Source organism: Hibiscus syriacus, unplaced genomic scaffold (genome assembly GCF_006381635.1).
Source record: "Hibiscus syriacus cultivar Baekdansim isolate YM2019G1 unplaced genomic scaffold, ASM638163v2 tig00110346_pilon, whole genome shotgun sequence".
Classification (NCBI taxonomy): domain Eukaryota; kingdom Viridiplantae; phylum Streptophyta; class Magnoliopsida; order Malvales; family Malvaceae; genus Hibiscus; species Hibiscus syriacus.
The window spans coordinates 1,411,996-1,484,084 of NW_024062697.1; the positions used below are offsets into that span (position 1 = coordinate 1,411,996).

Below are 72,089 nucleotides of genomic sequence, written 5' to 3' on the forward strand. Positions count from 1 at the left end.
TGAAAAGTCAAAAGCAGCTCACCTACTATATATGCTCCCATCATCCTTGTTTCCTGCAAAAATTTTGCGCAGGATCAATTTGTACTTTTTTTGTGTTAAAATTATATAAAGTTTGGCTATAAAAAGCCACACAAAATGTAATCAAAAGGGGGGAGGAAAACCATTCAAACAACAAGGATAGTGAAATAATTGTAAGGCTTTATTCTCTCGTTTTTCAGAGGAAATACAAAAACATTTCGTTTCTAAAGCAATTTCAATTTATTTCGAAATACATAGATTTTTAGCAATAAAAAAGAACCGAAAATCATAACTCAAAGGTATCTAAACTTATGATTCTTCCTATTTTTTTTGTGTTTGTGCATGTAAGTATTATCGATTTCTTAAAAAAATAATAATAAATAAGTTAGGGATTTTAGATTTACCTTGCTTCCGGAGTGCTCGTCGGGTTAGTCGTATCATCAATTGGAGGGTGGAATAGCTGGTACCGATTTAAGGTGGAAGGACCATCGCGTATGTTGATCCATGACTTGGTACCGGTGCGGTGAGCTTGCAAATGATGGGGTTTTTGCTTTGTCAATCTGAGTTGTTAGTTTAGTTCTAAAGGGTGAGTGAAGAAAAGAGGGAATGAAGATTAGGAGATTAATATACGCAGAAATGGAGTCTGGGGAGGAAAAAGTAAATCTATTTTGGGCTTTGGGCTAATCATGCATCAGGTCATTAGGTTTTAGGGTCTTTTAGTTTGTTCACTTGTTTTAGGGTAAATTTCAATCCATGTCCTCATAATTTTAGAGATTTATGTTTTGTTCATTATTAGGGTAAAAGCATCTTTAAGCCCCCTTTATTTTATCTTCTTTTACACTATAGTCATTTAGTTTGTTATTTGTTTCGAATATGCATATTTATTTTATTAACTTTTGAATTTAGTCACTGCTTATTTCTTATTTAGTTATTAACTTTTATTTTCCTACATTTTAGTCATTCTTATTTTATATTTATGCAATTACGTCTTTATTTTATTTTATATTTTTAATTTTTATTATCTTTTGTTTTAATTGTTAGTTTTTTTAAATTGTTTTGTTTCATAGTTTTAATTCTAAATTTTTTCTTAATTAGGATTAATATTCGAATCAAAATTAGAAATTAGAATGACACTGTAGTTTTATTAGGGGCAATTCGAGTCGAGTTTTCGCATTATACGCCCGAATACTCTAATCAATTGTTCGATTAAATTAATTAATGAGTAATATTCTGTAAAAATTTTATTTTAATAATTAGGTTAGTCCTTTAACTTTAAAAACGTTCAATTTAGGTCTTTAGATTTTTAAGTCTTTTAAAGCTCGATATTTTAGTTCATTGACACTTTTAGTTTCCGAACTTCAATTAGACTTTAAATATTGACATAACTAAATAAGTTAAATAGAGCCTCCATTTTAGCTTAGATTTCAAAATAGTCTTTTAATTTAGGGGATATTTCGAGTCGACCCTCGCGTAAATGCTCGAGGGACCATCTCGGTTATTTGTTTCAATAATTAATTAAAATTAAATAGGATTAATATTAGAGCCTACATTTTTAGATTTGAGCCCCTACGTTCCTTAATTTTCATAATTTGACACTTTAAGTTAAAAAAAACCTTAATTTATTTTTAGTATAATCAGGATTAAATAAAATTTTGCTTGATTGCATTGTTTTTAAAATTTAAGGAACTGTTCACTTATTAAGGAGTTAATAGTGTATCCTCCGTGATCGTACATACGGGGTGACTACTGATAATTCCCTAAATAAGTCCACATCCATTTCAAAACCATATCATGTTTTCTAAAAGTGAGGCAATGTTCAGTTATTAGGCACAATATTTGATCTCCCACATTTACGCTCGGGAGCGAATGCTATCGGTCTCAATAAGCGAATACCCTTTTCAAACTCTGCATCCTTAATGATTTTTAAATTAAATAAAGACCGAACTCAAAATTTCTAATTTTAAATATAGGGTAATCAACTAGGTACCAATTTTTGGGCGCTTGTGGGGGTACTAATCCTTCCCCACGTGTAACTGACTCCCGAACCTGATTTTTGGATTTTCGCATACCCTAAAACTCGGTATTTTATTAAAATAAAATGTTTTATTAAAATCACCTAGTTTTTACGGTGTTCCAATCTCACCTTAAATGATTGGTGGTGACTCCTCACATTTTTAAATGGATTTTGAAAGAGAAACCCCCAAGTTGGTATCGGTCTTTCCCCGCTCGGGCGAAAAACGATGTCAACACTCACCATTGCTCCAACACACCTATAAGAGACACTTACTTGATTTTTGATACCCAAATTGCTTTGGGTCCTTAATTGTTAGTTTCATTTCGTCTAGTTCCAATAGGAACCCATACTTGTCTTATTTTATAAAATTTTATTTTCTTTATAGGAAAAATATTAGAATTATGACCATGATAATAACAATGTGAACATTTTGCCATTATTGATTTGATGAATTGTTAGAAATAATTTATTTTTCTTTTATTAAGCTATCAAACTTAATTTTCAAATCAAAATTTTCTTTTTCAAAATTTTCATTTTCAATTTTTAAAGCTTCAAATTCTTTTTCAAAATTTTATTTTTGCTTTCAAAATCCAATTTAATTTTCAAAAGAGAATCATTTTCATTTTTAAACTTAGAAATTATTTTCTTATATTTGGAGTTCAGGGTCTCAAATTCCAAAATCAATTCATTATAAGCATTTTGTAACTCATCAAAAGAATATGAATTTAATTCATTTGAGTTATAAAGGATGTCCTCATCACTCCATGTAGCCACAAAAACATTATTCTTTGGATTACTTGATTCCTTATTCTTAAATAGCGGACAATCATATTTGACATGTCCTGATTTTTTACAACTATAGCATATGAAGGAATCATTCTCCTTTCTCGATTCATGCTTGCTCTAATTTTCTTTCAATGACATGAATCGCTTGAATCTTTTGAAGAGTTTATTCATATTTTCATCTTCTCCATCCACCTCTTCACTAAAATTCTCTTTATCTACATTGGTGGACTTAAAAGCAATGCCAACATCCTTTTTCTTCTTCTTCTTCTTCTTCTTCTTCTTCTTCTTCTTCTTCTTCTTCTTCTTCTTCTTCTTTTAAAGTCTCATTTCATGAGTGAGAAAGGATCCAATTAGTTTATAAAGAGAAAAAACTTCAAGATCTTTGGCTTTTTCAATGGTCATCCTCTTAGATTCTCATGATGTAGACAAACTATCAAGAAAATTTCTCACAATTTCCTCATTTGAGTAGAATTTCCTAAAACATTTTAGCTCATTAATGACAATGGTAAATCGATCAGACATGGCTTTGATGTCTTCATCGAGTTTCATTTTGAAATTCTCATAATTAAGTATGAGAATGTCAATCTTTGATTTCTTCACTGGAGTTGTACTTTCATGAGTGACTTCAAGCTTGTCCCAAATTTCTTTAGCATTAGAGCATGAGGACACTTTATGATGTGACCCAATTCAATACCATATTCATCCTTGCATCTCCAACCTTTCACAAGATTAAAAGGGGAATTTTCTATAACTCATTCCTATTTTACTTTATGATCATGATATATATATATATTATATTTTCTTTGTTATGACAATGATATATATATATACATATTACATATATAGCTATGATAATAATATTTCTCTCATGATTATGTGATGCATGAAGTTGTTATTATAACTATAGTCCAATTCATTATATTATATACATTGTTATTTTATAATATTTCATATACTTAACTTAATTTCTTTATCCTTGAATGAAGGTACATTCGGCCACACCCAAGGGAGCTGATTTGAGCTAAACGATAAAGGCTAAATCTAGGAGACTCATATAGGAACATTCAGGAGAGCATACGGAACAATTGGTGAAAAGTTGTCCGGTGACAAGTGAGCTCATAACAAGATTGAGCTGAAGAATTGAGTTAGAAGATGACTTCATTTCAACTGGGGAGAAGCACCATCAACATCACCATCCATAATACTTCAAATATGGGTCAAGTCAACGTTTCATAAATCGTACCTTTTTCGCGAAGATGTGCCTTTCCCAGAGATGACTTCTCACAAGAAGCTGCCAAAACACTCATCATCATTAAATTGTTGGATTATAAGTTGGGTGGTTGAATTCGAAAAGTTTAAGAAAGTTTATGATGAAATTTTAAGTTTTGGAATGTTAAAGTATTGATTGAGTATTTTATTAAGGTGCTGGAAATTTTAGTAATTAGTGTATATGATCATAATAATGAAGGATCATTATGAATTTAATGGAAATGTTAAGATGAATTCTAAAAATAATTCATAATTATTGGCTTGATTTTGCAATTAGAAAAAGTTGAAGGGGAATAATTATTTATGTATTTGAATGAATATTTTGAGAAGTTTGAAATTATGATGGAAGTACGATTTAGTTTTATATCGATTAAATATCGATTTTATTTTATAAAATTTTATAATTGTTAAGTTAGCTTATGTTAGTATAATACTAATATATAGTTGAATATTTGTGTTATTATTATGATGTTTTTAGACTTCGAAAAATCTAACGATCCGAAAGGAAAAGCAAAAGTAAGTGAGTAGAGAAGTACTATATAAAGGCTCGGTAGTGAGGTAAAGGTGAGTGCAGTGTATTTTTTTAATTATTTTGATCGAGGACGACTTACAATAAGTCGACCTCATATTATTTTATTTTAAAAAGTATGATTTATGTTTTAATTATGGATTATTTCCATACTATTTTTGTATAAATTTTATGAATAATTTAGGGTATGAACTGTCCAAGTTTATGTTTTATGATGATGAATTAAAATGATTCTGATTTTGACATGTTGATCATAAATGATTATTATATGATTTAAAAGCCCATTGTATATTGTGTTGAGAGTCGTAGGAACAATTGGCATGTCATGAGATGGAGTGAATTTGATTCCAATGGGTATGTTGGTATATTGTGTATAACATTGTTGGAGCAGATTATATGATTGCATTTGGAGTGCATAGTTTGATTTTGATAAAAGCATTGAAGTGCTTATTGCGCACACTCGTCTGACTCACGTACATTGCATTCTCTTAAATATACTTTGGGCTATGAAAACGAAATATAAAAGTTCTGAAAAGTGTATGAATGGAAAAAATGCTATATGATTATTATGTCTGATATTGATTATTATGATATTTTATAAAAGCAAAGATGATTCTTTTCAGGTTTCTGATGAAGAAATAGCTTGAAATAATCGGTATGAACATAATAGTAAATTAGGACCATTTTATTTTGACTAGACTAGTTATATCCATATTTATGAATGAATAACTTATTTATGTTATTATATTTAAAATGGTTTTAAAAATTTAAATAGTGTTTAGGTAGTACTATATAGTTTATAAAACATCACTAAATTGCCTAATCACTACCTGAAAATAGATTTGTTTTCAATGTTTAAATATTAATTTTATGACTTTATTGATTTTAGAAAATAGTTTTAAAGTTGGAAATGAATGTTTTTGAAATGAAACAAAATTTTAAGCATGTATGCTCATTGAATGTTTGAAAAGTTTATGTGATATCTTTAGCTCGTATTTCGAGATGTTTATGGGTTATGGGTGTTACAAGGGTGGTATAGTGACCTTCTAGATTCGACTATAACTTCTAGGTCGGGTCTAGTGGGTTACAATTTAACTGCATTCAATCAAGCCACTTGTTGTTAACATTTAACGGAGAAAGTGATACGACAATTGAAAAACTTAGTATAATTATTACACATTTGATTACTATTACTTACATATTTTATAAATTTGATCCTAGTTTTAATAAATTAAAATAATTTAACTTTCAAATTATATCATATCATGTGTCACTGATGCTAAGTGTCATGACACATGTCACTCTATGATGAAAAAAAATTAAAAACATTTGAAATAAGAGAGTAAGTGACTTATTCCTAGGTTCCCTGGGTGTTAAAGCAACCATTCAACCATTGAGCCAAGCAAATTGATATATATTTTATTTATTAGTTTAAACTTAAATTGTTAATATTTTATATATTTTAATTTAATTTCCATATTAAAATAAATTCACATCTTAACATGAAAAATATTTTTTTATTTAAAATTATTAAATATATTTTATTCTTATCTTACCTTAGAAATATATTTTATTTTTATTTTGACTTTAAAATATATTTTAATCTTATCTTAACTTAAAAACATATTTTATTTTTATTTTAACTTTTACAAATATATCATATTTTTATTTTAACTTTTTACATATATTATATTCTTAACTTAGATTACTAAATATGGTTTATTCTTACCTTAAATTATTAAATATAATATATTCTTATTTTAATTTAAAACACATATTTTATTCTTATTTTAACCTAAAATTATATATTTAATTTTAATTTAAAAATGTACATTTTATTCTGATTTTAATTTTAAAAATATTTCACATTAATTTTAATTAAAAAAAATATAAATTTTATTTTAATCTTAATTTTCAAATATTATAAGAATAAAATATAAATATTTAAATTGAAGTAAGAATGAATTATATATTTTTTTGAGTTAAGATAAGACTAAAATATATTTTTAAGTTAAAATAAGTATAAAATATATATTTAAGTTAAGATAAAAATAAAATGATACATGCACCACACGCCCACAAGATGGTCTTACATTGCCTTCAGGCCCAATGACTAGAGGACAAGTCAAGCTACTCAATGATCAACTCCAAACTGCACTCCATACATTCGTCAGCAAGAGCCTTCAGGCCCACATGGAGTTTGAAGAGTTTAAGGAAGAAAAATCACTCATTATGCCTCCATCATCTACTTAGATCTCAAAAACTCAAATCATTTATGGGAAGTTACCCAATGTTACATCTATAAAGCCTGGGCTAACTCGTAGATTTAGCAATTAATAGTTTACTTTATTTTTTTAAGGATCTGGCCCAATAAGCCATTGAAATATAACCTTTTATAGCTTATCATCCTTTTCAAACAAGCCCACCACACCAGGCCCTTATATACAAGCCTTGATAACTTATCAAGGCCCATTCCCCTTACTTATCACAAGCCATGATGCCCATTCATCTTCTAGAAGGGAGATATGGACCGTTCATCAAGTTCAAGAGCCTTTTCAAGCCATCTTTCATCTTCACCGTCGGATCAAAAGCTTCATCATTGGCCACCAATCAATGCAACCATATACATGTATTTAGGAGAGTTTTTATTGTTATTTTATTAGTTGTTCATGTTTGAATGAGGTTTCTCCAAACCCTAATAAGGGGGCCCTCCCCCTTATTGTAATCATCGAATTTTTCTTTTTTTATATAAAATAGAACGAGAGTTCTTTTTTGCAAGAGTTGATTGTCTTGTGCCTTCGAAGCATCTTCTTCTTTAGTTCTTCTGAGTTCTTGAGAGAGAGATCTTCACACTTCGGTTTGCCTTCTCATTGCGATTAGGAGGGTTGGTTAGATATGTATTATCGAGTTTTCCTTTTCAATGCGATTAGGAGGGTTCGATAGGACATATCCATATATCAATATCATCACGCCATCATCATCAACATCATCAACCTACATCCATCTTCATGCCACCTCCATATTAAAGCTAGGGTTTGCGTTAACCCCTATACTTACCGGGGGTAAATTTTCAAAATCATTTTTCTCATAATCCAACCTTCCGATTTCAAATATGCCTTTACCTTCTTTCTCACCTTTTCATCCTCTTTCTAATGAGCCATCATCCATCAAAATCAGACAACAAATACATTGGACGCCTATTACAAGGAAGATAAGATCATCTTTATTTTATTACATGATTTATTTTTTGTCTTGAATTATTACCCTTATTTCTCTTGTTTTTAATTTTATTACCCTTGTTTTCTTTGTCCTAATCTCATCTCTTTGTTTATTGTCCACCAATTAAAAGCCTCCTTAAAACCCTAATCTTGTTGCCACCTTCTAAGCACATATTTAAAGCCCTTCGTTTCTTCATCGAGTCTAGAGCCTTCTTAGGTTTGTTTCCTCGATGAGAGCAACGTATACATCATCCGTTATCGTTTCTCTATCATAAAATATATTTAATTATTTAAGATAAAAGTAAAATATATATTTTTAATGTTGAGACGTGAATTTAATTTAATATGGGAATTTAAATTAAAATATATAAAATATTAAGAATTTAAGTTTAGACTAATATATATAATATATACCATATCTAGTCTACTTTAAATCAAATAATGTTTTTGGCTCAATGGTTGAATGACTTCTTTAACACCTAAGGAATCGAGGTTTGAGTTCATTGATCCTCTATTTTGACGTCTTTATTTTTTCTACTAATCAAAGGGTGACATGTGTAATTAGGGATCACAAATACGCAGGGTGGGTGCGGATACTCATTCCACCAACCCTATACCCACCTAATATTTTTGTATTTGCCATCTACCCACCACCCACGATGGGTAAAATTTTTAAATACACACCCATCTACGCGGGTACATTCTCAAATCCACCCCCACACCAACTACACAACTGGATACCCACTACACATCTCGTACCCGTCTGTACCCGCCCATACCCACTTGACAACAACCTTGCAGATTACATAAATAACAAAATATAAAACAAACACATTCATTCACTGAAAGAAATTTCTACTATTGTGACATTTAATTTTGTTAAAATTATTTTTGTCACTACTGGTAGCTTTTTGGTGACAAAATAAATAATCATCGCATTAAATTAAAAAAGATACGCAATTATGACAAAAGTTAAAATCATCATAATAATTTGTCACAGTTAGCAAACATGTGTAACATATGGTAACAAAATAAATTTCATTATGAATTTTTGTCACAAATGTTTCCCTCCATTTTTTTACGCCAAATTAAAGACATATAGTGACAAATTTTGTAACTAAAAGTTTTAGTAACTATAACAGAAAAAATTGTCACAATAAATAATGAGATTTAGATTTGTTGTGACAGATTTTGTTTGTAATTATATATTTTAATTATAGTGAAAAAATGTATAGTCACAAATGATTATTTCAAATTTTTTGTACAAAAACAAAATCATATAGTGACATGTTTTGTAACAATAAACTATAATTATTGTTACAAAAAAAGTTGTCATAACTAATAATGAAATTCAAGTTTTTAGTAAAAAAACAGTTTTTGTCATTATATGTTTTAATTATAGTGACAAAATATATTGTCACAAAGATTTCCCTTCATATTGTTTTGTGCAAAAAAAGTCATATAGTGACAAATTTTGTAACTATAAGTTTTAATAATTATTACAAAAAAATTGTCACAAAAAATAATGTTATTCACGTTTTTGTGACAAATTATATTTGTAGTTATAAATTTTAACTATAGTGATAGCATATATTGTCATAACTAATTTTTTCCACTTTTTTGTTTCAAAAGTTATATTTTTATAATTATAATTTATAGTTATTGTTATAGAAAAATTATCACATCAAATAATAAAATTCAAGTTTTTGTAATAAAATATTTTTGTATTTATATATTTTAATTATTATGAAAAATTATACTATCAGAATTATTTCTCCCTATTTTTTAGTGTCAAAAATGTTATATAGTAACAAAATATATCGTAATAAAGATTTTCCTCCATTTTTTTTGTGCCAAAAAATCATATAGTAACAATTTTCGTAACTATAGTGTTTATAATTATTACAAAAAAATTGTCACAAAAAATAATGGTATTCACATTTTTGTGACAAATTATACTTGTAGTTATAAATTTTAATTATTGTGATAAATATTTTTTTTCATTTTTTTGTTTCAAAAAGTTATATTGATAAATTTTATAATTATAATTTATAGTTATTGTTATAGAAAAAATTATCACATTAGATAATAAAATTCAAATTTTTTGTAATCAATTATTTTTGTAGTTATATATTTTAACCATTATGAAAAATTATCACATTAGATAATAAAATTCGATATTATGGATGGTTACAGTAATCAAATCCGACGGGTTTTGATTTGACCTAATTCGACTAGGTTAGATTTTTTTGAAAGAAAATTAGGTTTGGGTCGGGTCGAGTTTTTTAGAGAACAGGTTTGGGTCAGGTCGGGTTCGAATTTAGAGTGAAAAAAATCTGAACTGATCCGATCCGAAAATAATATAGAAATACTTTATATATTTATGGATAACTGCAAGAGTGCCCCTCTTTATATTATTTTTCAATTAAATCCCTATTTATTAATAAAATTAATAATTTTATATTATTTCGGGTCGGTTTGGATTTCGAGTTGGGTGGAATTACTCTAAACCCGAGTCAGGTCGAGTTTGGGTGGAGGTATAAAATTTTTGAGTTGGGTCGGATTGATCGAAAACCATACACATATCCATCCCTAACCGAGATTCGACCTATTATATAATTAAAAATAAATATTATAAAAAAAGTGAGATATTAACTTTTTCAATAATATCATTCTGTGAGACTAATGAATAATGATAGAATCCTTGGAACTAAAAAAATAATGATCGAATCCATCTAAATAATTATGATTTCGTCAAAAAATCTTTTAACAAAGTTCTATTCTACTCATGGATCAAGATACAAGTAAGCAAACATATAAAAGAATGGGGTAAATTAAAGGGAAAGCTAAAACCACTTCCATCCACACGCTATAAAACGGATTTTCCAGACACGCACCTAGGCACAGCTTCCACTTTTTCCGCATATCTTTCTGAGTTGTGTATTTATGTATTTATTTATACATGCATTGCATTTTATCTAAATTTTTAATTTTCTGACTGCCGGAGGTCTTCCACGGAAGTTACTCTCAACCTGACGTTGGGGATAACCTACTACCCTACCTCCCCTTACCCCATACACATGGGAATTGGGTTTTGTTGTTGTTGTTGTTTCTGAGTTGCCTAAAGCTAGCACGTTTAATTCACGTTCGAACAACTGAAAGTTCGTTTGTTTTTCCTAATTTTTTTTGTTAATACTTTTTTGCCCTAATAGACTGGGGTTGAGAGTCTCCTCTCTTTATCGGGAAGCCCTCATCCTTTGCCTTTATCAGAACTCCATAAATCAACCATGCCCTTCCCCTTGAATCCCCACTCGACTCAGATCAAGACTCTCTTGACTTGTTCACCGTTTCTATCTCCGTAGGGATATCACGCCCCGACTTCTTAACTCAGTGAGTCAATTCTCTCCCTCGGTCTCCTCGCACGCACGTTTTAGATCTGTTTATTCTCTGTTTGGTTTTATTTTTTTTAATTTTTGTTCTGAAGAATTACAAGATGGAGCCAATGGATATCGTAGGGAAGTCAAAGGAGGACGCTTCGCTTCCCAAAGGTAAAATTTTCACGTCTCGTCTGCTTTCTTGTCGTAATATTTATCTTATCTATTTGAAATTATTTGGTATTTTGAAATTATTTGGTTTCTCTGTTCTCTAAAACTTCTCAATCTCAAGACTTTAATTTGCTGGTGGTACTTGAATTTAGGGTTCTGGATTATCTATGTCAACTTATATTTCGAATATTAGTAAACAAGTGAATTAGTTGCCATTGAAAGTTAATTACGGTTATTTCTGAGTAAGCTACCAAAGGATGAAAGTTTGCATAAACTTGAATTTGATGGTGTTAAGGTAAGCACAACGAGACGAAATCTCTTATGATATAAAGCATAAATTTGTGTTCAAACATTATCTTGTCGTTGATTCGCTTTTTATTGTGAGAGTTTCAAGCTTTTCCCGAGGAGCTATCTTTTGCTTTGTCTGTCAAAGATGTTTGAAAATGTTGTTGGTAGTTTATATGCGTGCCCATTTATTATTATATATTATAAATTATTTATACGTACAGGTGTTTTTTGTTTTCGAACTTCAAGAGAGATGTTCTTGTCTAGAGCTTTTATGAGAGGGATTCCATTGCACTGGTTGAGGTCTGTGATGTCTTTGAGAATGGATGCTAAATATTGTATAAGAAAACAATCTATTCCAATGTTGCACATAGAATAATAATTGGCAAGGGTTGCAAGTGTTTGGACAATTATGCCTTGTAGGGGTTGATGTATTTGCTGTCCCTGGGAAACTTTTTTACTTGGTGAAATGGAGCGTATAAGCTAATAACAGGGCTATAATATTTTTAAACACTCTACATGATTCACTTTTGTAGCAATTTATGATTCTGATTCAATTTTACTTTTTGACACGAGGGTGTCAAATATTTGTCTAAAATAGCTGAAATACTTTTTTGTGCGCGTGCAAATTATACTTTCTTATATAGTGTCTCTGCTCAGGGATTTTTCACCTCTGATTTGGTTTGGATTTGTTTTATTGCTTTGTGATGAAAATTATATAGTATTTCTTTTCCAGCAACTATGAAGAAAATTATAAAGGAGATGTTACCGCAAGATGTACGTGTTGCGAGAGATACTCAAGATCTTTTGATTGAGTGTTGTGTAGGTTAGATAATAAGTTTGATCTTTCTTCCTTTTCAATCTATTTAAAGTAACGTATTTCCACTTGGTTTCTACAGCCAAATTCATCAGTTTTTAACTCATGTTTTAGTGATCACTTTCCCACTGTTTGTTTGCCTGACATCTTATGATATTTAAGAGCTATGCCTTTGCATGTTAGTGTCAATTCATTTAGTAAATATTAGTTCTTAAAGGCATGTGATGAATGAATGGAAATAGTCTTCTCCTGGGTAATATTTATTTTTCACTACATGTCCTAATGGCTAGTCAAGCTGGGTTAGAGACCTTTTCCGTAGCTAGCACATTTACCGCTGTACAGTAGTACTCGATAAGTAGTACGATCGTCAGGATTGTTCTCTTGTAAGCACAAGTACTTGACCTAACCTTACTGTCGGTGCTATTTGGCAGTTCAGACTCATATGGTTATACTCACAGTCTATTCGTTGCTTCATTGAAGATTTTGGTGAAAAAAGCTTTTTCTTGTTAGAATTTTGTTTGGAAAATTTATGCACCATCAATATGCCTCGTAATTCATTTACATCCTTGGGTTTTTATTGTCCCAAACCATAATATAATTGGAAGTATTAGTTTCTTGTTTGTTGGAACTTGGAACTAATAATAACTTTAACCCTTTTGCAGAGTTTATTAATCTCATTTCATCAGAGTCCAATGAAGTTTGTAACAGAGAGGAGAAACAAACCATAGCACCTGAGCATGTACTGAAAGCTTTAGAGGTATCTATGTCACAAACCTACTTTCACATTTTATTTTGGTTCTTTTTGTGTGTGATTTTGTTTTCTTCTTGTTGCCTTAAGAGGATTGGAGAAAGTAATGTATTGAATAGGACCTTTACTGTATTGTTCAGCAGTATCTTTAAGCTCATAGGAACTTTAACCTGCTCTCGATCTTAAGCATATATATGGGATTTTAAATTGCTTATACCAAAAAAATTCCAGCAAGCAAGGGTCTAAGAAGGATATTTTTTTGTTTATATTAAGCTATGCCTTAACTAATACTTGCTCCATCTGAACGACAGAGGCATAACTCTTAAATATGTTTTTTCCTCGTTACTATCCGAAGTCAGGTAGCTTTAAGCAGAAGTTCTGAAACCGTCCATTGAATTGGTTCGTACTGGTGATTTTTATTACTAACAACAGTGATCTGAAAAAGGTAATTGTTACTAACAACGTTTTAAAGATTTGGAGGAAATACATCTGCATGAATATTCAAGGTAATATTATAATTTAATTTTTAATAATAAAATATATTTCATGTTATTTTTTAAATATTTATTAAAAACTTAATATAATTTAACTTTTTTTATTCACATGTAGTGTGGAAGAATTTATGGATCTTCATGGTGGATTTTAATTTACTTTTATTTGTAGGGAGGACTTTATTTTTTAACAAATTTATTATAAATATTTTATGTTTATTTTAATGTTATTTAATATTAGTTGTATTGTTATAAGATTTTAAAATATATTTTTATTTATCATAACAAATTATTTTAGTTATAATAACAAATTTAAATAAAATGCTATTTTGTAACATCAAAAAATTATGATAATTTATTTAGACAAAATAACAAATTAAATTTAGTTAAAATAAAAAATTATGTCAAATTTATTTAGTCAAAATATTTTGTTAAAATAAAAAATTATGACAAATTTATTTAATCAAATAATAATTTGTAACAAATATTAATTTTTCAATATAAAAAATTGTCACAAGTAATATTATTTCACAATAATAAAATGATTTAGTCACAATAACACATTAAATTTAATCAAAGTAAAAGTTATGTCAAAATTTATTTCATCATAATATTTTGTCAAAATAAAAAATTGTGACATTTATTTAATAAAAATAACAATTTATAGTAAATATTAATTTCTCATTACAAAATTTGTGACAAATAATATTTTTTCACAATAATAAATTGTAACAAATTATTTAATCACAGTAAAAAGTTATAAAAAAAATTAGTGACGAAATAAAAGTAGCAAGAAAATAAATTTTGTTATAATGTCTTTTTGCCACGAAAATCTTTTTTGTTTGATGTTATAATTTAAGTTAATTATGACGAAATTTACTTTTTGCGATAAAATAATTTTTTTAGTTTAACAAATATTTTGTTTCTATAACTTGCATTTAGTGATGAAATATCAACTATGACAAAATAATTTTTGTTACCTTATGTATTTTCGTCACAAAAACCCTTTATATTTGATGTTTAAATATAAGTTAGTTATGACAAAATGTATTTCTCGTGATGAAATAGTTAATTGATTTTGACAAATATTTTAATGTGATAAGTTAATTATAGTAACGAAATTTCATTGTTACAATAAATACTATACAATGGTAACGAACACAATTTTGTCATTATGTACTTTACATGACAATGTTGTTCTAACAAACATGGTAACAAATAAAATTGGTTAGAATAAATATATCGTGACAAATTTAGTACTTTTAGTGATAAATAATTTTGTTAAAACAATTGAAATTTCTTGTAGTGATTAAGAAGCAAAATAAAATAAACTGATGATTAATTGAGTTTATACCCTAACATTTGATTAAATTACAAGTCATGTCCTATAATACCTTAAGATTTATAGAATAGTCTCTAAAATTATACCTAAATTTATAATGGTCCAAAATTTATATGGTGGGTAATCAGTGGGTGGGTGGATGTGGGGCAGGTGGATGCAGAGCGGGTAAGGTTTTAAACCCATCACCTACCCATTACCCACAGCGGGTAGGACTTTTTACATCTACACTCATCTTCTACCCATTAAACTATATTTATACCCACCCTAATTGGAGCGGGTGCGGTGTGAAATCTGTGCAATTGTACCCATCTATCATCCCTGTGTGTCATGACATTTGGCACTACTGACACGTGGTACAATATGATTCGAATGTTTAATTTATTAAAATTAGGACCAAATTGATAGAATATATAAGTAAAGTAAAAATGACCAACTCTGTAATTATATCAAGTCATTTAATTGCCACGCTAACTTCTCCGTTAAATGTTAACGCCAAGTAACTTGATTGAATGTATTTAAATGGTTGGATAACCTAGTTGATAAAATTTCAAAAATGGCATAGTTTGGTGGTTAATAGTATAATTTACCCTTATTATAAAAACAAAATTAAACTCTTAGACAAGGAGACAGAAGTTTATATGCATGGAAAGGCATTTTCAAGGCACTTCAGTCGATGGAAGGAGCCATTTATAGTCGCATTGGTATTAATAGTCAGCTGAACCTGGTTACAGATAAATGGGGTGGTTCTACAAAGGTGATGCTCACAGGGGATTACTCTTCCTCCCCGCCAGCAAGATTTTGTGCTTCATTATTTATGATGTCGGATTGTCCGACATGGATTGAATCGCATGTTCGAGAGGTGTTCATGAGGACAAATGTCGATGTGATCATAGCTACCACTATTACTTCGTGTTCTGATGAGGTTATTATTTGGGGTTATCATGATTTCGATGTGTACTTGGTTCGATCCGGGTATTGGTGGCTACAACATCAACAACACTCACTGGGCCACACATCTCATGTTTGGCAGGTCATTACTGAATTACTAGTTATTCCAAAAATACGTATATTTTTGTAGTGCTTGGTGAATGATGGATTGTCTGTTAGTAAATGTCTTCGGGAAGTAGGTTTAGGTTCTGGACTGTATCCTATGTGCCAAGCTGATGAGGAAACAACTGCTCATGCTTTGCGTGGCTATTGGTTTGCCTAGCTGGCCATGCAGGAGGCTGGTTTTTCTAGGTACCTCATTTCGTGCCTGGAGAATCTAGTTTAGGTTGGGTAGAAGAGTTATCGCAGTTGTTCACCGTGGAATGTTTTGGTGACTTTGTGGTTCTACTTTGGAATATATGAAATGGAAGAAAAACACTAGTCCATGAGGATAAACTTCAACCTCCGTGGCTTATAGCTTTAAATGTGCAAGTGCTCTAGAATGCGTTTAAATCGGCCATGAATTCCATTGTTCGTTGAGCAGCACGCACAACTGCTGGAGTTCCACCACGACAGGCGCCGACTAGTGTTACCCAACAGAAGTGACGTTCGCTCGACCTTGGAGTTTTTAAAGTTAATTTTTTATGGGGCTTTCGATCCGCAGCGACGAATGGCGACAATAGGTATAATAGCTCGTGATGCTACTGGGTTACCCCTGGGGGTATGGCAGTGTCAGCGCCATCTTGTAGGAAAGCTGAGATTGTCGAAGTACATGCAATTGTGGCTGGTTTGCATTTTGTTATCGAGAACCAATTGAAAAATGTGGTATTTGAGTCTGATTCTGCTATGGTGGTAAACAAGATCCAGGATAGACACCTGATGTTTCCACTACAAGATTTCATTTAAAGGAAGCTCGTAATTTGTTTGACTGTAATGCATCGTTTGTAATTCAGTTCGTACGACGCGAGTACAACAAGGTAGCACATACTTTGGCTAGCTGGACACTACGGTCGAGTAGTTCTTTATTATTCGACTCGGTTTATCCCAAGATTATTGTATCTGATGTATCTTGTGACATGGTTTCTCGATAATAGAATTTGGGCACTCTTTTCCCCTTATTAGGACTAGAAGGTGTTTTTAATAAGGCATGTCGTTTCTCTAAAAAAAATCAAACTCTTAGGGTTCATTTGTTTCACTGAAAACATTTTCTGAAAAATGTTTTCCGTAAAATGAATTATATTTTTTGGAAAACATTTTACATTGTTTGGAAAATGTTGTGTAAACCATTTTCCACTAGTTAATGAGTTTAAAAAAAATATTTATTACAAATATTAAATACAATAAGTAATGTTATATATCATAAAAATTAATATTATTATTTTTAAAATATTAGAATAATTTATTTATTTCTTATTAAAATATTATTTCTATAATTTTATTAATAAAATATTAAGATTATTAAATTTTATTGAAATAAAAATATTATAAATTATATTTCTTATATTATTTCTATAAAATTAATAAATAGTATAAAATTTATTTATAATTCATTATATATTATTAAAATAAAATTATTTTTGAGTATTTATTCTTTGAAGTGAAAAGTTCAGAAAATGACTTACGGGAAATTAGACCGTAAGTCATTTTCCAGAAAACACAAAGGAAATTTTGTTGACAAAGAAATATTTTACGTTGACCAACTAGTTTTCCTCTAACCAAACACTGGAAAAATGAGGAAACGTTTTCCGAAAAATATTTTACGTGAAACAAACAGACCCTTATATTAAAAATGGTTTTTTTAATAAAAATAATTAATTTAAATAGTTTCGTGAAATTTTTAATATCTTATTAAGAATAATTTATGTAATAGTGTATTTTGATATGTTACATTAGTGATATATTTTGGTGTGCGACGTTTACTATAGACTCATATAATTTTTTTTATTAATATGGGGTATGTAACACACATCTCCCGTATACCCTTCCGTACACGAGATATATATGTCATATCACTTTTAAAAAAATTTCATATTTGTTCATTTTTATAAAATAATTTAATTTAATAATAATAAAACACGCATTAAATTTACGTAGATAAACAAAAGTGATGTTCAAACATTTCTTCATTTTACATAATGGTAAATCAAATATTTTTCAGAGCGTTTTTACTAAATCAATTACATGCCAACTAATTACATCAAAAGTAGACGAGGAGATACTTGCTTTGATGTCCGATGGTCTCCTTACTCAGCTTGTATTAATACCTACACATGAAAGTAACACATGCTAAGAAATTTCTTAGTGAGGCATAAATAATCATAAGCAAAATTCTAAACACAAGTATATCATGACCATTTTGATGTCCATTAATTCTTTCAAATTCTTTAAACACTCTATAGTTCACACCTATAGTGCCAATACATTCATTTCCCAACCATTCTTATAATTTACGTGGGTTGAACACACAATACCAATATAAAAATTCATATAATTTCTTAGTTTTTATACATAAAGTGCCCATACGGAAATTCATAGCCCATACGGAAATTCATAAACTAATTATGAATTTATTAACTTTTCTCACACAAAGTGCCCGTACGAAAATTCATAAACTAATTATGAATTTCTTAACTTTTTGCACAAAAAGTGCCCATACGAAAATTCATAAACTAATTATGAACTTCTTAACTTTTTGCACACAAAGTGCCCATACGAAAATTCATAAACTAATTATGAATTTCTTAACTTTTTGCACACAAAGTGCCCATACGAAAATTCATAAACTTATTATGAATTTCTTAGTTTTTGCACACTCAATGCCATTTCGTAATCATCATACATATATCAATCAATCAGAAATCTATGACTACCGTAACATATACCTACATAATAAATGCACTCACCTGGATTGCCTCGCTATTGTATCCAAAACGCAAAGTTGATTACCCAGGTACTTTGCCTTTGCCTTTTGTTTTGCTCGACTCGGGAACTTGATTTCGATCTACTCAATCATCCAATAAAGACACGTACAATATCAATTGTTAGTAAATTTCCTAACAATTATACTTAAACATTACTCAAGAGTACATATTATTTAATTTTCTATAACAATATCAGCCTATTTTAAAATTTTTGGCTCAATAATATCGATACCCCTACCATGGTATCGATACTACTATATTATGGTACCGATACTCTATTACGGTATCAATACCATTTTTGCATTCTGTTATCAATGGTATCGATACCTTCCTCATAGTATCGATACCCCCTTTCGGTATCGATACTGCTTGCATCAGTATAGATACTTCCCAACTGATTCTTCCAATTTCAAGCCTTTAGTATCGGTATTGTTTTATCATTACTGATACTCTTACACAAATTTTCCATTTTTCAGCCCGATTCATACCCAAATTTGGTCAAATTTCCTTATGTTTATACCCAACAATACTATTAAACTCTTCTTTACTTATCCCTACTAACCTTCCTTCATTTAGCTTCTTAAAACATCTAAAATCTCCCAAGAACATTCAAATCTAAGAATCACACCACTTTTTTTAACTTGTTGTTAAACCCATCCAATGCTTCTAATCTCTCATTTACTACTTTGACAAGTCAATACTACTAGTAAACATCAATAAACACTCATATATTAACATATCATTTCAAAACTCATTTTCTTAATTATCTAATATTTCCACCATGTCATAGTTTTAATCTTATATAACCTTTTCTTAAGCTTACATATCACGTAAGGTTGCAAGAACCAACCAGAATCGAAAGAAAACACCAGCTATAGCTAGATGAAGCTTACCTTAAGTTGTGGAGGAGGACACTCAACCAAGGGAAGAAAAAGAAGAAGAAGAGTAAAATGACTTAGCATGTTTTTTCACTTTCCCCTTTTTCTTAAATCCCTAAATTTAAATGGGTTTTAAATTCATTTCACTCTAAAAGACCAAAACGCCCTTTCATTATTCCATTTCTTACTATTTGGTCTTACTTAAATCATTTCTTATACTTTACCATTAATTCAATTTAGTCATCCAAATTTTAATTCCTTTTCAAAATAATCACTGACCTACTATTTGGGGTATTACAATTCTCCCTCTTAAGAAAATTTATCCTCGAATTTAAAGAAGTAACTGAAACGAAGAGGTATGAAAATTGCTTCCTTATATCCTCTTCTCTTTCCTAAGTAGCTTCTTCTACCTTATGATTTTTCCAGAGCACTTTAACTAATGGAATACTCTTGCTACACAATTCTCTATTTTCTCTAGCCAAGATCCGCACTGGTTCCTCCTCATAAGTTAAATCTGGTCGGATCTCTATTTCTTCAAGGGTGATCACATGGGATGGATCTTATTTGTACCTTCTAAGCATCGATACGTGGAAAACATTGTGGATCTTGTCCATATCCAGAGGCAAAGCTAATTGATAAGCTACAGGTCCAACCTTTTTAATATCTCATACGGTCCAATGAATCTCGGACTCAGCTTTCCTTTTCGCCCAAAACGCAATACCTTCTTCCAAGGTGATACTTTCAAAAATACTTTGTCTCCCTCTTAAAATTCGATTTCTTTTCTTTTCAAATCAGCATATGACTTCTAGCGATCTGAGGCTATCTTTAGATTGTTCTGGATAATTTTCACTTTTTCCTCCATATCTTTTATCAAATCCAGGCCAACCAGGTCTCGATCTTTCAGTTCAAACCAATTTAATGGTGTTATGCATTTCCTCCCATACAAAGCTTCATATGGGGCCATCTTAATACTTGATTGATAACTATTGTTATACGCAAATTCCGCTAAAGGCAAATACATTTCCCATTCCTTTAAATTAAATCACACATGTCCTTAGCATATCTTCCAATATCTGAATATCTCGTTTTGACTACCCATCTGTCTGCGGATGAAAAGTGTTACTGAAGTTCAATCGAGTACCCAATGACTCATGTAAAGACTTCCAAAATCTTGAAGCAAACCTTGGGTCTCGATCAGATACTATCGATATAGGCACTCTATGCAGTCTAACTATCTCTTTTATATAAAACTCTGCATACTTATCTATCGAGTAATCTTGCCTTGCAAAGAATATTTTTCCTCAATTCATAATCATCGGGAATGCAAAGTCTTCCATGGTAATATAAACATCCATTATCCCCCATTTCAAAATCTTTGGCCTCTTCTTTTTTGACTTGTGCCAATCTCATCAAGCATTTCTCATCTCGACCTTGCAACTCTTTTACCCGATCAAAAGCATCGACTTTAACTTCAATTCAACAATCAAAGCCCCATCTTCCTTTAAAGACATATGTGTATCTAAAGCCCTTAAATCCATAAAAGTCTTTCAACTGAGCGCATCGGCTACCACATTAGCCTTACTTGGATGATAGTCAATAACCAAATCATAATCTTTTAAGAACTCAATCCATCTTCTTTGTCTCAAATTTAGCTCTTTTTGAGTCAGCAAATACTTTAGACTTTTATGATTTGTATAAACATAGCAACGCTCACCGTACATAAGTGGCACCAAATTTTCAAAGCAAACACTACTACGACCAACTCTAAGTCATGTGTCGGGCAATTTCTCTCATGGTTCTTCAGTTGTCTTGAAGCATAAGCCACCACTTTCCCTTCTTGCATCAGCACACATCCTAGCCTATTATGGGATGCATCACTGAAAATAACATAATTTTTTCCTATCTCAGGTTGGTAAAGCACTGGAGCCTCCGTTACTATTTTCTTTAGCATTTCAAAACTTTCCTAGCATTTTTTCGTCCAAACAAAAGGCACCTCTTTTCGTAACAACTTAGTTAGCGGCATAGCTAACATTGAGAAGTTCTTCACAAACCGCCTATAATAACCCAGCAAGCCCCAAGAAACTTCGAACTTCCGAAACATTATTTGGAGATGCCAATCCACTATAGCTTGAATCTTTTTAGGATCTACTCTTATGCCTTTCGTAGAGACTATATGACCAAGAAAAGTAGTATCAGCTAACCAAAATTCGCATTTGGACAATTTTGCATACAACTTCTTTTCACGAAGTATCTGAAGAACCACGCGAAGATGAGCATCATGTTCCTCTCTTGACTTGGAATACACTAATATATCATCTATAAATACCACCACGAATTGATCCAAGTAAGGTTGGAATACTCTGTTCATCAGGTCTATGAATGTTGCATGAGCATTAGTCAATCCAAACGGCATTACCACAAATTCATAATATCCGTACCGAGTCCGAAAAGTTGTCTTAGAAATTTCCTCCTTTTCTATCTTTAACTGATGGTACCCCGACCTTAGATATATCTTAGAGAACATTGATGTGCCTTTCAATTGATCAAACCGGTCATCAATCCTCGGAAGAGGATACTTGTTATTTATCGTTACTTTATTTAATTTACGTTAGTCAATACATAACCGCATAGACCCATCATTCTTTTTCACAAATAACACAGGTGCTCCCCAAGGAAAAACATTGGGTCTGATAAATCCTTTATCAAGCAGCTCTTGCAACTGTGCTTTTAATTCCCTTAAATCCATTGGAGCCATTCGATACAGAGCCATAGAAAGTGGTTCGGTGCCCGGGTAAATCTCAATCCTAAATTCTACTTCACGATCTGGAGGTAAACTCGATAAATCTTCCGAAAAAACCTCTGGAAACTCCTTAACTGTTGGAATATCGCTCAATCTAACTTCCGACACACGAGTGTCTATCACATTAGCTAGAAAAGCTACGCATCCTTTTGACATCATTTTCTTTGCAGTCATGGCCGATATCACATTGGACGGAGATTTCGCTTTATCACCTATCACTACAATTTCGGAGCCTTCCGCATCCTTTAAGAATAATCACTTCCGACGATAATCTACTCATCCATGATGTGGAGACAACCAATCTATGCCCAAAATGATTTCAAACTCATCAAAGGGCAACTCCATCAAGTTTGCCAAGAACACAACCCCTTGAATCTTAATTGGACATTTTCTACACATGCTACCCTTGCACTATGACCCATAGGGTTCACCGCTATCATTTCACTAGAAATTGGTTTTAAAAGAATTCCTCTAGTTCTAACTAACTTTGTACTAATATAAGAGTGCGTAGAACCAGGATCAACTAGAACAAAGACATGCTCATCAAAAAGGTGAAATGTATCTGTTATGATCTCCGGATCATCCTGATCTTCACTGGTATTTATATTATAAACTCAGGCCACTCCCCGAGTCTCTTGTCTCTGGCTAGTCTCATATTGACTGCCTGATCTTTCTCTTCCTCTTATTCTACTTGGTGCAGCTACTGATCTCTCAGTTTGTGCTTATCTATCTCCCGACTTCTTTGGACAATCCCGTGCATAGTGACCATATTCACCACAATAAAAAAAGCACCGGAGAGCAATCTACATACTCCCCGGTGTGACCTGCCGCATATCTGACATAAAGGTCTCTCTCCAAAAGCTCTACCCGAGCTAGCAGCAAAAGAATGGGTATGTTTAGTTTTCTGTGAAGCTGCAGCAGAATCAGCTATATCAGTATATCGAGAACATGTGCCCTTACCTCTCTTAGCATGATGTGAAGATGAAGCAATCCAATTCTTTTTCCTGGCTACATACTCTGCTCCGCTGCTAGAGTCTCTGCTTGAGTTCTTTCAATAACCTTAGCTATGTTTATAATTTCTTGTAGGCTAGGCAAGTTTAAGGCCGACATCATCTCTTTCAACATAGGCCTCAGACCTTCAATAAACTAATCTCGTCGATCTTTATCAGTAGGAACTACCTCGGTAGTATAATGGCTAAGCTTATTGTATTCAGCCTCATACTCAAGCACTGCTCGATCGCCTTGTTTCAAGTTAAGAAACTTCAACAACATTGACCTCATAAATTGTTCCCCGATATACTTATTCTTGAACTAATATTGGAAGAATTGTCAGTTTACTTGCTCAGGCGATGCATATATTGTCGTATTTGTCCACCACATCCGAGCTGATCCTCGGAGTAACGATACAGCTCCGCCCAATTTTTCATGATCGGAGCACTGAAGACTTTCTAACATCATCATAACATCATTTAACCATAAATCTGCATCCATCGGACCTTCACCTTCTTTTCCCCTAAACTCAAGAGCTCTCAAACTTCTTAATTCCTTAGGGATTAACATTCGTAATGTTGGAAGATCAGGGGGATGCAGAGGAGGTTGGAACCGTGTCAAGATAGTATCGAGAGCTTGCATAAAAGCTTTGAACTCTGGAACAGGCATACCCTGAGGTGTTGGTGCGCTGGCATTCTCAGACGGAATCAGATGTTCACTATTATCTTCAGAACTTTCATTACCTGATCCATCTCTACTCTCTCGTCCAGCCACTCTTCTCGAATTCGTAGAATCTGACATTTAGTATAACATACATAAAGATAATACTTAAGTTAGTAAGGAGAGACATATATTATATTTTTTCTATACCCTATCGTAACCTTGATATCTTAGTGGCATGTAAACCCTTTTTAGATTAAAATACATTCGATTTCGGTCGAGAATCGACTAAACCTGAAGCTCTGCTACCAATTGATGTGATCCTGTCTTGTACCAATTTTCTTCATGACATACTCACATCATTAAAGATCCATCAAGATCAATTTAAGGGAGTTCTACATTACTTTATATTATATTTACTCATTTATGCACTATATATTATTATTATGAACATACATTTGCATATTAGACTATACTTGAATTATTATAACATCTGCATTCATTCATTATGTCCTATGGTTTGCATCATTGATTGATATTCATGGATATAATCTATAGTTATAATAATATATTCATTCATTATCATATGATGAATGAGTTATTATTATAACCTATAGTACACATCTTTATCTTATACACATTAATATAGTTCATATACTTAACTTATTCTTTATGTTATGTGTGTAGGTACATTCGACCACAACTTTGGAGCTATCTTGGAGCTAAATGGTGCAAGAAAAGACAAGGAAACTTACATGGGAACGTTTAGGAGAGCTTAAGGAACATTTGGTGAGAAGTTGTCTGGAGACCCGTGAGCTCATAGCTGTATTTAACTGAAGATTTGAGCTACAAGATGACTTCAATTCAGTTGGGGAGATGCACCATCATCATCACCACTTAGGACACTTCAAATATGCCCTAAGTCAAAATTTGTGAAATCGTACCTTTTCGCGAATAGTTGCCACCTCAAGAGGTACCTTTTCGCAAGAAGCTGCCATAATGATCATCATGTTACAACTCACCTATGGCTAACTCACCTCCAGCTCATTCACCCTACAACTAGCTCATTCACCCTACAATTTATGAAAGATTACCTTCCAACAATTGTGACCTTTTATGAATGATGCTGCCCATGAAGATGCCCTTTCATCAAGTTGCACGTTGGTGAAGAGATTACATCCATTGGAGGCCTAAATCATGAAGAGACATGAGACAAAGCACCATGCCTATTCGACCACCATCCATATGCCTTGTACATGAGAGATTTGGGCACCAAAATGAACCAGCACATCACCATTCGGCCAAGGAGGATGACTTTGGTGCCAAGATGAACAAGCACACCACCATTCAGCCAAATAGAGGTTAATTCATGCATGGCCGAAACATTAAGCCCCTTTATGAAGGATTAGCTGAAACAACACCAAGCCTATGGACATATCCATTCATTTAATTAATTATGTACTTTCATTAGAGACATGTACATAGCCGAAACATTAGATGCCTATTCGACCAAGCCTTATCATTTCCTATAAATTGAGAGGCTTGCTTTCATTTGTACTCATCTCACTTTATAATATAAACAACCTTTGTGAGTTAAATCTCTCTTCAAAATTCTTTGAGAACTTTGTCGATTAAGCAAGTATATTTCTTATATTTGTGGCGTCATTCCTTCACATTGATTCCTAAATTCTTAGATTTTATATCTAGTGGGTTGAAGACACCATTACCACCCCTCAAGCAAGTTTGTGAAGACCGGGGTTGTGATTTCTACCATAGCTTCTTCTTTTGCGTGTTTGAGATACAACATCACCACCATCTTCCATTCAACATCAACACCATCAACCATCTTCCATCAAGGCCATTAACATCTTCATTATAATTCCACAGCCATCTCTTTCTTATTTTATTCCACTACTTATTTACTTATCCATTTATTATTCCATTACTAATTCCATCTCTTTCTTATCTTTGTTACATCCATACTTATAATTCAAGGACATCAATACTTTTCATTCCTAGATCGGATCAACAATAAGGTTGTCTATTCACTTCCATTGAAGAGTGTAGATTCAATATATATCAAGTGGTATCAGAGCATAGTTGGATTGACAATAAAAGTGTCATTGACGTGCAACAACAAAAGCAAAAAGAAAAGAAGTTCAAAAAGGAAATCAAAAGATCCTACAATAAAAAAATGGAGTTAATAAACAAAAACGAAAAAGGAGAAAAAAAAAGAAAAAGAATTTCAAAAAGAAAAGCAAAGGAAAGGAAAAGTGCTCTACCATTACAACTCAATCAAGGAGGCAAATCTACACTAGAGAAGATAACCTTATTGTGTCTTGTGAAAGGGTGCAATAAATGTTGTTTCTTGGGTTGTAAGTCACCTCTTCCTTTCTTTACTTTCATTTTCCTTGTCTTCAATCTTTTCTTTACTTTCATTTCTTTGAATCCTTTCTTCTACCTTTCCATTTCTTCTTTTTCTTTCGACCCTAACCTATTTTACAGTCGACGCACACAAGAAAAGAAATAACTTATCTAATCTTGAGTAAGTTCTTTAAAGGACATAGCAAGAGATATCGAGTGGACAAAGGCTTATTGAGTGAGTGAGATCAGAAGGGGAATTGTAAATGCCAAATCATATTCTCGAGAGTAAACACGAGTACTGAGTGGAGTGATCTTATCTTTTCTTTGGAGTGAAGATTGTGAGGCTTTGTGAGTGTACTGGTAAGGTTTTTAATTTTCTTTATTTTATACTAACAATGTCTTGTGATCTTTCATCTTTCCAAACATTGGAGGACGAACAACAAATGACAAACACCTTTCACACTCTTTGCTATGCAAATGGTAAAGTGTGTCTTGTAGCTATTGACGGAGGAAGTTATACAAACATTGCAAGCACATACATGGTGAACAAATTGGGGCTTACAACGATTAAATATCCCAGCCCATATGAATTGCAATGGTTGCATGACAATTAAGAATTGAAGGTTACTGAACAAGTACTTGTTCTATTCTCACTTGGAAGGTACAAAGAAGAGATTTTATGTGACGTGTTGCATATGAATACGAGTCATTTACTCTTGGGAAGGCCATGGCAATTTGACAAGTGGGCTGTCCATGATGGTTTCACAAACCGATACTCTTTCTTTCACAATGAAAGAAAAATCATCTTGACTCCACTCTCACCAAATCGAGTAAATGAAGATCAAAACACCTTGAGGAAAAACATTGAAGCAATGAATGAGAAACTTGAAGAATAACGTTTGGAAGAAAGTTTGAATGAAGGAATGCATTTTGAAATTGAACAAACCGTTGAAAATGATGAGAATCAAAGAGTGGATGAAGAAGACGTTGGATTTGAAAATGAGAGAGTTAAAAATGATGAATTTGGAAATAAATAGGAAAATGAAGAACAAATTTTAACTATCCTTACTCTTTCATCTATTCTTCCTATTGTTTTGTAGGATAATCCAAGAGATGTATCTTTTAGAGGAGATGATTCAAGAATTATGACTTTTGGAGGACTAAAAGATGTGACCTTTGAAGAACCAATAGGTGCGACTCTTAATGTTTCAAAGGTTATACCATTTGAAGTTCCAAAAGAAGCGTCACTTGAAGTGTCAAGAGTTGTGTTCGTTGATATTCCAAGTACATTGCCAATCCTGAAAAGAATTCATCAACCAATTCCTATTAAACATCCACCTTGGTTTAATGTTTCCATTCATCTTGTTAATAATTTCTTATAATTTAACTTTGATTTACTTTGCAGGAATTTGAGTTATGTACATTGTATTATCCTACCAAACATTAATGACAAGATCCTTTGTCGTTATAAGTTTGATTGGTGCATTGAACTCAAGCATTTCAATAAGTTTCAAAGGTTAAGACTCTCCATAAACCATCATGATGATTCAAAGAGTGGAGATAAAAAGTTACATACTCTTTTTAAAAAACATGATGTGTCAGATCAAAGAGTGATACAAGAAACAAGATCCATCATCAAAGGACACATTGCAAATGCCTATTCCAACAAAGAAATTTTCTTTGAACTGCATGATATTCCAAATGATGCAATTGGTCAGATAGAGGAACCAGTAGGCGTGATCCATGGAAGCTTAAGAGAATTATCTTTTCAAGTGCCAAAAACTATAATTTTCATGATTCAATGGACATGACTTTTGAGCCAAACAATATGTCTTTTGGGGTACCAAAAGATATGATCATTCAAGATAATATGTCTTCAAAAGACATGACTTTTGGCTATCCAAAACATGAGAACAGGGAGTACAACTTTCACTTACTCATAATTAATAATTCTCTTACTTATGAAAATTTCTTCTCTTTTCAGGTCATGGAAATTCAAGGAACTTATTCAAGGGATACGACTTTTTATAAGAATCCTTTCATAAAGATGACCTATGGAGGTAAACCAGTAACGATTGAATGGGCATACAATTTGGAGAAGTCACCTTTCGATTTGAGGACAAATCGCCCAAAATAAGGGGAGGATGATGTGATCCTGTCTAGCACCAACTTTCTTCATGACATACTCACATCATTAAAGATCCATCAAGCTCAATATAAGGGATTTCTATCTTACTTTATATTATATTTATTCATTTATGCACTATATATTATTATGAGAATTCATTTGCATATTAGACTATACTTGAATTATCATAACATGTTCATTCTTTCATTATGTCCTATGGTTTGCATCATTGATTGATATTCATGCATATAATCTATAGTTATAATAATATTCATTCATTATCATATGATGCATGAGTTATTACTATAACCTATAGTACACATCTTTATCTTATACAAATTAATATAGTTCATATACTTAACTTATTCTTTATGTTATATGTGTAGGTACATTCGGACACAACTTGGGAGCTATCTTAGAGCTAAATGGTGTAAGCAGAGGCAAGAAAACTTATATGAGAACGTTTAGAAGAGCTTAAGGAACATTTGGTGAGAAATTGTCCGGAGACTCGTGAGCTCATAGCTGGATTGAACTAAATATTTGAGCTACAAGATGACTTCAATTTAGCTGGGGAGCTGCACCATCATCATCACCACTTAGGATACATCAAATATGTCCTAAGTCAAATTTTGTGAAATCTTACCCTTTCGCGAATATTTGCCACCTCAAGAGATACCTTTTCACAAGGATCTACCATAATGATCATCATGTTACAACTCACCTATGGCTAACTCACCTCCAGCTCATTCACCCTACAACTAGCTCAAACATGAAAGGCTACCTTCCAACAATTGTGACTTTTCATGAATGATGCTGCCCATGAAGATGCCTTTTCATTAAGGTACACGTTGGTGAAGAGATTACAACCATTGGAGGCCTAAATCATGAAGAGACCTGAGACAAAGCACTATGCCTATTCGACCACTATCAACATGCCTTGCACATGAGAGCTTTGGGCGCCAAAATGAACCAGCACATCATCATTCGGCCAAGGAGGATGAATTTGGCACCAAGATGAGCAAGCACACCAACATTTGGCCAAAGGGAGGTTGATTCATGCATGGCCGAAACATCAAGCCCCTTTATGAAAGATTAGCCGAACCAACACCAAGCCTATGGGCATATCCATTCATTTAATTAATTATGTACTTTCATTAGAGACATGTACCTAGCCGAAACATTAGATGCCTATTCGAACAAGCCTTCTCATTTCCTATAAATTTAGAGGCTTGTTTTCATTTGTACTCATATCATTTCAAAATATAAACAACCTTTGTGAGTTAAATCTCTCTTCAAAATTCTTTGAGAACTTTATCGATTAAACAAGTATATTTCTTATAGTTGTGGCGTTATTCCTTCACCTTCATTCCCAAATTCCTAGATTTTATATCTAGTGGGTTGAAGACACAATTAACACCCCTCAAGCAAGTTTGTGAAGACCGGGGTTATGCTTTCTAGCATAGCTTCTTCTTTGGCGTGTTTGAGATACAACATCACCACCATCTTCCATTCAACATCAACACCATCAACCATCTTCCATCAAGGCCACCAACATATTCATTATAATTCCGCAACCATCTCTTTATTATTTTATTCCATTAATTATTTACTTATCCATTTCTTATTCCATTTCTAATTCCATCTCTTTCTTATCTTTGTTGCAGCCATACTTATAACTCAAGGACATCAGTACTTGTCATTCGTAGATCAGGACAACAATAAGACTATCTATTCATTTCCATTGAAGAGTGTAGATTCAATATATATCACCAATAAATGTAACACCCATCTCCCGTATACCCTTCCGTACATGAGATATATATGTCACATCACTTTTAAAACAATTTCATATTTGAAAACCCGTAAAATTTTGTTCCTTTTTATAAAAACATTTTAATTTAATAATAATAAAACAATAAATAAATTTATGTAGATAAACAAAAGTGATGTTCAAACATTTCATCATTTTACATAATGGTAAATCAAATATTTTTCAGAGCGTTTTTACTAAATCTATTACATGCCAGCTAATTACATCAAAAGTAGACATGGATGTCGTACTATTACTGACAAGGCGATACTTACTTGAATGTCCGATGGTCTCCTTACTCAGCTTGTATTAAAACCTACGTATGAAATTAACACACACTAAGAAATTTCTTAGTGAGGCATAAATAATCATAAGCAAAATTCTAAATAAAAGTATATCATGACCATTTTGATGTCCATTAATTCTTTCAAATTCTTTAAACACTCTATCGTTCACAGCTATAGTGCCAATACATTCATTTCCCAAGCATTCCTATAATTTATGTGGGTTGCACACACAATACTAATACGTAAATTCATATAATGTCTTAGTTTTTGCACATAAAGTACCCATACGGAAATTCATAAACTAATTATGAATTTCTTAACTTTTTTGCACATAAAGTACCCACACGAAAATTCATAAACTAATTATGAATTTCTTAACCTTTTGCACGCAAAGTGTCCGTACAAAAATTCATAAACTAATTATGAATTTCTTAACTTCTTGAACACAAAGTGCCCATACGAACATTCATAAACTAATTATGAATTTCTTAACTTTTTGCACACAAAGTGCCCATACGGAAATTCATAAACTAATTATGAATTTCTTAACTTTTTGCACACAAAGGGCCCATACGGAAATTCATAAACTAATTATGAATTTCTTAACTTTTTGCACACAAAGTGTCTATACGGAAATTCATAAGCTTATTATGAATTTCTTAGTTTTTGCATACTTAGAGACATTTGGTAATCATCATACATATATCAATAAATCATACATCTATGACTACCGCAACATATACGTACATAATTAATGCACTCACCTAGATTGCCTCGCTATTGTATCCAAAACGCAAAGTTGATTACGCATGTAATTTGCCTTTGCCTTTTGTTTTGCTTGACTCTGAAGCTTGATTTCGATCTACTCAAGCATCCAATAAAGACACACTCAATATCAATTATTAGTATATTTCCTAACAATTATACTTAAACATTACTCAAGAGTACATATTATTTAATTTTCTATAACATTATCAGCTTATTTTAAAATTTATGGCTCAATAGTATCGATACCTCTACCATGGTATCGATACTACTATACTATGGTACTGATACTCTATTACGGTATCGATACCATTTTTGCATTCTGTTATCAATGGTATTGATACCTTCCTCATAGTATTGATACCCCTTTTCGGTATCGATACTGCTTGCATCAGTATCAATACTTCCCAGTTGATTCTTCCAATTTCAAGCCTATAGTATCGGTACTGTTCTATCAGTACCGATACCCTTACCCATATTTTCCATTTTCAGCCTGATTCTTACCCAAATTTGGTCAAAGTTCCTTATGTTTACACCCAACAATATTATTAAACTCTTCTTTACTTATCCCTACTAACCTTCCTTCATCTAGCTTCTTAAAACATATAAAATTTCCCAAGAACATTCAAATCTAAGGATCACACCACTTTTTCTAACTTGTTAAACCCATCCAATGCTTCTAATATCTCATTTTCTACTTTGACAAGTCAAAACTACTAGTAAACATCAATAAACACTCATATCTTAATATATCATTTCAAAACCCATTTTCTTAATTCTCTAATATTTCCTCCATGTCATAGTTTTAATCTTATATAACATTTCCTAAAGCTTACATATCACTTAAGGTTGCAAGAACCAATCATAATCAAAAGGAAACACTAGATATAGCTAGATGAAACTTACCTTAATTTATGGAGGATGACACTCAACCACAGGAAGAAGAAGAAGAAGAAGAAGAGTAAAATGACTTAATTAGCATAGTTTTTCACTTTCCCCTTTTTCTTAAATCCCTAAATTTAAATGGGTTTTAAATTCATTTCACTCTAAAAGATCAAAATGTCCTTTCGTTATTTCATTTCTTACTAATTGGTCTTACTTAAATCATTTCTTATACTTTACCATTTATTCAATTTAGTCATCCAAATTTTAATTCCTTTCAAAATAATCACTGACCTACTATTTGGGGTATTACAGGGTAAGTACAAGACAATATATGTTCAAAGATAACTTTCAACCATTTGACATTGAACACTCAAACCTCTGACATTCATGTGCTCGAACTCGAGGCCTCAAGGAATAACAACAATTCCTTTACTGCCGAGGTCGCTTGATTCGTGCACTCATCCAAAATTTAAATGTTAAATATTATTATTAAAAGTATTTTTACGAAGATAAATAATGATTTTAGATATGATACTATAAATTAAAAAATATGTGATTGTATTTAAAATTTCTAATATTATAATTTATAAAACCTATAGACTTAGATTATAATAAATATATATAAAATAAACAAATATGTAATAACTCTATATATTTCATGAAACTATACAAAACTTAAAACAATTTTTAGTTTTTGCATTTGTATTGAAAAGTATTTCTCATTTTTATTTTAGAAATTATTTATTTAATACTACTTTTAGCTGTAAAAATACTTTTGACGCAAAAAAAATAGTTTTAAAAAGGATAAATTACGTATTTAGTACTTAAATTATCAGTTTTAATCCGTTTTAGTAACTAAACTTTTAATTTTTTTCATAATCATACCTAAACTTTACTTTTTGTTTCTTTTTTACTTTAGTTTTTATTTTATTTTAGTATATCGTTCAAAATTTAACGTTAAATTTTGAAAAAAATTAAAAGTACAGTTATTAAAATGGACCAAAACTGATAGTTTAGATACTAAACACGTTAAGTTTTTAACGGTGGGTACTAAAATAAAATGAAAACTAAAAGTTAGGTATGGTTTTGAAAATTTAGGTGTTAAAACATATCAAAACTAATAGTTTAGGTATTAAATACATAGTTTATCCTTTCAAAAACAACGTTGAAAGTAGGGATGACAAACGGGTGGGGCGGGTGCGGATACCCCTTCCCCCATCCCCATACCCACCTAATATTTTTCATATCTACCACCTACTCACTATCCATGGTAAAAATTTTAAATCTACACCCGCCTACATAAATACATTCTCAAGTCCATCCCAACCCTCACTATCTTACTGGATACACATCACTTATCTCATATTCATATGTACCGCCTATACCTATCCATACCCATCAATTTAAGATAAGAGAAATAATAATTTTCAATTCTAAAAATATTTATACCCTAATATTAGATTAAATTATAAGTTATGTCATATAAAATCTTAAGATTTACAGAATAATCTCTAAAATTTTATCTAAATTCATAATGGTCTAAATTTTATATGATAGGTATTTAGTGGCTCAGTGAATGTAAGACACATAATGTAAGTCGGGTAAAGTCTTAAACCCATCACCTATCCACTAACATGATGAGTAAAACATTTTACATCTAAATCTACTTACTACCCACTAAACTTATATATATCCCGCCTTTAATTAAAGCTCGAAACCCATGAAACTATATCGGTATGCCCTCCCTAGTTGAGAAAGGAAAAACCAATCCAATCCAATCCAATCGCTGCTCAGCAGCTACCAGCCAGCCCGATCTTCAACGACCGGCTCCATTATTAAAACTGTAAAACAACAAAGAGAAGGAAATTAGCACAATCAGGAAAGACCAGACAAAATAAATCGAACACGATGTCGATGTGTGAGCTGGTAACGGGAGGAGTTGCTTGTGCCGTTCCCAGCTCTTCTTCCTCTTCCTCCAATCGTCTAGGTGCTCTCGCCAACGTTCTTATCGGTTCTTCTTCCAAGACTCAGGTCCCTTTAATCTTTATCTTTACATTAATTTCTTTAACTCCTGGTTAAGTTTTATCCTAATTTTGATTTATGTATACGTGTGTGTTCTTCTGAGCAGTGTGTACTGAAGGAGATTCCAAACACAGCTGCTGCCTCTCCCCATACCCAATTCTATTCACACGCCAATGATCCCCTTGCTGCTCTTCCTGGCTCTGAGCTCGACCGCCCCTTTCTCCAATCTAACGCCCAGGTTCTTCTTCTTCAATAAACATGAAAACTGAATACAAATTTCTGTTGGCTTAAAAGATTTAAAAGTGAAAAACCCTTCAGGGTTCTGAGTTCATCCGAGGCTTCGGCGGTGCCAATGCCAATGGATTCGTGGATGCATGGGAAGAGATACAACGTCAACCTCCCTTTGACCCTGTTGCTGCTCCAGCACCGCCGATTCAACCCACTCTTGATGGTATTCAACCTTTTCATCTTTATAACTGTTTTTTGTTTTGTTTTGTTTTGTTTTACTTTACTCTCCTTTGGAGTGTGTAAATGAACAAACAAAATGGTTCTAATCTTATCGTATCACATTTGCTATTGGCTACTCTTTAAACTGTGTTTTGAATTTGGGTATGCTCAACATATGCTTCAGAAGCACCTCAACTAAGGATATAAGCTTCTTTGCCCTTAAATATCAAGAGAATTAATCTTTCTACATCTGTACTTCAGGACCACCTCAAAGGGTACTGTCAAGTTTTTTGTACTCATTTGTTGACAGTAGCCAAAGTGGAATTCCTTTACGACCGACCCCACTTCCTCTCTTAGGATTGTCTCAAGGTGATAAACAGTGCATACATGATCGTAGCAGCATAATGGCCCGACACATTTTTGCTGATAGGAGTGAAGAATTTATTAATGCTCAAGTTTTGTGTCCTTTGCTTGATCACTGCTACATGGTGTTATCTGTTATGAATTTACACCTGATTTTATACCCAATTTAACATTTTTCTTGTAACTTGTTTGTTTCCAGGTAAATGCACTCTTGAGTTCCTTGGAAATAAAAAATGATATCCATGGCAGGGGACCCATGCCTGGGAGGTTTAGAGAACTAGAGGACCATTGGAATGAATCTCAAGGCGTCATGAAGCCTTACGCTGCTAGAAGGATGGGTCACTCAATTCAACCAAAATAGAATACACCATGGTGATCTTGATGCTTGGGCTCGTTCGTTTGAACAACAACATGTTGCTAGGGTTTGGGCCTCTGAATTTGAGTAGGTAAGAACGAAACATCTCCTTTGCATTAAATGAAATATGGCTATCAAATCTTTGGAGTTAATGAATGATATTGTAGCTTGCTTGACTGCATGGATCTGTTTTTGTAGCAACATAAAACTTGGTGTTTCTAGGTGAAGCTGATAGGTAGGTTCTATCATTAACCAAGTTGAATCTTTGCATTCTCTTCCTTATGGAGTATATTGTTGGTTATCAATTACTAATTTACTATCATACACTTGATCCTCTTCATCCTTATAGTTAGCCTATTCACTCTCTTCCGGACTATATTTCTAACTTTTTGTTCTATTTCCAATGGATATACGTTCCTATTTGACTTTAGTTTCCCTTTTCTTCTACCATCTTGTGCTTTGTGTAGTCTTTATGTGCGTGTCATCTTTAGCTTATTTTTCTTTTATAATACAATTAATGAGCTACAACATACAGAAACAAGCTCAATTAACATCTGTAGATCAAATGAGAGGGGGAAATATAGAAAGTTTGGTTGCAATTCAACATACTAGAATGCTTGTGCATTCTCTCTCTCAGAATGGTGATCCTAAGTTTCAGGTCATGCGTGAGTGAATGTATAGGTGGTGTTTGTTTTTGCAGAGGTAAAATGTCTGTAGTCTGCGGACCACATCTTCAGGCATCTATAGCAGAAGAGGTAGACCAAAAGTTTGCAGTTTGCAAGAAGAAGACTGTTTGTTTTTAACGTCTACAGACTGCTAAAATAAACTTAAATATAAATAAACTGTTTTTTTTAACTTAAAAGAGTTTTGCAATACTGAGATTTAAATAATTTTAGTTTTACAATACTGAAATTTAAATAATTCATACAACTACAATAATAAATTTTTTAGAAAAACAAACACCACCTTATTAATTCTATTATAACTCTCACATAATAACATGTATTATTAGTTTTATAAGTTTTATAGAATAAAATTTATAAATGATCATTAAATTATATGATTTGTTTTAAATATGCAATTATGTAATACTTTTAATTTTTTAAAATATATATTCATAATTTATTTTTATAATTATATGATATTTTTAGAAAATAGTTTTTAATTTATCAAATTATTTTATAATTATTTTTTATTTAATTGTGATTATATTTTAAAATTTTAAAAACATAATTTACAATTTTTTATATTTTAAAATCTTAATTATCAAACAATGAATTCATTTTTTATTAAGCAATGTGGTTTAAATACTTACATTTTATATAAAAAGTTTAAATATAATTTAAAAATAACAAATCCAAAAAAATATTATATTTAAAATTAAATCAAAATAATTAAAATAAATATAAAATTATAATAATATATAAAATAATTTATATGATATAAAATTAATTATCAATAATATAATATTAAAAAATTAATATTTAATTTATTTAAAAAAATAATATTAAAATTAATATCTATAATATAATATTAAAAAAATAATATTTAATTTATTTAAAAAATTAATATTAAAATTAAAATCAAATATAATAGAAAATTAAATATAAAACCTCTTTGAAGAGGTTAGAAGACGTCTGCAGACATAAGACCACGTCTGCACCGCGCAGACCACGCGCAGACGTTAGAAGAGCTTTTGTCTTCTAAAAAACAAACGGCCTGCGAAGCTCAATGTCTGCGCGTGGTCTGTGCGGCGCAAACATAAGAGCTTTGCAGATCTTATACAGTAAAAACAAACACCACCATACACTTATGTTCTTTATGTTTCGGGGTATGCAAAATTCAAAATTTCTTCAATTTGTTTCAAAGACGAGTCGTGGGGAACTTATTATTGATGATAATCAAGTCAAACCAGCATCAGAGAACTGGGCAACAGAATGTCAGCAACAGTATAATGGGGTTGCCTCTTGTGCTGATGAATTTGCTCAAAATGAGGCAAGTAGAATTCTTGTGGAAGCTCAAAAACCTTTTAGGTTAATATATCCTGATAATCAGTAATGAATTAATTTGAGCAGCTTCTTCCCTTTCTTATGCTTTTTTGTCCTTACCTAGATTAAAGTGGGACTAATGATATAAGTACGCCTACTCCACTTGGTGAGGTAAGACTTGCACTTTGATTGTAGGACCTAGGAAGGCAACAAGTGTTCCTAAAATAAGAAGGCTTTAAAGAAAATGGTTAAATATGAATGAGTAAGATGGTAAGATAGAAATGGCAGCGAAATAGATAAAGATGAAGATGATGATATGTTTGAAAGGATTTAAAGAAGTATTTGTATATGGAACGATGTTATGGTGATGGAAGAAGAAGTATGGAAATGGTAGTGAAGAATGAAGATAGAATCTCAAGAAATGGTGATGAAAGGACTTCAAAGTTGTAAGATTGTTCAGTGTGAATTTGGTGCTCGACATGATCACATCATCCCCTTCTTTAAGGTGATTTGTCCCCAAATCAATAATTGGTACATAAGTGAACAACTTTGATCTTCATTGGATTGGAAATTCTTTCACTCTCAATTTGCACCATTTTCTTTGCTCAAAATGCTTTACATGTTCAAGTCTTTGCTTTTGAATCAACAATTTGAAAAATAAAGCAAAGTTAGAAGTAGATAATTTAGAATCAAAGACAAGGAAAGGATTAAATTCATAAATGAATGAGTTTAGACTCTTAATGTTCTCTATGGTTAGGTTCATTGAATCTTCCCTTTCATAAGATTTATTCTATCTTGAATATGAGGTGAATGTACGTTGAAGGTTAATGAACATGTTTTTTGGAATTTCAAGTGACACATATTTTGGAATTTCAAAAGAAATGATGCTTGAATCGTCTTGTATATCCCTTGGAATAACCTGCAAACTCAAAGAACAAATAGAAGAAAAAAATGATTAGTAGAAAGCAAAACTTCCTTCTCCTCGCATTTTTTTCTCTCATGCTCATGTTTGTTTTGAATTCTCTTTTCAATCTCACATTCTTATCGAATTTTCTCTTCACTCTCTTGTTTGTACTCTCAATCTTTTCAATGCCTTCATTTTTATTTTCAATCACTTCAATGATATTCTCACATAAAGTCTCATTTTCAACTCCAAATTTCTTTGTTTTCTCACAACGTTCTTCTTGCATAGCATCAAAGCTTTTCTTTAGATGACTTTGATCTTGAAGCACTTGTTGTGATGATAAAGGAGTCAACGTGGTTTGCCTTCTCCCATGGTTGAATGAGCAACGATTTAAGAATCCATCGTGAGTGGCCCTTTTGTCGAATTGTCACGGTCTTCCAAGCAGCAAATGAGTTATTCTCATCGGGATTACATCACAAAGAACCTCGTCCTCATACTTGCCAATGGAAAACGGGAGTAACACTTGTTAAGTAATGGCAATTTCATCGTCATTAAGCCATTGTGCTTCATATGGATACGGATGATGCATTGCTTTTAAGCCCAATTTGTGCACTATGAGTGTACTTGCAAGGTTGGTGCAACTTCCATCGTCAATGATTAGATGGCGAACTTTACTATTGACATGACATCTAGTGTGAAATGCATTTTCACTTTGTTTCTCATACTCCATTTATTGAGAAGATAAAACATCAAACAACATTGTTAGCGATTAAAGAAATTGAAATGTGAAAATAGGAGCTTATCAAATTTCACACAACAAAACCTCACGGTCACTAAAAAAATTGATATCACACCACTCAAACGCTCGTGTTTGCACTTGGGAATGTGTTTTTGGCTTTTGCAATTTCCTTTCTGATCTCACACGCTCTTTATGTCTTTTTCCACTCGTTTCTCTCTTGTTAAGTTTTAAAAGAACTAACTCAAGACCTTCAAATCAAGTGCGTAGGCGTTTTGCTGCAAAAGTTTATTAAGTAGAAAGAAAGGAACAAATAGATGATAAAAAGGTTGGCTTAAACAAAGAAAAGAAAGAAGAAAAAAATTGATAGAAGGAAAGGGAATTTCTTACCACAAGACACTGACAACCTTCCTTAGCCACAATCAAAGTGTTGAAAATTGCTTTAGGCTTGTTGGCACTTGTTGATGTATGAACAACCTTTGGTTTTAACTTTGCTTCTCTTTTCTTTCTTGCTTTGGTTTTGTCTTTTCTTTTACTTTCTTTCTATTTGCACGTTTCCTCAATGATTTTTGAATAACACTTCTTTTTCTTTTTGATTTTGATTGATTTATTTGAACAACACTTCACAACTTGCTTGCTTCCGCCTTAGCTCTGAATACCATATGATATAAGCATGCCTACTCCACTTTGTGAGGTAAGACTTGCACTTTGATTGTAGGACTTAGGAAGACAGCAAGTGTTCCTGAAATAAGAAGGCTTTAAAGAAAATGGTTAAATATGAATGAGTAAGATGGTAAGATAGAAATGAAAGCGAAATAGATGAAGATGATGATATGTTTGAAAGGATTTAAAGAAGTATTTGTATATGAAACGATGTTATGGTGATGGAAGAAGAAGTATGGAAATGGTAGTGAAGGATGAAGATAGTATCTCAAGAAAAAAAGGAATCAAACTAAGCTATATTAAAGCTTAAACCTAGACCTTATAGAAACTTGAGGGATGGTGTTTAAGGACTTTGACCCTTTAGGTATATTAAACCAAAAGAACCAAAAATAGCAGGGTGGATAGAAGATAGGTGAAGCCACAAGCATAAGAGCACTTGATAAGTCGATATAGTTTTTAGAGAACTAGAAAGAGAGAAAATCTCACAAGTTTTGATTAAACAAAGTTGGTTCCATTACAAAATGAAAGTTAAACTATTTATAGGCCTAAGGATGTCTAGGATGCACATACAAGATTTAATGAGTGAACATTCTTGGATTAATGGTCATCCCTTGAAGAAATACAATGTACGGTCAATGGTGAATGTATGATGAATTAAATGAATAAATCTTCATGAATGTATCTTGGCTGAAATTCTTCCCTCTAGTGTGAACAAGACCATTCGACTTCTTGCATGAATATGTATGAATGGATGAACTTAAAAGCATTTGAATGAAATCTTGCACCTTCTCACAAATGTGCTGATTCATTTTAATATTCTTTTCTCGTCCATGCATGTCTCCATTAATGCCTCCCATGCATAAGTCCTTTGAAAAAGATGAATGGTTGCAAATCCCGTATTAATTTCCGACCAACACTATCTTCAGTAATCTAGGCATATCTCAAGCTCCCAATATCAGATTGATGCGATTCAAAGTGCATTGGAAAGCTAAGAGATAGGAGATTAAATGTCAAGAAAACTTCATCACCCAAAGATGTTTTAGTCTGTTCAAAATTAGAGATCAATCTAACTGACGTGAACTGTCCAGCTAACACTTCAGCTACCTTTAGTCCTCTTCGCTACTCTCTAGCTAAGTTTAGCTGCCCTTTCAGCTCCTTGAGCTATATTTTATGTGCAATGAGCTGATATTGAGCCTGGCGAGCTATATTTTGATGTTTGTGAGCTGATATAAGCTGCCAAAGCATGCATCTTTTAACCCCTAGCTGCCATAGCTTGCCTTAGCATCCAATGTACCTAGAAAAAGTATGTAAACAAATAATTAGATAGGAATTGAGCTAGAAGAATGATGAATGCATGATGCCACATATGTTATAAATGAAAATGAGCTAAATATGAATGCAAATGTATTGAATGAACTAAGGAATGGTGCATAAACATGGCTTAAGAAAAAAATGAGCTAAGAATAAATGTGTATGCATGGATTGAGCTAAGAATGAATGCATAAGCTAACATAACCATAACATATGCTTAAGTAAAGATGTAATATGCATGATCATCATGTGATTTGCAAGTATGATGATGTGATCCTGTCGAGCACCAAATTCACACTGAACAATCTTACAACTTTGAAGTTCTTTCAATTTCTATATGGCATGGATCGTTTACTTTTATTTTTTAGAGCGACTGAGCTAATTCTGTAGACTGGATCTCAAATCCTTTTATTTTCCCTAAAGACTAGGCTCTTCTGTTTCAGTCAGTTACGATGATGGTTGCAAGAGAAGGTATCTTGGTAAAGGTCACACCTAGATCCTGTAATTCCAAAGCTGACGCTCTCGCAAAAAATGGCCTTAGCATAGCGGGGCTCAATGTAACGTTACTGTCGAGTTCCTCATATTTATCTTTGGCAGCTGTCATAGTTTGGTTCCTTGATGCTACTTGATGTCGGCCAGGTGAACCGCCTTACGGTTTGCATGCCCTACGTTATCGGTTGTCTAATACCCAAAATTTTGGCAAGTAATTAAAATATAAATTTTAAAAGTTTAATGGTCAAAGTATAAACATTGGAAAAGTTCAGAGACCAAAAATATAATTTTTAAAAGTTATATATTTTGGCCCGTAAGTGAAAAATTTATTACAAAATTGACATTTTTGTCAGATTAGAATTTTGATTCGGGATTTGTATTAAAAACTATAAAGTAGTAAAGTCTTATAAGAATTAGGATAATTGGATCAAGCTAGAAATTCACGAAAATTTGAAGGATGATAGAAAAATGTTGGAAATATTATTTCTATAATTTAGAAAAGTGAAATTTAACATGGATCAGTGGAATTAAGATCGATTTTCCATGTTAAGCCAGAATTATGAATATTAGTGACTAAATTACAATTTTCAAAAATTGCATGAGCAAAGGTGGAATTCAAGTTTTGTTGGTTCATATTTGACTTTGGAATATTAAATTGGAATGCAATGGCATGGGTGAAATTATCAAGTTTCATTAATGACAAAAATGTAAATTAGTTTTAAATGGATTTTAAATTCATTTAATTGTTATAAAGTAATGTGTATTGTTATAATTATGATAGAAAAATCAAGAAAATTCAGCCTCTTCTTCTTGCTCCAATATTGACTTCCATTGTTGTATGAGAGATTTTTCAATTTGACTTTTAAGCTTATTTGATTGATTTTTGGGTTAAGCTATGAGATAGAGAATTAATCTCCTTGAAATTATCTATCATTTGGTATAAATAATTCATGGAAAACATGTTTTGATGATGAAATTCATGATTAGGGTTCATGAAGAACATGTTGAATTTTGAAGAATTAAAGGATGATTTCTATGTTATTAGTGTTTTAGATTTAATTTTTAAGCATGTGTGATGATTAAAATCATCAAAAATTGTATACATTAAATTCAACCATGGTTAGGGTTTAAGAGGGATTGTTGAATTTGGATTAAATTTGATGTTAGGATAACTGGAATTGTATGAATTTGATCTTAGGAGCTTGAATTCATGCTTGAAATTAAATGAAAATTATGCCCTATTTTTCTAAGTAGGTTCAACCATGGGGATGAAATTAAGGGAAAAGTACACAAAAATTTCTTGTGGTTTATATTTGATATTATAATGATACATGCTTTGGAAGCTTATTTGGATCATTTTGGAACATTGTGTATGTAAAGGGATATTTTGCAAGTTTTGGAAATTTTGAGACAATCAGGTGTAAACATGTAATTATGAAGGTATTGTGATGGAAATTAAAATTTGAATGTTGAATTTTAATTTAGAATGTTGAATTGGGCCAAAGTGTATATTTGGTAAATTTGGTGACTAATTCAAAAATGTTGAAAGAGTTTGGGGGTTGAATTGCAAGTTTGCAAATGAGTGTGTATTAGATTGAAAATAGTATTTTAATGCTGCAGATTTTAGTATTGAGTGTGAATTATAAAATGGTGAAGGGCCATTTTGAATTAATTAGAAAAGTTGGTATGAATTCTAAAAGAATTCATAAATGGTGACTAAATTGTAAGGATTGTGAAATTGGGTGATTTGATGATGAAAATGAATATACAAGGAATTGAAGTGTCATTTTGGAAATGTTGAAGTTGTTATGGAATAGTGAAGTGATTTTATATCGAATAAGTATCGAATTATATTTTATGGATTTAATTAGTGGATTTTGATTATGTTAGTATAACACTAACATATATTTTGATTATTGTGTTTTATCCGTGATTTTATTTAGACTACGATAAGTCTTGTGATATGAGTTGGAAGCGAATGATCAAGTACATGATTAAAAAGAATATCGTCGCTAAAGGTTTTATAGTGAGGCTAAGGTGAGTATATTTTATTTATTTGAATATACTGATAGAAGAAGATTTGCAATAAAGTCAACCTCTGAGTTTTTTTTAAAGAAAGGTTTGAATTAAATAATGGAATATTTCCATAAAGTTTATTGAAATGATTTATGATTTATTTTTGGGTATGATTTAGCAAATATGTTTTTATAAGATAATTTATGAAAGGATAATTAAATAGTTTCCCTAAAATGATTTTAGGGCATGAGTTTCCCAAAGCATTTTATATGATATCTATATTTTAATTATGAATGATTTCAGGTATGAACTACCCAATGCATTGGTTTTAATAAATGATGTTTGAAAATGCTACTGATTGGAAATGTTGGATTTATAAATGATATGAATTTATTATAAAGCCCGTTGTATGTTGCATTGAGGGTCATAAGTACAATTGGCATGCCATGAGGTGGAGTGATTACTGTTTACTAACATTGATATTGTACATTCGTGTACATTATATGTAGCACCATTACTGCAAATGATATGAGGCACTTGAAGTGCATATTACTGCTTACTGATGATGACACTTGGAGCTTATTGTGCGCACTCGCCTCACTCATGTTCCTTGCATTCTTTTTAGATATACATTGGGCTATATTGAAAAGTGATAATATTGAATATGAAATGTGAAAGTGATGATTATGAGACTGAATATGTGATTAACTGAAAATGAATATTCATTGATTTCTGTGATTTGACTGTCATGCTTTTTTTTTATAAAATCATGAGATATTGTTTTTAGGTCTATTGATAAGGAAAATGTTTTTTTAAGTTGGGTTGTAAATTCAAATGTTTTATTTGAATAAATAATATTGGTTTGAAACATTATGTTATTTTTTATATTTTATCTCACCTCGTTTTATTTATAATGTCTCATTAAGTTATACTTAACATTTGATGATATCCATGCGTCGATAAATAAAAGGATGAGAACGTGACGTGGGGAGCACAGCGAACATCTCTTCTTGGAAAATTATACTGAACCATAGTATCAGTAAGACATCCTTGATATTATTTTTGGCTTATTAGTGGCATGTATATTATGATTGTTTGGTTGCTCTGATAAATTAGTTTTAAAATAGTTTGTAATAGTAAATTAGAAATGCTTTAATATGGTTGGTAGTAGATTTATGTAGTAGTATAAATGAATAGTTTTTTTTATAATATTATGTTTTAAAAGTTGATTGGTTGATTTTTAAATTAGGTAGTTTATTTTATAATATCAAACAACACTAAACTATCAAGTTGCTATATGAAACTGATATCGATTTGAATGTTTAAATATTATATTTTGATGTTACACAATTTAAATTGTGTTTATGGAAATGATTAAATAAAAAAAATTAAAGATTCAAATTTCTATTGGTTTTCTACTGTAGAATGGTTGTAAATGTGTAAATGTGTAAATGTAGTGTGACATCTTTGACTCTTATTCAGGGACGTGTACGAGTTAATAATATTACATTTATTGATATCAGAGCTGAAGGTTTGGCCAATTCTCAACCTAAACCAAGTCTTTTTTATGTTGAAAAGGTGTACATGTCACTATGATGTTAATAATACAAATCTGGTATGGTTAGATGATTTAATTGTTGATGCTCCTCTTTACTAACGTAAATTTGAAATGTGGTTGTGTTAAAAGTCGGAAGCAAAAGAATCGTCTTGAACGATTGATTTTAAACTTTAAGGTGAAGTTAAAAGTAAAGGCAAGAAAATTGATAATGATAAAAAGAAGATTGAGATTATAATTGACCCAAATAGACCAGAGAGAATTTATTATTTCGCCCTAGAAAGGTTGGAGTTGTAAGAGATTATGCTCCATTTTGTGGAAGAAATGCCTCGCCTCGTAATGAGAATGAAGTTGAGATGTGGTCATAGCTTGATTGTTTAAAGAATAAAGCTATTGATTTAAAGTAATCTACTACTATGTTTGGAGGGCATGCAAGAAAATTTGAGACAAAAGAGGACCCTGAGATCGTTGACTTTATTGATGATTATAGGGTTTTTATAGGCATGTTTAATTTTTTATAAATATATAAGTAAAGTATTAAGTTGATTATAGAGATGTTTGATTTGAGTTAATCTAGAGTGATAGAGTAAAGAATAAACCCTTAAAGTTAGAGAGTAAGGGTAAACGGTATAAAAGTTGTCCGCTAAAAATTCAAATAGAGTTAAGTTCTTTGTGAATTTGATGAAACTATTTTATCCTTCAGAGAATTTAGAATATGTTTGAATGTATAGCAGTTATTTCCTTATCAGTTAATATTAGGCTATTGCATAAAGTTATTAATTCAAAAGACACAAAAAGGGGTTTAAAGGTCATGGTAATTGGAGGAAGAATATAGAGTTGATAAATTGTTTAGGAATTAATCGCAAGTGATAAAGTAGTGATTAACTTTCAAGGTTAGAATACGTGGGTAAGTCGTATTAGTAAAGATTGCTTAATAAGGATTAAAAAAAATCAAAACTGTAATAATAAGAATTATTGAATTGAAATAAGATTAAATTTGTTTCCTCGAATTGTGAAGAAGGAAATATGAGTATTATTTCAAAGGATGGATAAACTTCTAGATTAGCTAAAAAGTATATTTAAAACTTTTTAAGACTGATATTTGATTTGAAATCTTTAGTAGTGAATAGTGATCAAAGACAAGGATATTTCTAAAATGGTTATTAGGGTATGATGTGACTAAAATGAGTTTAAGAAATTCTATTCGGATTGGACAATTCTTTTGTAGCATTTGTGTATTGGATAAATCGAATTTTGACTGTATTTGGATATGCCGGGGTAATATTTAAAAAAAAAATATTTGATACATATCTTTGTATAATATTTTGAAATCTTCTAGAGGAAATAAGAGTAGTTCATTGGAAAGTACAAGTTATAGTTGAGAAGGAACTTCAAAGAAATTTTCTAAAGTTTAAAGTTTCTTAGGATTCTTTGGTTATCAAAGGTTGTGAAAATTTATTATTGATTTTTCCCATTATTCAAGTTGTGGAGAAAAATATATGTCGTTTATTTGGACTAATAAGTGTCAAGCAAGATAAAGATGCAGAATAGTAAAGTTTACCAAGATTCTATGATTTGGAGGTAACTTTGGAAAAATCGCTATAGATTTTATAGAAAGTATTAGAAGGTGATTCTTACACCGTTGGATTCATTTATTTGTGTAGTTTGGTGTAAAACAAGGGAAAGTTGATTCCGAATTATATACTAGAAGATATGCATTTTTTAACCGATGCTAGGTCAGAAATTGAGACAGTAATTTCTTCCCCGAATTCACTAAACCCAAAGCTTATAAATCCTTATCTTGGCTTAGCCTTTTATTTGGCTTCCAACAACACCCAAAATTTCAGGTTATTAAAATATTACTTGAATCAAAGTTTTTAAAGCTTAAAATTCAATTCATGAATGCTTAAAATAACTATGAATTCCTCGTCTTTTAACCGAAAATCAAATCAAATTCAAAACAAATCAGATTTTATAAGATGGATTAGAAAATCCACCATAAATTGTACATGTTAAATTATAAAAAATACTTTATATGGTTAAACTCATATTCGAGTCTAGTTTTTATGGAGCAAATGAAATAGGTTTTGAGTGCATAGATTAATACAAAATAATATTTCTTTACCAGTAGCATAATATGCCAAAGTAAAGAGATCGTAATAAATTATGCAAGGATTATATGTCTGATAGTGACGCATTTCATAATGGTTTGATATGCGTAACAAGGAAAGAAATAAAAGTTGTAGCTTATGTTTTGAGGAAGCTTAAAGCTTATGAAAGGAAAATTTTCTGAATTGTGATTAAGAGTTGACAGTTAATGCATTTACTTGAAGATTTAATGACGCTGTGAAAGTATATTGAGTAATGATAATATACTCTTCATAAAGAAATGAAGGTTGTTCAAATTTGTACTGATTTTTTTACTGTAGAATGGTTATAAATGTAGTGTAACATCTTTGTTGAGTTAATCAATCGACGAAATAGCCAAGAGGGGGGTGAATTGGTAATAAATTTTTTGGTGGAACCTTTTGCAGAAAATAGAAAATAATTGTACAACAATTTAGAGTGGTTTGACTTTCTCAACCAAACTCTACGTCCACTACCTTAGCTATCCACACTAATGATTTTCCACAAATTCACTAATTTGTCTTTCTTTTGAGAACAAAGAGTAACCTTACAAATCCCTCAAGAATTATACCCTAAATTCTTGAGAACACTCTCTCCCAAAGAGAACAATACAAATTTTGCAAACTTACAGAAAAACCTCACAAGGCAATGTGTTTGCACAATTCTAGAACAAGAAAAGAACACTCAAGGATGATTACAAATGATCACAATATGTGTTATTGAAAGCAAAATGAATATTGAAGGAGAATTGGCTTGAAATGCACAAACTTGATGTTTAATGCTTTCTCTCTTGCTTCTCAATGAATTCTTGTAGATCAAAGGCTTTAGAACTTGTTTAAATACACCTTGGATTGATTCTAGCCGTTGTGAATCATTTGGGTGATGTTAGAGCCGTTGTAGTGTGAAAACCCTCTTGAAAAAGGCTGCTAGGAGCGTGGGGTATCGGTTCCCCTTCAATGGGTATCGGTACCTGTAGTGTAAAATTCAAATATTTCGACTGTTAAATGACTAGGGGTATCGGTACCTCTAAGGGAGTATCGGTACCCATAGGGTATTATGTTTTTCTCGAAGCCAAAACTTGCATAGGGGTATCGGTACCCTATGCGGGGTATCGGTACCCATTGGACAATCTGTTTTTCTCGGAGCCAAAATTGGCATAGGGGCATTGGTACACCTTATGAGGGGTATCGGTACCTCCCTATTAAAAATTTATTTTTGGCTCGATTAAGGCTTGAAATACTTTGTAAAATTGTTTCAAAAATATTTTAAGATTAAAACACAATTTTACACTTAAGTAAGGATTGAAATTGACGTTTTAAAAACTTGTAGTAATATGTTGATATTCAAATAATTTAATCGAATATACTTTAAAAATGATTATAAATTCTTAAAATCCAATAACACATAATTTGTTATATTGAAACATCAAAATGTTTTCAACAATCTCCCCCTTTTTGATATAACAAAACATTTTAGTAATTTTAAGTTTTTTTTCAAAAATCATTTTTAAAATTAATTTTGAAAAATTACTCCCCTTACTATAACACTTCTCCCCATTTTTGTTAAATCAAAAAGACTATAAAAGTCTATAAACAAGTTTTGTTTGTTGTTGAAAAATTCTCCAATTGATATATAGATATAGCGTAAGTTGCTAAGATCAAAATCAAGAGAAAGATTAGCCATTAGTTCCATAAATCAATATTCATAAATAATCTGCAATAGTAATTGGTCATATGTCAACTGATATGTAAATGATGAAAAAAAACTAATAAACATTAAGCTCAAATTAAAAATTCAACCAAACCAAATGTATAAATATAGGCATTTAAGTTCAAACATCCATATCAAATTCAAACATTCAAACATCCAAAATAAAATAATCCAAAGTATCCAAAAATGTTTTAACAATGAATCCTAAGTTCAATCCAGGAAAACAAAGCAAGGTAAGGTCTAATCATCCATAAGAGGATCGGGAGAAGATAGATGTGCCCATATTTTAGTCACATCTCGTGTAAGCGCATCGAGTCTATCATCCACAATATTGAATCGATTATCAATTACTTCGTGGTTAGCTCGAATCTCTCGTTGATTCTTCATTTGTTGAGTACCCATAGCAGTCAAGTGGGACTCTAATGATGCAAACCTCATATCCAATGTCTCCATGAGTAAGCTAAAGTATGGAGGCATTGGATACTCTTGCCATTCCGGCTCATCTTCGGGTACGTGATCGTCAATATCTTGAAATAGCTCTTGAAGTTCTAGATCATCGTCCGCTGTCAGTGCCGGAGGAGCTCGAGAAGAGCTAGCTTCCGATGTTTTCTCAATGGATCAAACCCATTGGTCCTTTTCCTTCTTCCATCCCGATTTCTTTAATTATGTCAGATTGATTTCATTTTTGAGAGGGATGGCTAAATCAAGCCGAACCTTAAGCTGGGATTTGATAAACAAGTTAATCAGAAGACAACCGTAAACTAGAGTTTCACAAATTTTCTTATTAGGGATAAGGTTTACGGTTTTAATGAGTTCAGAAAAAATAATTTGAGGTAGGTTTATTTTCTTATTATTCTGGATACAATGTATCCACCAAAGGTCTAAAGCTCTAAAAGTGGAGTATTTGTCTCCGGATGGTCTAAACCACCAAGAGATCATCAGATGGAGAAAACGATCGTGGTGATCTAACACACTCGCACTCGACTTGACCTTGTAAGGAGTACCTACTACTTCTTTTTTATTATCTAAACCGATATTATCTAAACCAAATGCGTTAGCAATGTAGTCAGAGTCAATATAAATGAATTGAACTAGAAGATAGGATCGAATTCCTATTGTTTCGGTTCTAGCTTCGTTTTGGATACAAACGGCATTGGAATAGAAAATTCGAACAAGTTATTGGTAAACTATTGGTTCAAGTTGAAAAAGTTTATCAAATTTCCAAGCTTGTAAGGTAGGAAGATATCTAAAGTTCATTTCTACCATAGCTCGAAGAGAAGGAATACGTTCTTCCTAAATTATATACGACTCGAAGAGATAGACAAACCTATGGTAAAGATTATCCCTACGGCCAGGTTTGTTAAAACATGAGTTTCGAATAGTCATTTCGGGATCATCGGGATTAGGAATTTGTTGAATAGGAGGAGGATTTAGAGGTGGGTTTGGTGGTCGGTTTGAACGACTAGATGATGATCTAGGGCATTTATGAGACATGGTTCAATAAATCAGAATAGGATAGATACCTACAATTTTGAAAACATATGTATGCAAATATAATCAATCCCAAAACTCAAATGAGTCCTCAATATTTCAAGGTTCTCTAAAATAAATCCTAATGGGCAATTTTGAAAACTATGTTTGAAAACACTGTTTGAAAATCAATATGGAGTTTTTAAAACAACATAATTAAATCAAAAACAACAATTTTAAAATCAAAACCTTTTTTATTTCTAAATTTTTAAAAATTTTGATCAAATCTTGTGTTTTTGATAATATTGGTTGTAGAATCTAGTTTAGAAACATCATATAATCAATGCCCGATATATAGTTCAACCTAGAACTAATTAAAACTAGTTCTAAGTTCAAAAATCAATAAACTAGTGTGTTGAAAACATTTTTGATATTTCGATATAACAAATTAAGTTAAATGAATTTTAAGATTTTACAAATGATTTTACAAATTTATATTCGATTCAATTAACTGAATATCAAATTATTACTCCAAGTTTTTCAAGATCAATTTTAATCCTTACTAAATGTGTAAAATTGTGATTTGTACTTAAACTATTTTTGAAACAATTTTCACAAAGTATTTTGAACCAAAAACAAGCCTTAAATTAATTATTCAAAGGCATGCACCGATGCATCAGTCCATGCATCGATGCATCGATGAATTAATTGAACATCGAATGCATTCCATGCACCGATGCACTCTCCATGCATCGATGCACTCTGAATATTTTTAAAACATTGAATGCATTTGATGCATCGATGCACAAGCCATGCATCGATGCACCAAGTTATTTTTCAAACATCGAATGCATTTCATGCATCGATGCACACTTGGTGCACCGATGCATCAAGTGTTCCAACGGTCAAAATATTTGAATTTTACACGAATGCACCGATGCATCCTTGATCATGCATCGATGCATGAGACGCTCCACCTAGAAAAATTAATTGTTTTCACACTTAAACGGCTCTATTGACTCCACTAATTATCACCAACGTTCAGAATTGATTCAAGGAGTATTTAAACAAGTTTTGAAGCCATTGATCAATAAGAAGAAATAATAAGAAACATCAAGCAACTAGAATCAAGAGAGAATCAAAGAGAAAGCATCAAACCTCAAGTTTGAGCATTTCAAGCCTATTTTTCATCCAATATTCATTTGCTTTCAAGAACACTTTTGTACTCAATTGTATTTATCTTTGAGTGTTCTTTTCTTTGTTCTAGAATTGTGCAAACATCTTACCTTGTGAGGTTTTCTTGTAAGTTTGCAAATTTGTAATCTTCTCTTTGGGAAAAAGAGTGTTCTCAAGAGTTGGGGTATACTCTTGAGGGATTTTGTAAGGTTATCTCTTTGGCCTCAAAAGAAAGAACAAATTAGTGAATTTGTTGGAAAATCCTTAGTGTGGATAGCTAAGGTAGTGGACGTAGACTTTGTTTGAGAAAGTCGAACCACTGTAAATCGCTGTGCAATTACTTTCAATTTTCTGCAAAAGCTTCCACGAAATTTTTAATCGCCAATTCACCCCCCTCTTGGCCGATTCTGTCGATCGATTAACTCAACAATTGGTATCAGAGCCTCACTCATTTGAAGGTTTAATCACCTCTTGAGTAGATCCGGGAAGAGTTAAATCGATAAATATGGCGTCCACTTCCGGTTCATTCTCCATGGAAGAATCCAGACCAATTGGCGTGCCTCCACACTTCAAAGGAACAAATTATCGTCGTTGGAAGAGGTTCATGATGATGTTTATTCAAGCACATGATATGGAAGCTTGGATGATAATCGAGAACATATATTCTTTTCCTACGAAGAAGGTAAAGAAGTGGAGTAATCAAGAACGGAAGGAATCTCAACAAAACACAAAGGCTATGCATATGTTGTGTTGTGGAATTGATCCTAATGTATATAAAGGAGTTTCTTCTTGTTCAAGTTCCAAGGAAATGTGGGATAAGCTTGAGGAGATCTATGGAGACAAGGAAAAAGAAGAACCAATAAAAGTGATGTCTCTATTAGCTCTCACAGAGCCAAAGGTATCTTCTAACTCAAATAGATTAAATTCAAAATCTTTTAGTGAGTTACAAGATGCTTATGATGAATTATTTTCGGAGTTTGAGACCATGAACTCCAAATACAATAAATTGATTTCTAAATTTATTACTAAAAATGATCTTATTTTGAAAGCTAAAAAGGACTTGGAAAATAAAAATGAAATGTTAAAAAAGGAGTTAGAGCTTTCAAAAATAAAATCGGAAAACTTTGAAAAAGAAATTTTCAAATTAAACAAACTTCTTCTAGAAACTAAAATGGATTTTGAAAAACAAAATGAAATTTCGAAGAAGAATTTAGAGCTTTCAAAGATAAAATTTGAAAGTATGGAAAAGGAAATTTTCGATTTAGAAGTTAAGCTTGAATGCTTAACAAAAGAAAAAGAGATCATTTTAAATAATTCATCTAGTTCAATAATGACAATATGCTCACATTATCATTATCATGGTCATAAGGAACATACTTGTCCTTTAAAGAAAGGAAAACGATTTAAAATTAGACAAGTATGGGTTCCAAAAGGAACAAGAGGCATTGAAACTAATGTTCAAGGATCCAAAGCAATTTGGATACCAAAATACACTTAAATGTCTCTTGTAGATGTGTGGGAGCAATGGTGATGAAGATGATGATATTCAAGATGCTCTAGCCACACATGAAAAAGGAATGGGTAACCTCTAAACTTAATGTTATTATTTTATTTGGTTGCTTATTTAGTTTGTGCATACATGAGGTTTTAAATGTTGAATAATTTTTGATTTTGCATAATTGTTTTATTCTCATGTATGTTGAAAATATGGTTATGATGAACATTTTAAAGTTATATTTATTTTTTTTTAGAATTTTAGTTCATCATAATAAAACTTGGTCAAAATTTTAACGTAATTGATATTCATTTTAAACCATTGATATCAATTTTCAAACAATTTGATTTTTGACCTTAAATTTTGTTCTAATGTTTATGCAAGTAATTTCAAAGTTTTAATGATATCTCTCTAAATCGATATCAATCTTTAATGCATAACATCTTTGTAAAACTTTATGCATATGCTCTTAATTTTGATAATCAACATTGCATAATGTTTTATATGTGAACGGATTAAAGCATAATCTATTGAGTATTAGTCAATTATGCGATAAGGGATTCAATGTCTTGTTTGAAATTAATGGTTGTAAAGTCATTGACATTGCATCTAATCGGATTATGCTTGTTGGTCATAAAATAGGAAACATTTACATGGCGCATTTAGACTCTATTGATATGACTAATTTATGCCTAGTTGCTAAAGATGAACATGATAGTTGGTTATGGCATAGGAGACTAGGACATGCTAGTATGAGTGTTTTGCAACGGCTAATTCAAGGTGATTTAGTTCGAGGGTTGCCTAATCTTAAATTTGATAATGATAAAATCTGTGATGCTTGTGCTAAAGGAAAACAAAAGCGTGTTTCTTTTAAATCCATTAATGACGTATCAACTAGTAGAGTATTACAATTGATCCATGTAGATCTTTTTGGGCCAACTAGGACTACTAGCTTGGGTGGAAAACAATATGCATTTGTCTTGGTAGATGACTATTCTAGATATACTTGGGTTCTATTTTTAAGTACTAAAGATGAAGCATTAGAACAGTTCATCACATTTTCAAAAATAATCCAAAATGAAAAGGGTTACTCTATAACTAGTGTTAGGAGTGATCATGGCACTGAATTTGAAAATCTTGGATTTATTGAATTTTGTTATTCTAATGGTATTAGTCATAATTTTTCAGCACCTAGAACCCCTCAACAAAATGGAGTTGTTGAGAGGAAAAATCGAACTTTAGAAGAAATGGCTAGAACCATGCTTTGTGAAAATATTTTTGGGCGGAAGCCACAAATACCGCTTGTTATGTTGTAAATCGAGTAATGATTAGGCCAATTTTAAAGAAAACTCCATATGAAATTTTCAAAAATAAAAAGCCTAACATTAGTTATTTTCATCCTTTTGGATGTAAATGTTTTGTTTTAAACAACGGTAAAGAAAACCTTGGCAAATTTGATGCTAAAAGTGATGAAGGAATTTTTCTGGGTTATTCCTTAAATTCTAAAGCCTATCGTGTATTTAATAAAAGAACTTTAGTTGTAGAAGAGTCTATACATGCTGTTTTCGATGATAATCCCCTTCTGATGAAGGATTCTTGTGTGAATGATGATGTAGGTGTTATAAATACAAATGACGTTAGACATGAAGTTGGAGAACCATCATCAAAGGAAGAAACGAAAAATGAGGAAACTCATGATCCTCTTGAGAATCCAACCATTGAAGAAAGGGAAGTATCTTATCCAAGAGAGTACAACTATGTCAAGGATGGTGAAATTATAGGTGATCCATCAAAAGGGGTAACAACTCGATCTTCTCTTAGAAATATTTGTAATTATGTTGCATTTATCTCATGCATAGAGCCTAAGAATATTAAAGAAGCATTAAATGATGAACATTGGATTATGGCTATGCAAGAAGAGTTAAATTAATTTGAGAGAAGTAGAGTATGGACATTAGTTGAAAGGCCTAGTAATAAATCTACTGTAGGTACTAGATGGGTATTTAGGAATAAGCTTGATGAGAGTGGTAATATAGTGAGAAACAAGGCTAGACTTGTTGCTCAAGGGTATACTCAAGAAGAGGGCATAGACTATGATGAAACATACGCTCCCGTAGCTAGGATGGAAACAATTAGAATGCTATTAGCATTTGCATGTTTTCATGAATTTAAATTATATCAAATGGATGTTAAAAGTGCATTTTTAAATGGTTTTATAAAAGAAGAAGTGTATGTGGAACAACCTCCAGGTTTTGAAGATTCAAAATTTCCAGATCATGTTCTTAAATTGACAAAAGCTCTTTATGGTTTAAAACAAGCTCCTAGAGCTTGGTATGAAAGATTGTCAAATTTTTTAATTGAAAAAGGTTTTTCAAAAGGAAAGGTTGACACTACATTGTTTTTAAAGCATAAAGGTAAAGATTTATTAGTAGTTCAAATTTATGTTGATGATATAATATTTGGTTCTACTAATGATGTTCTTTGCCAAGAATTTTCTAAGCTAATGCAAAGTGAGTTTGAGATGAGCATGATGGGGGAGCTCTCATTTTTCTTGGGACTCCAAATCAAGCAAAGAAAAGATGGCATCTTCATTAATCAAGCTAAGTACGTCAAAGATATGCTCAAGAAGTTTGGACTGGAAAATGGGAAACCTCATGACACTCCAATGAGCTCTTCTACAAAGCTTGACTTAGATGAAGGAGGTAAATGTGTGGATGTTAAATTATATAGATCCATGATTGGCTCACTTCTTTATCTAGCCGCAAGTAGACCGGATATTATGTTTAGTGTTTGCTTGTGTGCTAGGTTTAAATCATGTCCTAAGGAATCACATTTACTAGCTGTTAAGAGAATCTTTAGATACCTTAAGGACACTCCTAGTTTAGGACTTTGGTATCCTAGAGACTCTAGCTTTAGCTTGCATGCCTTTTCTGATGCGGATTATGGAGGATGCAAATTAGATAGGAAAAGCACCTCCGGTACTTGCCAATTCCTTGGAAATATGCTGATTTCTTGGTTTTCAAAGAAACAAAATTGTGTTGCATTATCTACCACTGAAGCAGAATACATTTCAGCCGGTAGTTGTTGTGCACAAGTTTTATGGATGAAACAACAACTTTTTGATTATGGAATTGAAGTAGGTACAATTCCTATCAAGTATGACAATACTAGTGCTATTTGTCTCACTAAAAATCCCATCCAACACTCTAGAACTAAGCACATTGAAATAAGACATCACTTCATTAGAGACCATGACACTAAGGAAGATGTAGTTCTAGAATATGTTGATACTTTGCATCAATTAGCGGATATCTTTACAAAACCCTTAGACAAGGAAAGGTTTTGGACACTTAGAAGAGAATTAGGTTTAACTGACCTATCTTCACTTAGTGTTTAAAATAATTTAGCACTTTTAATAAATACTGAAAAATGCTTATAATAATAATTTTTTGATTGCATTCTTGCTATTAGTTAGGGGGAGTTTATGATTCTTAGTGAAAATTAATTTTATGTTCAAATAATGTTTAAAGATTAATTTAATTGATTGAACATAATTAATTTTTGATATATGAGTTGCCAACACCACTAGAGCCTATTTATTTAGCATTTTAAGTGTTTAAAACGGATTTTTGACATTTTTGTGCTTTATGCACCGATGCATTTAACAATGCATCGATGCATCCCTTTGAATATGCATCGATGCATAATACCATGCACCGATGCATCCGTCGTGTTTTAGATTTAAAATCCTCATCTTCTTCATTTTTCTCAAACCCTAAACACTAAAACATACGGCCATTCGACCCCTCTCTCTCCAAAATCTCTATTTTTGCTCATAATCTTCGGGAAAACATCAGATTCTTCAAGATTTTCATCCTACAAACCTGCTACACTCATTAAATCGCGCAAAACATCTCCTCATTCCCCTCAATCCGAATTTTTCAAGGTATTTTCACAAAAACTCTATTTCATTAAATTTTTGAACTTAGGACTAGTTTAGATTAGTTCTAGTTTGAAATAATTATCGGGCATTGGCTATATGATGATTCTAAACTAGTTTCTACAATGAATTTCATTAAAAACGCATAATCTTTCAAAATTGTTTTTGAAATTTCGAATTTAAAAAAAAAATCGAAAATTACTGATTCAATTGTGTTGTTTTCATGAAAACTATGCGTATTATGACATTAATTTTAAATAGTTTTCAAAACTTTGCCCATTAGGACTTTGTTAGAGAACCTTGAATTATTGAGGACTCATTTGAGTTTTGGGATTAATTGTTGTGCATACATGTGTTTTAAAATTGCAGGTGATATTTCTTTTCCGATTTCCCTAACCATGTCTAATCCCAAACGCCCTAGGTCATCCTCGAGTCGGTCTCACCAAAACCGTCCTCCCGCTCCTAGACCTCAAAATCCATCCAATATTCCTTCATCCCTCATTAATACTTGTTTTAACATGCCTGAAAACCGTAAGGATGAATTGTACTCTAGGTACATGAACTCCTTCCAATCCTATCGTATTAGGGAAGAGCGTATTCTTTCTCTACAAGCTATGATAAAACTTGAATTTGAATACCTCTCAATTCTTCGCCGATGGAAGTTTGATAAACTCTTTTCTCTTCAACCCATCGTCTTTCACCAACTTGTCCGCATCTTTTATTCCAATGCGGTTTGTATTCAGAACACAACTCAGTGCGGTACTATAGCGATTAGATCCTATCTTTTAGGACAATATATCACTATTACTTCTGAATCTATCGCATCTTATTTTTGGTTTAGATGACGAGGGTTTATTTAATGAGAAGGAAGATGTGGAATATCCATATCTCCCTAATGCTAGTGTCAGTACCTTTAGGTCTCACCACGATCGATTTCTTCACTTAATGATCTCTTGGTGGTTTAGACCATCCGCAGGTCGGTACTCCACACTACGTACTACAGACTTATGGTGGATGCACTGTATAAAGAACAAAAAGAAAATCAATTTTCCACATATTGTCTTTAGCGCGCTTGTCGATATCATAAACATCATTCCCTCAAAGCATGTAGAAACCCTACCTTATGGTTGTCTACTAAGTAATTTGTTTATCAAACTCGGCTTAGATGTCTCCCTTGACAATCCTATCCCGCTCCAAAACCCAATCAATATCACATCCTTAAAGAAATCGGATTGGAAATTGGATGAGAACACCGGACTATGGTCTTTTCGACCCGGTAAGCAAACCCCGGGAGCTAGTTCTTCACGAGCTGCTCCTAGTTCTTCTCGTGCTCCTCCTCCTCCTCCAGCTCCTGACGCTGATGATGATCCAGAGCTTCAAAGTCTTATGAGAGATATTGACGAGGAAGTACCAGCTCGGCAAGATGATCAAACGCCACCTTATTTCCGATCTTTTCTAGAGTCGTTTGATCTATGTTTTGCCTCTATTGAGTCTACGATTTCTGAGTTTCAGAGGGAGATGCGTGATCGTATGGATGCTCTGACTCTTGAAGTTCGAGCTCATTATCCTCCTCCTCCCGATCCTCCGATGGAGTAGACTTACTTGCCATGCTTTCTTGTTCTTAAAACTTGGATTTTCTTAGTTGTTGGATGTTTGTTTGAGGATGCTTGAACTTATATTTGGTTAGACATTTTAACGTTTTCTGTTTATTAATTTTGCATCATTAGAAATTTATGACCAAATTATGCCATTTCACATTTTATTATGAATATTGTTTATGAAAACTAATGGCTAATCTCTCTTTTGATTGTGATCTTAGCAACCTATTATTAATAAATCAATTGGCTAATGTTTTTCAAAATTCTTGTTTAAAACGTTTTTATAGAGTCTTTTTGATTTAACAAAAAGGGGGAGAAAATTTAAGATGTGCTATAGTAAGGGGGAGTAAGTTTTTTTCAAAATCGATTTCAAAAATAATTTCTTAAACAAATCTTAAAATTACTCAAATGTTTTGTTATATCAAAAAGGGGGAGATTGTTGAAAACATTTTTGATATTTCGATATAACAAATTAAGTTAAATGAATTTTAAGATTTTACAAATGATTTTACAAATTTTTATTCGATTCAATTAACCGAATATCAAATTATTACTCCAAGTTTTTCAAGATCAATTTTAATCCTTACTAAATGTGTAAAATTGTGATTTGTACTTAAACTATTTTTGAAACAATTTTCACAAAGTATTTTGAACCAAAAACAAGCCTTAAATCAATTATTCAAAGGCATGCACCGATGCATCAGTCCATGCATCGATGCATCGATGAATTAATTGAACATCGAATGCATTCCATGAACCGATGAACTCTCCATGCATCGATGCACTCTTAATATTTTCAAAACATCGAATGCATTTGATGCATCGATGCACAAGCCATGCATCGATGCACCAGGCTATTTTTCAAACATCGAATGCATTTCATGCGTTGATGCACACTTAGTGCACCGATGCATCAAGTGTTCCAACGGTCAAAATATTTGAATTTTACATGAATGCACCGATGCATCCTTGATCATGCATCGATGCATGAGACGCTCCACCTAGAAAAATTAATTGTTTTCACACTTAAACGGCTCTATTGACTCCACTAATTATCACCAACGTTCAGAATTGATTCAAGGAGTATTTAAACAAGTTTTGAAGCCATTGATCAATAAGAAGAAACAATAAGAAACATCAAGCATCTAGAATCAAGAGAGAATCAAAGAGAAAGCATCAAACCTCAAGTTTGAGCATTTCAAGCCTATTTTTCATCCAATATTCATTTGCTTTCAAGAACACTTTTGTACTCAATTGTATTTATCTTTGAGTGTTCTTTTCTTTGTTCTAGAATTGTGCAAACATCTTACCTTGTGAGGTTTTCTTGTAAGTTTGCAAATTTGTAATCTTCTCTTTGGGAAAAAGAGTGTTCTCAAGAGTTGGGGTATACTCTTGAGGGATTTTGTAAGGTTATCTCTTTGGCCTCAAAAGAAAGAACAAATTAGTGAATTTGTTGGAAAATCCTTAGTGTGGATAGCTAAGGTAGTGGACGTAGACTTTGTTTGAGAAAGTCGAACCACTGTAAATCGTTGTGCAATTACTTTCAATTTTCTGCAAAAGCTTCCACGAAATTTTTAATTGCCAATTCACCCCCCTCTTGGCCGATTCCGTCGATCGATTAACTCAACATAGTGGTTTTAGGAAAATACCTTAAAAATTTTCAGATTGAGAGGAATATGATGACTTTTGCACGATTAGGAGTTGAAAATGAGTGAAATCTGACTTGAAACCGTTGATTTTTGGAAAAGTAGAGATTAGAGGAGATAAAGAGAGTGAACGGAGAGAGAGTTGAAGAGGAGAAGGTTTTGCGAAAAATGACAATTTGGGGATTTAAGAACCCAGTCCGGACAGGGGGTATTGGTACCCTTATGGGGGTATCGATACACATTCAAAGGGGGGTATCGATACCTAGCAATGGAGTATCGATACCTGGTGCACACAAAATGTTACAAATCTGCACTTAAACACTTAGAATGCTAAATTAATGGGCTCTAGTGGTATTTGCAACTCATATAACAAAAATTGATAATGTTCAATCAAACAAATCTATCCTTAAATTTTATTTGAACATATTATTAATTTTCTCTAAAGATCATAAACTCCCCCTAACTAATAGCAAAGAATGCAATCAAAAGTGTTATTTTTTATGAGCATTTTTCAATTCCTAATTTAAAAGTGCTAAAATCATTTTAAACACTAAGTAAATATAGGTCAGTTAAACCTAATTCTCTCCTAAGTATCCAAAATATTTCTTTATCTAAAGGTTTTGTAAAAATATCCACTAATTGGTGCAAAGTATCAACAAATTCGAGAACTATATCTTCTTTAGCGACATGATTTCTAATGAAATGATGTCTAATTTCAATGTGCTTAGTTCTAGAGTGTTGGATGGGATTTTTAGTGAGACAAATAACACTAGTATTGTCACACTTGATAGGTATGGTACCTACTTCAATTCCAATAATCTAAAAGTTGTTGTCTCATCCATAAAACTTGTGCACAACAACTACCAACTGAAATATATTCCGCTTCAGTGGTAGATAATACGACACAATTTTGTTTCTTTGAAAACCAAGAAATCAACATATTTCCTAGGAATTGACAAGTATCGGAGGTAATTTTCCTATCTATTTTGTATCCTCCATAATCCGCATCAGAAAAGGCATGCAAGCTAAAGCTAGAGTCTCTAGGATACCGAAGTCCTAAACTAGGAGTGTCCTTAAGGTATCTAAAGATTCTCTTAACGGCCAGTAGATGTGATTCCTTAAGGCATGATTGAAATCTAGCACATAAGAAAACACTAAACATAATGTCTGGTCTACTTGCGGTTAGATATAGTAAAGAACAAATCATTGACCTATATAATTTAACATCCACACATTTACCTCCTTCATCTTTGTCAAGCTTTGTTGATGAGCTCATTGGAGTGACATGAGGTTTCTCATTTTCCAATCCAAATTTCTTGAGTATATCTTTGACATATTTTGCTTGATTGATGAAAATGTCATCTTTTATTTGCTTGATTTGGAGTCCCAAGAAAAATGAGAGCTCCCCCATCATGCTCATCTCAAATTTACTCTGCATTAGCTTAGAAAATTCTTGGCAAAGAGCATCATTAGTAGAACCAAATATTATATCATCAACATAAATTTGAACTACTAATAAATCTTAACCTTTATTCTTTAAAAACAACGTAGTGTCAACCTTCCCTTTTGAAAAACCTTTTCAATTAAAAAATTTGACAATCTTTCATACCAAGCTCTAGGAGCTTGCTTTAAACCATAAAGAGCTTTTGTCAATTTAAAAACATGATCTGGAAATTTTGAATCTTCAAAACCAGGGGGTTGTTCCACGTACACTGCTTCTTTTATAAAACCATTTAAAATGAACTTTTAACATTCATTTGATATAATTTAAATTCATTGAAACATGTAAAAGCTAATAACATTCTTATTTCTTCCATCCTAGCTACGGGAGCGTATGTCTATGCCCTCTTCTTGAGTATAGCCTTGAGCAACAAGTCTAGCCTTGTTCCTTACTATATTACCACTTTTATCAAGCTTATTCCTAGATACCCATATAGTACCTACAGTAGATTTATTACTAGGCCTTTCAACTAATGTCCATACTTTACTTCTCTCAAATTGATTTAACTCTTCTTACATAGCCATAATCCAATGTTCATCATTTAATGCTTCTTTAATATTCTTAGGCTCTATGCATGAGATAAAAGCAACATAATTACATATATTTCTAAGAGAAGATCGAGTTGTTACCCCTTTGGATGGATCACCTATTATCTCACCATCCTTGACATAGTTGTATTCTATTGGGTAAGAGATTTCCTGTAACACCCATAACCCGTATAATTATACATATACAAATTATAGATGTCACCCGAATTTCTAAAACCATTTTACAATTCGAAAATGATTTAAAATTTATTTTCTTAAAACAATAATTGATATTATAAAAATATCATATCATATAATTTATATTTTGTTATAGCAAATTTAATTCAAAAGATTTTTTTATGAATAGTGATGAATAGTACCATGAACATCGAACTAATATTGTGCATCGATACGCTACAGTAACTTAGGATGTCTTACTGATATTGAAATATACTTCTCGATCTTTGATGACGCTTTAAACTCTTTATTCCATTACTGGCTTTTTACCTACGCGTGAAAATCATCACACGCTAAGTTTAAACTTAGTGAGGCAATTTAAAATAATATACAGTGCAATACAATTCATGCATGATTTTCAATTTCCAAATCAAAATGCCATAAAATAATATTATTTGCATATGCAATATTTTACCAATATACTTACCATTTATTCATAAGCTCGAAAGCTTATTTTACCAATACACTTACCATTTATCCATAAGCTTGTAAGCTTATTTTACCTATATACTTACCATTTATCCATAAGCTCGAAAGCTTATTTTACCAATACACTTACCATTTATCCATAAGCTCGTAAGCTTATTTTACCTATATATTTACCATTTATCCATATGCTCGAAATCTTATTTTACCAATACACTTGCCATTATTCCATAACCATATATCATAGACAATAGCCCAATATACAACCCTGAGGACCCTGGGTACACGAGTCAAATATAAGCACCGTAGTGTTATCCCGAGTATGACACATAAGGTCGTGTCCACCATTTGTACTAGGTATCCTTAAGTACAGTCCCGAATATGACACATAAGGTTGTGCTCACCATATACACTAGGTATCCTTTAGTGTATTCCCGAATATGCAACCTGTTGCTGGACTCTATGGCATGCCAACTATACCCTGTCCCTCAATAACTGACTTGGGCATACAGTCTATTTTATTTGATACATCCACAAAAAAGTATATTATCAGTATTTAACATTGGGCAGTTCATACCCAAAATAACATTCATGATAAAAATCAGTGATCAATGTATTTTATTTTCAACCTTTGACATATTTAGAATATATCAAATATATGATAAATGAAATAAATATCATGTCAACATAAACAAGGTCGACTTATCGCAAGTCTTCCTGATGATGTATAAAACATCCTTGTATAATTTCATGCATGTATTGCACTCACCTTGACACTTAATAATTTTCCAAATTTGTGCCTCACTATTGTCCACAATAAACCCACTTGACTTGCTTCAATCGCAAATTAATCATAATATGTATAATTCATAATTTCATAACGATACATATGTTAGTATTTTACTAACATAAAAATATCCCAAAATAACTCCATAATATATATTTGATACTCATCATCTATCAAAATACTCAACTCTTAATAATTCCTATTAACATTGGAGCCAACTTTTCCAATTTACCCAAAATCGTCCTTCACCATTTTACCACTTAAATTCTTAATACCAGAATTCCAGCATTGTAATTACTATCATACAAATGCTTTACAAAGGCATAATTACAATAACATTCCCAACAATTCGAAATTTGTATTACAATCACCAAACTTTCTAAACTTTCCATATTCTGACAACTTGCACTACCTTTAAAGAATCAGTATTTTTTTACTTATATACACACTTTAATTTAATTCCGTTTCTGCCATTGAAAACTAGATTCGAATAAAAATATATCCATATAAATAACTCCTTCTAATTCATTTTTTACAATTTATGGTGATTTTTTAAAGTTGATCAACAGAATCTCTTTTACAGAATTTGCTGTCCGATTTTTCTGACCTTTCCTTGGTTAAAAATTCATATATTTTTATATACACCTTGAAATTGATCCCCGTTTGTTTTAAAAAAAACTAGATCGATATATGAACACAATATATAAATATAACCTCCAAATTATTTTAATATAATTTCTAGTGAATTTTCGAACCTACTGCCAGATTCAAAATCCAAACTGTTTTCTTTAACTTCATTCTTAGGTTTTTCATCAATTCTTACAACCAATTCTTTAAAATCACTTAACTCTTTAAAACCCATAAAATACAAGAATCAACATCCCTTTTCATCAACTAAAGATGAACTTGAACATGAACCCTAATAATATTCATGTCAAAACATAGAGAATTGAACGTAGATCATTTTTTCTATTTACACCGAAGTCTAATTCTCAACAAGATTGCTTCAAAATTCAAAACAAGAATACCTACCTTGCAAGCTTGGGGGTGTCGGTCTTGGATGAAGAAGAAGTTGAAATGTTCCCCCAATATTGTTATTCTAATATTAATTATATCTATCACATGCTTAATATAATATCATAATGGAATTTTTTATTCCATTCCATAAGAATTTCCAATTTTGCCCTTAATGAATTTCCATATTCACCATAAAACCAAGCCATCTGATCATTATCATAATACAAAGTCAAATATGCATTAATTTGACTTTGACCTATGAAAATGCCATGAAATTTTTAAAACTTACATTTTAGTCACTAAATTCCACTGTTTCGGTTAAATCTGAAAAATTGCACAATTCAAAAACAAATTTCTCTCATCCAAAATATTAAAATAATATTTCCAACCATTTTATAACATCCTTCAATTTTTTGTAAAATTCCAATTCGATCGGAATTACCGATTCCTTATCGGACTTTAACCCTTTCTAATTTTTCTTTACTAAAATTCCAAATCCAAAAATATGATTTCTATAAAACTCCACTCTCAAGAGTAAACCATCTATTTATAGAATAAAATTCTTTTTAGGAAATTATCACTTAATTCCCTAACTTTTTCCCAATTATTATACTTTGACCATCAAACTTTCAAAAATTTCATTTTGGTCATTGTCTAAATTTTGGGGTATTACACTTCCCTTTCTTCAATGGTTGGATTCTCGTGAACATCATGAGTTTCCTTATCTTTCGTTTCTTCTTTTGATAATGGTTCTCCAACATCATGTCTAACGTCATTTGTATTTATAATACCTACATCATCATCAACACAAGAATCCTTCATCGGAAGGGGATTATCATCGAAAACAACATGTATGGACTCTTTTACCATAAAAGTTCTTTTATTAAATACTCGATAAGCTTTAGAAATTAAGAAATAACCCAGAAAAATTCCTTCATTACTTTTAGCATCAAATTTGCCAAGATTTTCTTTACTGTTATTTAAAACAAAACATTTACATCCAAAAGGATGAAAACAACTAATGTTAGGTTTTTTATTTTTGAAAAGTTCATATGGAGTTTTATTTAAAATTGGCCTAATCATTACTCAATTTATAACATAACAAGTAGTACTTGTGGCTTCAGCCCAAAAATATTTTGGCAAATTATTTTCACAAAGCATGGTTTTAACCATTTCTTCTAAAGTTCGATTTTTCCTCTCAACAACTCCATTTTTTTTGAGGGGTTCTAGGTGCTGAAAAATTATGGTTAATACCATTAGAATTACAAAAATCAGTAAACCCAAGATTTTCAAATTCAGTACCATGATCACTCCTAACACTAGTTATGGAGTAACCTTTTTCGTTTTTGATTACTTTTGAAAACGTGATGATTTTTTCTAATGCTTCATCTTTAGTACTTAAAAATAGAACCCAAGTGTATCTAGAATAGTCATCTACCAATACAAAGCAATATTGTTTTCCACCCAAGCTAATAGTCCTAATTGGCCCAAAAAGATCTATATAGATCAATTGTAATACTCTACTAGTTGATACATCATTAATGGACTTAAAGGAAGCTCTTTGATGTTTTCCTTTAGCACATGCATCATATATTTTATCTTTATCAAATTTTAGCTTTGGCAACCCTCTTACTAAATCTCCTTGAATTAGTTTTTGTAAAACACTCATGCTAAAATGTCCTAGTCTTCTATGTCATAACCAACTATCATGTTCATCCTTAGCAACTAGGCATAAATTAGTCATATTTATTGAATCTAGATGCACCATGTAAATGTTTCCTATTCTATGACCAACAAGCTTAATCTGATTAGATGCAATGTCAATGACTTTACAACCAGTTGTTTCGAATAAGATATTGTATCCTTTATCGTAAAATTGACTAATACTCAATAGATTATGCTTTAACCCATTCACATATAAAACATCTTTAATTTGTATGGAAGAGGTATTACCTATAGTACTTATACCATCAATGTGACCTTTTAAAATCACCAAAAGTAACATCTCCTCCATTTTTGTTGTTAAGCTCGATGAACCAGCTCTTGTCTCCGATCATATGTCTTGAGCATCCACTATCAAGGTACCATGCGTTTGAACTTGTTTCTCGTTCCTTGTAGCATGCTAATTTCCCTACAATCATAGATTAATTTTTGATTTTTGGTACCCAATTTCTTTTGGGTCCATATTCATTAGTTTCTAAAATTCTAGTCCCCTTAGATATCCACTTGTGTAGGATATCCTTATCTTTAGTAGTAATGAGTTCTTTAGGAACCCATATACTTCTAACATTTTTTCCATTAGAGGTTCTTCGGGGACCTCTATGATTATAGTTTTTAAAACTTTTTCTAACAAAGTTGGATTTTGAATTTTCTCCATTTTCAAAACGTTTTGTTCCAACTTTATCAAAACAAGCTTTAAGATCATCAATTTTCTTTTGATGATCATCATTTACTCTTGAAAGTAAATTATAAAAATCAATATTTTTCTTTTCAAAACCTTCGATTTTGATTTGCAATTCTTTGATCTTACTTTCAAGATCAATGTTAGTCTTGGATATGAGATTATTTTCATTTTTCAATTTTGAAATATCATTTTTGTATTTTAAAAATAATTTCTCATAATCCGAAGCCAACCTAGTATATTCCTCTAATAGATCATCAAAAGAATAATCTTCAAAATTAAATGAGCTAGAGGTTACCTGAGAATCCTCTCTGAACGCCATCAAGCACAAGTTTGCTACTTCTTGTTCCTCCTCATCAGAGGCTTCATTATCGCTCCATGTAGCCACGTGTGCCTTATGCTTCTTCTTGGATTGACCCTTTTTCTTTAGTTATGGGCAATCGTATTTGACATGTCCTGATTTTTTGCATTCGTAGCAAATGATTGGGTCTTTTTCCTTTGGTTCATTTTTGAAGCCTTCATTTCGTTTGAATTTTCTTCCTCTGTTGGGCTTCATTAATTTTCTGAACCGCTTGGCAAATAATGCCATTTCCTCGTCATCTTCATCTGAATCACTCTCATCCTTTGTGGATTTGAGAGCAACTCCAACGTTTTTCTTCTCCGTCTCTTTCTTTGTCTCTTCCATCTTTTTGAGGTCTACCTCATCTTGAAGCATCATTTCATGCGTGAGGAGAGAACCAATTAGCTCATCGAGGGTAAAATATTTTATGTTTTTAGCCTCGATGATCGACGTCATCTTTGATTGCCAAGATTTTGGAAGAGAGTAAACTAACTTCCTCACAAGCTTCTCATTTAGAATGATCTCTCCATATGATTTGAGACCATTGACAATCGTGGAAAATCTATCCGTCATAGCTTTGATATCTTCATTCGGTTTCATCCTGAAATTTTTATAGCTATGAGTTAGAAGACTAATTTTAGATTCCTTGAACTCGTTTGTGCCTTCATGAGTGACTTGTAGTTTATCCCATATCTCCTTGGCAGTTGTACAAGATGAAACTCTTCCATTCATCTGGTCCAAGAGCACAAAAAATAATATGGATAACCTTTGAGTTGAGCTGGAATATTCTTGTCTCTCCTTCACTCCACAATCTTGAATGAGTAGAAGAAATGAAGTATCCGTCTTCTATGATATTTCATGCTCCCATGTCACTTGCTTGAATGAAGTACCTCATTTTATTCTTCCAATAAGCATAATTAGATCCATTGAAGAAAGGAGGCTTATTGACGGGTATTGAATCAAGACCAAGGTCGAAGTTTGAAGTGGAGGCCATTGATGACTTGAATATCGATATAACTCTTCCCAAATCGACTCAAAAGGTGATTAAAACTTCAAATGAGTAAGGCTCTGATACTAATTGTTGAGTTAATCGATCGATGAAATAGCCAAAGGGGGTGAATTGACAATAAAATTTTTAGTGGAAGCTTTTGCAGAAAATAGAAAATAATTGCACATCGATTTAGAGTGGTTCGACTTTATCAACCAAAGTCTACGTCCACTACCTTAGCTATCCACACTAAGGATTTTCCATAAATTCACTAATTTGTCTTTCTTTTGAGGACAAAGAGTAACCTTACAAATCCCTCAAGAATTATACCCTAAATTCTTGAGAACACTCTCTCCCAAAGAGAACAATACAAATTTTGCAAACTTACAGAAAAACCTCACAAGGCAATGTGTTTGCACAATTCTAGAATAAGAAAAGAACACTCAAAGATGATTACAAATGAGCACAATATGTATTCTTGAAAGCAAAATAAAATATTGAAGGAAAATTGGCTTGAAATGCACAAACTTGATGTTTAATGCTTTCTCTCTTGTTTCTCAATGAATTCTTGTAGATCAATGGCTTCAGAACTTGTTTAAATACACATTGGATTGGTTCTATCCGTTGTGAATCATTTGGGTGATGTTAGAGACGTTGTAGTGTGAAAACCTTCTTGAAAAGGCTGCTGGGAGCGTATGACTAGGGGTATCGATACCTCTAAGGGGGCATCGGTACCCATAGGACATTCTTTTTTTCTCGGAGCCAAAACATGCATAGGGGTATCGATACCCTATGAGGGGTATTGGTACCCATTGGACAATCTATTTTTCTCGGAGCCAAAAATTGGCATAGGGGTATCGGTACACCCTATGAGGCGTATTTGAATAATTTAATTGAATATACTTTAAAAATGATTATAAAATCTTAAAATCCAATAACACTTAATTTGTTATATCGAAACATCAAAATGTTTTCAACAATCTTTGACTCGTATTCGGAACGTATACAAGTTAAGGGTGTTATAAGTTGTTTATGAGAGGTGGTAAGATTGAGTGTGGCCTTGTGTCTTAGGTTCAGCAGGAACATAGAGCCTACTGGGTTTTAATTTCCTGTATTTCTAGGGGTGGTGGTCAGAAGTGGAGATGGCTAGCGGTGTAGTCTGATCTTGCATGAAGCTCCTTAGAAGTTTCTTTATTGAGTTGGACTTACTTAGCTTTGATTATATAATTTCGCTGAATGTTTCGAAACTTATCTTAGGTGGTGTTTATTTTAGCAGAGGTAAAAGGTCTGCAGTCTGCGGACCACATCTGCAGGCATCTGCAGCAGAAGAGGTGGACCAAAAGTCTGCAGTTTGCAAGAAGAATACGGTTTGTTTTTAACGTCTGCAAACGGCTAAAATAAACTGAAATATAAATAAACTGATTTTTTAAACTTAAAAGAGTTTTGCAATACTGAGATTTAAATAATTTTAGTTTTACAATACTGAAATTTAAATAATTCATACAACTACAATAATAAATTTTTAGAAAAACAAACACCACCTTATTAATTCTATTATAACTCTCACATAATCACATGTATTATTAGCTTTATAAGTTTTATAGAATAAAATTTATAAATGATCTATATGATTTTTTTAAATATGCAATTATGTAATACTTTTAATTTTTTTAAATATATATTCATAATTTATTTTTATAATTATATGATATTTTTAGAAAATATTTTTAATTTATCAAATTATTTTATGATTATTTTTTATTTAATTGTGATTATATTTTAAAATTTTAAAAACATAATTTATAATTTTTTATATTTTAAAATCTTAATTATCAAACAATGAAATCATTTTTTTATTAAGCAATGTGGTTTAAATACTTACATTTTGTATAAAAAGTTTAAATATAATTTAAAAATAACAAATCCAAAAAAAATATTATATTTAAACTTAAATCAAAATAATTAAAATGAATATAAAATTTTATAATATATAAAATAATTTATATGATACAAAATTAAATATATATAATATAATATTAAAAAATTAATATTTAATTTATTTAAAAAATTAATATCTATAATATAATATTAAAAAATGAATATTTAATTTATTTAAAAAATTAATATTAAAATTAAAATCAAATATAAAATTAAATTAAATATAAAACCTCTTTGAAGAAATTAGAAGACGTCTGCAGACATAAGACAACGTCTGCGCCGCGCAGACCACGCGTAGACGTTAGAAGAGCTTATGTCTTTTAAAAAACAAACGATCTGTGAAGCCCAATGTCTACGCGTGGTCTGCGCGGCACAGACATAAGAGCTTTGCAGACCTTACACAGTAAAAACAAACACCACCTTAGTGTATTGCTTTTTGATTGAATATTAGTTTCCGGACACTCTTTCCTCTACCACTGGAACGGTTTAGCTACGGCTAAATTGTGTTAAAAGGGGGTTTAACCAGGCACTTATGTTTTAAAAAATTAAAATTATGATTAAATAGATCGAATATATAAGCAATAAAGATCAATTGTATAATTATGCTAATTTTTTAATTGTTTCATCAATCCATCCGTTAAATATTAACAAGTGTCATGATTGATAAAATTTAAATAATCAAGTGACCTGATTAAGAAAGTTAAAAGATAAGTGATCAAAATAGAATCATTCAATAATTAAATGGTCATGTGCATAATTTATCTTAATTGTACACTAAATAAATTGATAGCATTTATTTATTGCCAAATATAGTTTGATATGAATGACAACATGAATTTAAGCAGCATGACAGTTTTGGGTAATGGAATGCCACCATTAAAAGCAACACCAATTCTAAGCCTCGTTCCCGTTCCAGTTCCTTTTTACCTTGGGACCCGTTGGCCTCCCCCAGCACTTCATTTGGCAATCCAATAATAAACTTCTCAAAAGCAGCTTTAAGCTTCCCAGGCAATATTTTCTCCACCTTCTTCACTTCATCTTCCAAGTCATAACTAATCTTCGGACCCCATTTCCCGAAATAGTTCAGCCACGGTAGCTCCACGACGGTGGTCGAACCCAAATGCTAGGCCGCAACAAGGGAAAATCGTAGGTCTGTATCCATAGCAATCATACTCTTGGCAGTGTCATTCCTAATCCCTATCCCACCACTTCCTTGCAAAACCATTCCGGGTTTCGACTACAAGGCATGGCCATGCAACGATGAATAGGCACAAGGCTTATTCTCCCCACCATGAAACTCGAGATCCGATGCATCTACCCATCAACCTGTTGGAAAAATAATTGATTAATTGAATGGTATTAATGTTATTTATAATAAATCATATCACTTTATGAATAGATTTATTAATAACAAGTCATGTTACTTTTATTGTGTT

The 72,089-nt window shown here is 31.8% G+C and overlaps 1 protein-coding gene and 1 pseudogene across 3 annotated transcripts; both read left to right on the forward strand.

Annotated features, from left to right (window-relative positions):
* Positions 1–10,978: 10,978 nt before the first annotated feature.
* Positions 10,979–25,029, forward strand: LOC120120716 (protein Dr1 homolog). 3 transcript variants are annotated; one of them, XM_039140269.1, is made up of 5 exons: positions 10,979–11,224; positions 11,319–11,382; positions 12,401–12,490; positions 13,144–13,238; positions 24,926–25,029. In XM_039140269.1, the coding sequence occupies exons 2-5, from the start codon at positions 11,328–11,330 to the stop codon at positions 24,962–24,964; spliced, it is 279 nt and encodes a 92-aa protein (XP_038996200.1). In that variant the 5' UTR covers positions 10,979–11,224; positions 11,319–11,327; the 3' UTR covers positions 24,965–25,029. The 3 variants fall into 3 exon arrangements, with proteins under 3 accessions (XP_038996200.1, XP_038996201.1, XP_038996199.1); XM_039140270.1 differs by lacking the exon at positions 24,926–25,029 and adding an exon at positions 13,585–13,718 and having other exon boundaries at positions 10,980–11,224; XM_039140268.1 differs by lacking the exon at positions 24,926–25,029 and having other exon boundaries at positions 10,982–11,224; positions 13,144–13,565.
* Positions 25,030–34,352: 9,323 nt separating this feature from the next.
* On the forward strand, positions 34,353–37,737 carry LOC120120714 (annotated as a pseudogene).
* Positions 37,738–72,089: the final 34,352 nt, after the last annotated feature.

Excerpts from the sequence above, each read along its gene's own strand:
- LOC120120716 (XM_039140268.1), top strand. The coding sequence starts at position 11,328 with ATGGAGCCAATGGATATCGTAGGGAAGTCAAAGGAGGACGCTTCGCTT. Across the intron at positions 11,383-12,400 it reads GGACGCTTCGCTTCCCAAAG|CAACTATGAAGAAAATTATA; the intron begins GTAAAATTTTCA and ends TTTCTTTTCCAG. Across the intron at positions 12,491-13,143 it reads TTTGATTGAGTGTTGTGTAG|AGTTTATTAATCTCATTTCA; the intron begins GTTAGATAATAA and ends ACCCTTTTGCAG.